Here is a 50,760-nt window from a genome sequence, read left to right as displayed (position 1 = left end):
GCTCGCACCCTCGACGAACCAGCTACCCTCGAAGATCTAATTTGCCTCTCCATTAGATTGGATAATAGAATTCGTGCCAGAAACAGTTCAAAGAAGCAGGGTACACTTTCTTCTGCCTCACATAACGTGACTGTTTGTTCTTCCTCTACAGAGCAGCTGCCCATTCAGAGTCCTAAGTCCCAGTCTCTTCCGTTGCCTATTCAGGCCTCTCATTCGAGCGAAAGGGATGTCGAACCCATGCAGGTGGGACACACTAGGCTCACTCCAGAGGAGAGGCAAAGGCGTTTTCTAAGCAAACTATGTATCTACTGTGGTGAAAGAGGACACTTCATCGCTTCCTGCCCGGCTAAATCAAAAGCCTGGGCCCGTCAGAAGATCTGAGGAGTCTGGCGGGCCAAATAAACTCTAAGAAATCTCCTCGACTGTTACTTCCTGCCACGTTGTTCTGTGCTAATCAAAACCTCTCTTTTTCTGCATTCATCGACTCAGGCTGTGAACGTAACCTAATCGATTCTAACCTCGTCCAGCAACTCCAAATTGAAACCATTCCTCTGACTCAGCCTCTCATTGTATCCGCTATTGACGGAAAAAGACTCCATCAAGTTACCCATCAAACTCAGCCCCTCGAGCTACTTCTGTCAGGTAACCACCGAGAGACTATAACATTTTTTGTTTTTCCCTCTGCATGTTCCCCGCTGGTGCTCGGTTTCGAATGGTTGGAGAAGCATAATCCTCACATTAACTGGACTGAACGTCACCTGGAATCATGGTCCATCTCATGCCATGAAACATGCCTTCGTTCTGCTGCCCCCTTGGTGGGGTCTCCTAGAGGTGGGGGGGAGATGGACTCTCCTGACCTTTCTTCAGTTCCTTCTGAGTACCATGACTTAGCCCCTGTCTTCAGTAAGGTCAGTGCGACGTCCCTACCTCCACACAGACCATACGATTGCGCCATTGAACTTTTACCTGGTGCTCCTCTTCCTAGCAGCAGATTGTATAATATTTCCAAGCCCGAAAGAGAAACCATGGAAAAATACATCAACGAATCATTAGCTGTTGGAATAATCCGTCCATCTTCCTCTCCATTGGGCGCCGGGTTCTTCTTCGTGGGGAAGAAGGATGGTTCCCTGAGACCTTGTATTGATTATCGAGGTTTGAATCAGATTACAGTTAAGAACAAATACCCACTTCCTCTCCTTGCCTCTGCGTTTGAACCTGTACAGGGAGCTACGGTGTTTTCTAAACTGGATTTAAGAAACGCTTATCATCTCCTTAGGATCCGTGAAGGCGACGAATGGAAAACAGCCTTCAAAACACCCTTGGGCCAATTCGAATACCTAGTAATGCCCTTTGGTCTAACTAACGCTCCAGCCTGCTTCCAGGCCCTCGTAAATGATGTTCTCAGAGACTTTCTCAATGTATTTGTTTTCGTGTACATTGACGACATTCTCATTTACTCCAAGAACCTCGATGAACACAAGAAACATGTCCGCCTTGTTTTGCAGAGACTGCTGGAGAACAAGCTGTTCGTGAAAGCCGAGAAGTGCGAATTTCATCAACCTTCAGTCACCTTTTTGGGGTTTGTGCTCGAGGGCGGCCAGGTAAAACCATCTGAGGACAAGATTAAGGCAGTATTAGACTGGCCAGTTCCAGAGAACCGCAAACAGCTACAAAGGTTTTTAGGATTTGCTAACTTCTATCGTCGGTTTATCAGAAACTACAGCCAGACCGCCCTTCCATTAACTTCTCTGACCTCTGTCAAACGCATTTTTCAGTGGACTCCTGAGGCTCAAGCAGCGTTTGATAAATTAAAATCCTCGTTTTCCAGAGCACCTGTGCTTATGCAACCTGACCCAGCGAAGCAGTTTATTCTTGAGGTGGATGCTTCAGATTCTGGTGTTGGAGCAGTCCTATCCCAGAGACTAGATTCAGATCAAAAGATACACCCTTGTGCTTTCTTCTCCCGTAGACTTTCTTCTGCAGAGCAAAATTACGATGTGGGTGACCGAGAGCTTCTGGCCATTAAACTGGCGTTGGAAGAATGGAGACATTGGCTGGAAGGAGCTGAGCATCCGGTTCTTGTATGGACTGACCACAAGAACCTGGCTTACATCCAGTCAACCAAACAGGCTAATCCTCGCCAATCCAGGTGGTCAATTTTCTTCTCTCGGTTCAATCTCATCATCTCCTACAGACCCGGATCCAAAAATGTCAAGCCCGATTCTCTCTCTCGTCTCTACTCCGTCGATCATCCCGAGACACCTGAACCTGTTCTTCCGGCTTCCTGCACAGTGGGGGTGGTCAACTGGGAAATAACTGACCTCATCAACTCAGCCCTGGCCACTGAACCCGATCCAGGTAACGGTCCCACTAACCGAACCTATGTTCCATCTTCCGTCAGGTCCCGTCTCATCCATTGGATGCACGCCGCCAAGTTCTCTGCTCATCCAGGAGTCAGCAGAACTGTAGCCCTCATCTCAAGACGCTTCTGGTGGCCCACTCTCCATAGGGACGTCAAGGAGTATGTGTTGGCTTGCCCCACATGTGCCCGTAACAAAGCCTCACACCAACCTCCTTCTGGCCTGCTCCAGCCGCTTCCTGTTCCCTCGTGTCCTTGGTCCCATATAGCCATTGATTTTGTCACCGGTCTCCCTGTCTCTCGAGGTATGTCCACCATATTCACCATTGTTGACCGTTTCTCGAAGTCCTGCCATCTTATTCCCCTTAGAAAACTTCCCACGGCCTTCCAGACAGCCCAGCTCCTTATCAAGCATGTTTTCCGGCTACACGGCATTCCCCAAGAGATTCTCTCGGACAGAGGCCCTCAGTTAATTTCCCAGGTCTGGAAGGCTTTCTGTTCTGCCCTCGGCTGCAAACCCTCTCTCACCTCCAGTGTTGTGCTAGTTACTGAAAAGCAGTAACTATTTTCTGTTACTAGTTACTTCATTTCAAAAGTAACTTAGTTACTAACTCAGTTACTTACACCATAAGGTAATGCGTTACTGTGAAAAGTAACTATTTAGTTACTTTTTTTTTTTTAAAGATTCACATTATGCCCTTATAGCCTTCATTTCAGAAATGTTATTGCACTGGAGAATAATACCATCTGTTGAAGAACTTGACATGCATTTGCATCATGAAACTCTGCTAAGCAATTCTATATACAAACAACAAAGATATGTTTTAAAGTGCCAATTTATTTCAGGACAGAACAAACTGACAATAGTAGGCAGTTGCCTGCAAAATTGCCCTTTACAGGTTACATCTGCCCTTTAGAGGTCACAGTTGGGTCAAGTCTGCCAAGATTTATAGAGAAAATAGCAGCACCATAAGTAACAAACAGTCTTAACATAATACCAACATATCACAACATAGCTGTAAACCTGGTTTCACTCAAGGAAGGCACAGAACATAGCCTCACTAAAAAGCCTTTTTTCTCTCAAGTAATTCTTAAATAAAATGATGGCTTCATCAGATCAGCACAACCATAACTGTTATTCCTTCATATCTATAATATAACAATGCTACCACAAAAATAAATATTTTCCTCAAGGCATTCTGAAACAAATAACTGCATACAATAGGAATGTATTATTCAGAATCAAGTTGGAAAAATGAAAATTCACTTAGCATCAACTGTTGGTATAGACAAACATAAATGCAAGCTAAATATTATCCAGAATCAAAGTGCAAAAATTAAAGTGCTTTCAGCATGAAATAGTTATGAGGTATATAAAAAAAACTCTTGAAACTCTTTTTCACTAAAGTTTAACTTTAAAGTCCAGGCAGCAAACATAAAACAAGTGTTGTGAAATTTAACAGAATGTAAAACAGAAAAGGTGCTTATTGGCAAAGACCTGAATAATGTTTTATTAAAGGTTTAGTCTTCGAACCACTGGTTGTATCTCATGAGAAGCAGCTTCTCAAATTTTTGGTCAGAGAGCCTATTTCTCTTTGGAGATAGTACCAGGCTTCCCAGACTGAATAGTCTCTCCACAGGTGCGCTGGACGGGGTAGCTGCATTTAGCTTCAGACAAATTTCCTTTACTGTGGGAAATTGTTTGAGAATGTCCATACCTGTTTCGGTGGTTTTCAAGTAAGACATTACCTCAGTCTCCACAGTGACAAAGTTTTCATCACTGTCCTCAAAGGAAAAAAAGTCCTGCTCTTTGTCTTTGGAGGAGCCTGAGTCTGGTGGAGTTGTGGGAAACACAGGATTCCCGGCAGGTTGCTGCTCAGGGTCAGGGAAAAACTTGTGACACTCTGCTATCAGGATTCCTTTGATCATCTCCTTTTTCCTCTGGTCTCTCACCCACCGCAACTTGAATTTGGGAAGAGTGACAGCTGCCAGCATTGCATCGTTGCTTTCCAAGACGGATGCAAATCGTCTTTTGATAGCCTTTAAAACACACACACAGAGTGACACAGACATTAGAATAAGTGAGATTCCCTTTTATCTATTTATTGTTGTGTACATTAATTTCTATAAAAGCTATGATACTGAACTAGAGTATAGTTATTAAGTCAATAAAACTTTACTTAGCCAAAAAGGTATTGCTATTTATTTCTGTTTCACCCTACTGTACAATTTATAAATATCAGTTTATCAATATGCTCAAGACTTATCATTTATGACATTAAATGGAATACATTGAAAGTTTTTTTTTTTTGCATATTTCAACCAATTTCTTTGGCTATAATGCTCACTCAACTAAAATTATTAATTACATCTACTACTGTATGTTTAGAATAATGAGTGGTGGTCCATTAATTACATACAGTCTTTCTGTACAATCATAAGGGTGAACCAGCTAATTAATACAAAAGTGTTGATTATTTCTTACCTGAACTATGGCTTCAGGTAGGCCCGTTGCCACAGTCAGACTGTCTTTCACCTCCAGGATCTTTGACATCAGTGTCTCGAGAGTTGGCAGGAGAGTGCCAAAGTAACAGTTCTCCTCTCCTTGCAGGATGTCCAGAGCAACTGTGAGTGGCTTCATTGTGACACAATACTCCTTCAAAAAATTAAGTTCCCTGTCACTGATAGACTTCAGCTGTAAACGATCAGCGATGGCACTCAAGTCAGTCATAGGAATTTCCACAATTCTGGCAACAGCTTCATAAAATGAATTCCACCTTGTGGTGCATGGCACAAGCAGCTTTTTATTGACGACGTCGCTCACGACCTCTGCAGCCAGAGTGGACCTGTTTGCCTTGTTCCACAGTGCAGTGCATTTAGCGACCGAGCTTCTGTACAGTGCCTTAGTCCCAGGGTTTGAAACAAGCCACTTCTCTACATCACTACATGAAATTAAGTTAAGCGTGTGAGACGCACACCGCTGGTGTGGAGGTAAAACAATCCCTTCCTCTGCTGCGGTGTTGAGAACTTCTGCAACATCGGTAAAGGTAACATCATCATCATCATCATGATCTTCATCATCGTCGTCAGAGAACGATTCCGGTTGATACATGGCAAAAGCCTTCACAAAATTAGAGCCGTTATCTGTAACGGTGGAAGTAACTTTTGTTGACACTCCATACAAAGAGTGAATGTGATCAATCTCACCAGCAATCAGATCATAGGTGTGCCTACCCTTTATCCGTTTGCAGGCTAACGCAGCTTTCTGACGTTGTAAAGTGGTGGGGTTTATCCAGTGAGAGGTTATTCCCATGAAGCTCCTGTTGTGGGCAGACCAGATGTCTGCAGTAGTGGAGATGTAGTTCAGTCCCTCAAAAGTTTTCTTTAGCTCGCTTTCCATTTTTGCATATTCTCTCTCCAGGTACTTAGAGAATGTTTTCCGTCCCATCTGCCGTGTCGCGCCCGGTATCATACTAACTAGTCGCCTGAAGGCGGGTGACTCCACTGTAGAAATAGCCTGCATGTCTTCGACAACATATCTTGCAATGGCTTTATCAATTTTATCCTGGCTAACAGTGCCACGGTTGAAATCCAGGCGCTGCTGCTTAGGTGGTGGAGGAGGTGAAGTGGCATCGGATAGTGAGCCTGTTTGTGTGCCGCTAGCTTCTAGCTTCGTAGCAGCATGTTGCTTTTGTAGGTGTTTCCAAAGATTAGAGTTGCTGTTCTGGGCTGTAGATAAAATCTTTGATCCAAGGCACAAATTACATTTAACTAAAATGTTCCTTTCTTTTTTCCCGACAAAAGTAAAGTAATGAGAATATTTCCAAGTGAGGAAACTGGACTTGGGCTCTGCAGCAGCCGCCATGATGACCAGCGTTGATAAACACAAACACGCCCTCAGCATGTTTCCTTCCTGTCTCCCTCTCTCTAACACAGGAAGACAATACTTTACTGCAGCTTTAAGTCTCTAACTGATCCCGAGACTATAAAATAACGCAGTAACGCATCATGTAGTAACGTTAACGGAGTTACTGAATTTAAAAACTAACGCGTTAGCGTACTAGTTACTGAAAAAAGTACCGCCGTTACAGTAACGCGTTACTTTGTAACGCGTTAGTCCCAACACTGCTCACCTCTAATGGTCAGACTGAGAGAATGAACCAGCATTTGGAATCAACCCTTCGCTGCCTCACTTCAAACAATCCCGTGGACTGGAGCCAATTTCTCCCTTGGATAGAATACGCACATAACTCCCTCAGATCTGCATCCACCAGACAATCCCCGTTCCAGGTTAGTCTCGGCTATCAACCACCTCTTTTCCCCACAGACGAGAGAGAGATTTCGGTCCAGTCCGTAAACCAACACATCCGCCGTTGCCAAAGAATCTGGAGAGAAACCATCGCCACCCTCAACCGGTCAACAGAGTCCAGTAAACGCTTCGCCGACGCCAGGAGACGCCCCGCCCCCGAGTACACTGAGGGCCAGGAGGTATGGCTGTCCACTCGAGACATTCCCCTCAAGGGGATGTCTCGAAAGCTCTCTCCTAGGTTCATCGGGCCCTACAAGATCACTCGAGTCATCAACCCCTCAGCTGTCCGTCTCCAACTACCTCAGTCCCTCCGAATCCACCCCACCTTCCACGTGTCCCAAGTCAAGCCTGTCTCTTCGAGCCCTCTGTGCCCACCGTCCGACTCCCCACCACCCGCCCTGGAGGTCGATGGTCATCCGGCCTTCACTGTCCGTCGCATTGTGGACTCCCGTCGACGAGGCCGCGGATGGCAGTACCTCGTCGACTGGGAGGGCTACGGACCGGAGGATCGCCAGTGGGTTCCGGGCTCGTACATCCTCAATCCTGCCCTTATCGAGGAGTACGAGCGTTCCTGCCCATCAACCTCTTCCGGACCGCCAAGGGGCGGTCGTTGAGGGGGGGGTACTGTTGGGAGCTGGAGAAATTCCACCTTTCTCCAGCAGAGTCCGCCGTGGATCCTCTGAGGGAGCCTCCTGCACAGCTGCAGCTCATCAAGATCATCAGAGGATCCACTACTTAAGCTGTCTTCAGACCTTGCCTCAACGCCGCAGTGTTGTTCCAGTTGGTCAGTGCTTAAGCCTAGATCCTCAGTGTTACTCTATGAATTTTGAATCCAGCTTGGATTCTAACCCTTGTCTCTGTCTTCCAGGAAACCTGTGCCTCCTCTGTGAAAGCTCAGGAAGAGCTAACCTGCCGAGCCGACCCTCTGAGCCAAACCTGAAGAATCACAGAGAACTTCTAAGCAGCTCTGGACTAGAGCTGGGAAACCCTAAACCAAGGTCTGTTCATATTGGACGTGAGACGCTGAAGCAGCAAACAGACTCTGCTGATGAACTCTTCTCCAGATCCAACAGAGACCCTCCCAAAGCTAACCTCAAAAACCCTCAAGGTACAATCAGTAAACTTCAGGAAATCAAACCTCTGTTGGCAACGCTAACTGAACTGTCTCTCACGCAGACTCCGGTGAACCAGTATCCAGGCCCCGAACCTGAACCAGTATATTCTGTGTGCTTATGCATCAATAAACTTGTTAAACTTTCATCCCTGAGTCCGTCAGTGGTGTTCTGCATTCTTGGGTCGCTTTTAGTGAACCCATCATGACAGAGCTGACATTTTTTGAAAACCAGAATAAATAAGATGAGACTTTAAATGCTTGATTTTGATATCAATGAGTACTCTAAATTAGCAGGCAAAGAGTGAGGGTCTGATATGAAAGCTCCAAAACAACAAAATGTCAGAGAGATCGTAGGTCGGCTGATAATTACTGATAATTACTATTAACAGTAGGAGTGACTGATTTTTAGATTGATTTTTCAGAAAACCCAAAGGTTTACTGGTAGTTCATTCAAAGTCACCATGATTTCAATCATTGCAAGATTAATGCACATTCTAATCTTTGCCATTGTAATGCACTAAATATAGTGAAGGAAAATCCTCAGTATGTTCTGTTGCATGTGAACACATTGTGATTAAAGCAGACTTTATACAATAGCTTGTGAAAAATCACCATCCAAGAAAGGTTCTAAATACGACAGTCTATAAATTCTGGAAGATGGTTTTGATATTTTCCAGGTCTAGATAACAATTGTTAAAAATGGAAGAGGAACAGATCTGGACTTTAGATACACATTATTTAAATCAAAAAGTCTTTATTTATAGCCTTCTCTTCATGCACAAAGGGCTTTACATAAGAACAATGTTTTCCCTTTTTAGATATTCTCTTCATTCTCTTCTTCTTTTCCATATACTATTTAATGTTCTTTCTTTGACCTTATTTATTTCATTTATACATAGCTTTGCCTCTCCTTTTCTCCTAACCTTTCTTTCTTATCTTCTGTCTTTTCTTTTCTTCCTTTTTTAGAGCTGTATTGATATAACAATTAAGAACTTCCGCATGTAATCCCTCCCCTTGGGGAGCAGAGGGCTGCTGGGGAGCATTCTGGGGTTAAGGGCCTTGCTCAGGGAGGCAGGCTGCATGCTATGGGCATTGAACTCAGAACTACTAGGCCACCGCTTCCTCACGTTTCTTCCAGGTTAAACATTTTTCCCAAAGAAGAAATATCTGCACAAAGTTGAAAGTTAACTTAGCATTTTAAGTTGTAAACAAATAATAGCCAAAACAAAATTGGAACCTTGGAACTTTCGTCATAAAAGATGCAAACCACTGTTACTATAGATCTTCAGCTCATCTATTTCACAAAAGTGCCGATGAACCTATGCACACATTGATCAGGAAAAAAAAATGTCTTCAGAGCAACGTTACTATTGGATGACACGTCTTTTGCAGACCATGACCCATCAAGGCACACAATCTTTTAGACCCCTCAGAGAGTGTTTCAGTTTTCAATGGAAATAGTTTAGCAAGGTCTTATAAGGCAGTTGCCTGAAACAAAAATGTTTTGAAGACCTCCAAATGGTTTTCTCTTTTTTTGATATTTCTTCCAACCTAATAAATACAAACTATAAATATAATCTCCAAAGAAGTTCAGGTCCATGTCACTATTTGCCTGATGATGTCACATTTATAAGGAACTCTTTTAAAAAAAGCTAATTGACATAGATTGCTTTGTGAGAACAATATTTCACTTATACAGACTGAATAGGTTTGACAGTTTTCTACCTTGCTATGTAGAGTTTAGTCCCCCTGAATGAGCATGCAACAATAGTAGAAAGCTACGTGCAGTTGAGAGGAAAACTCCTATATAACAGGATGAAACCGCTAATAGAACCAGGCTCAGTTTGAGCCGCCATCTGCCACAACTGAGTGAGGGTTTGAGCAAACACATATGGATCAGAGTAGCCTTGATCCAGGAGTATTTTTTTGTTTGAAAAAAAGGAATGGGTCAATGGCAATAGTACCTGCCACAGTGGGTTCATGTATGAGAGAAACTGTGAAGAGGATTGGTTGAATTTCTTTTGTATCTTAGGTGTCCAATTTTACCACATAATCCTAATTCAAAACAACATGTATGATGAAATTATCTTGCTGCACATAATGCAGATCATTTAAGTTGTGTTGAGCTCCTTTCCCTTCAGGTTTAATGCTGTTATCTTGTTTTAAAACCCCCTTTTTTGTTCTAATGAAAGGAGACCAACCATATATATTAAGGAAAATGAGGGATAATAGATAAAGTGTGAGATGCAGTCAACAATATTAGCATTGCTGTGCATCTAAGAATAGCAAAATTGTGGCCAAAGATAGAAATACATCAAGAAATCATTAAAGTTGACTAGAAACTTTCTAGTTAACTAGAAATAGGCCAGAAAAAGAAATCAAGCACAAACGTATTTCAAGAAATCCAACCTAACAGGGCCTGCAGTTTAAATTCAGGAAAGTTGCTGTGGATCAGATCAAAAGGTTTTTCATAGTTTTAATTTGGCCTCAAAAGCCAATAGTTCTCATCACTTTTAGCATCAGGTCAATTAATATTTAACATCTCCCATCAAAATAATAATATTATATATTGACTCTTCTCTTTTTCTTTGGCTACTGTTAGTAGCTGGAGATTAAATGCCTGCTGTCTTTATCTCCTTTAGTTTGTGGTAAAACAAGCAGAAACTGGCTTGTTGCAGGCTGGTTTTGGTTGAAGCTAAACATTTGTTCTGCTTCAAACCAGTTTATGAGAAAATTATTGGGTTAAGAATCAAAAGATACGTTGTCTGCTTATGGTATTCCACCAATGAAGGCTGGGAGCCTTAACACCTCTGTTTAGCTAACAGCTGACATTAAGAGAATGCCATTCTGTAGATATGTGTTTGATGCTTTGTTGCAAAAGCTCTCTTTAAAATGTAAAAAACCACGAATATCTTAGCCTTAGTCTAGTGGTTAATCCACCTATTTGTAAGACGAGCAAATGGTGCAAAATACTCTGATTTTAGCTATGCAGGGAATGTATGGCTACCTCATTTATCCAAATCATCCCCAAGAGCTCATCCTTAGCCTCTGTGACAGTTAGATGGTGGTTTATTTCATAACTCTCTTGTCTGCAGTTTTTCTAGAATGTTTCCCCTTATTCTCGTAACTCTTATCTAGCTCAGCCCACCGCCCCCGCAGTTGTTTGATTAGGTAGATAGACTGGCAGCAAGAGGAGAGATGTCACCATGTGTGCCAAATAGACATATCCCCATGTCCGTTCGACCTTTTTCCATGCCTGCAAGTCACTATCACCATGGATACTTCCACAGATAGAGAATGAGTTGAATAAGGACACCCTGTGCATTAGTGAGAAGTCAAATATACTTACATATACATGCATGCACACTTACACTGTCATTTTTCCAAGATTTATGAAGACAATACATTAAATTACATTTGTTTATGTATCTTGTATTTTATTTGAAGTCGTTTTTTATTTTAATTGTTTGATTAGGTAATTCATGGCTCAGTGATTTACCCTGCAGCATGGCCTATTTTCTGTCCCATCCAACTTGGATGCTTTGTCTGCCCCTCCTTCTTTAGATGAGCAGCAAGAGAAAAAAATGAATGAATAACATGATAACACTAGGAAAAGACATCTGACCTTAGACCCCATGAAAATATAAATAAAATAAAACCAATTTCATTACAGATTTGTATTGAATCTGTCAGAATCTTGTAAGCACTGCAAACTATATCAACACCAACACAATGCTTTGCATCATATTTTCAGTCGTTAACATTAATCTTAGTATTGCTACTTCCACAAAGCGGCTGATAGCCAGAGTAATCTGCATTGATCCAAGTTTGTTCCACAAAGGCAGCCAGTTGAAGTGCATGGATGCAAGGAGTGCAACCTTGTGCAAAGCCTTAATCTGCTAAGAGGATTCATTTGCAAGGCCACATACCTTTGTGGAGGGATTTTCTCTTTCCACATCATATTAACAATCATGGCCAAGGATTAAACACACAGATATTTTCACAAGGAATGAAACACGCATGGTTGGCGGGAGCAGTGTCAGAGGATTACAGATGTGTAAGAACTAACAACAAAGTGATGTAACCTATCTTGAAATACTAGTTTTTTAAATTTGAGTTTAATGCTGATGGTAGGGTGCTTTGTAAAACATTTATAAACCTTTAGTTTATGGTTTTACACCGACTCCAAAAAAGTTTAAAAAAAACAATCCATTGGATTTGGTATACAATTAAAAAATGTATACCAAGAATTCTAAACAAGAGTCTATATAGCTTTCACATATCCTTTTATTATGTAATACTGGATTTCAATAAAATTTCAGGTGGCACTACCATTTTAAACCCTTTCTCCCCTATTATTAGTTTGCAGAAGTCTATACGTGTCCTTTTCCCTCAATTTTCATTTGCTACTTCCCAAAATCACAATTTGTAGATAGCAGCCACTGCAGATCCATTCTGTTGTTGTTTTAATAAACGCTTTGTGAGTTATCCCACTGTCTGTCTTGATTTGAATACTGGGTCCCTCTGTTCTGAGTCAAATAAATAAAGGTGTATGTATAATTTTGTCACTTCGTTAACAAACATGCGATTGGAGCTCATAATTCGGGAGCTTTTAAACTGTGTGTGAAACTTCAAGGCTTCTAGGCCTATGCATCTCTGCTCACTTCAGACTAGTCTTCGCCTTTAACTTAGCTTTTTATGCAAATATATAATTAGATGGCTGATGGTTCAACCCTTAAAACCCCCCTGGTACATCAAAAATTAATGCTTTAGACTAGTTTTCCTGCAGGTCAGTTCACTGAAAAAAAGGACAAAGATGCATATAATCTGCATGACTGAAGACTTTGCCAGCTATTATGACTAAACTGCATCTAAGTTGTATTTAATAAGAATGTTGCTGTGTACTGGCTTCATTTTCACCAAAAGGATAGGGTCAAAAAATAACTCCTACAAAATCCAATCTTATGATCCAATAACAAACAGTCCAAACTGAGCACTATTGAGGCAACGTTTTATTTTCTATTGTCAAGACTCTAAAAAATATCTCATTGAGAGTTTTGGGAGTTAAGCCATTGTATAATAATCATTATGTGAGAAAAGACAACGGAAGAGATGAAATGGATGCTAGGCAATAGGATAATCTATAAGCTGATTTATGAATGACGTCATGACCTATATATCCATTAACCTTGTTTTATACAAATTATGATAAATGGTAGAGGGAACAAGAAATGAGAACTATTCCCCGTTGGACCTGTTAGCTCACTTAGAATAATATAGGTGACGAACCATTAACATTAGCTATTTTTTTTCAAACCTGACAGAACATTTGCATTATTACACTGCAAATCAGCCTCATGTTTGCATGCATGTTATGAAAATGTTCATTATGTCATTCTTTTTTAACAGTAATGTGTTATACCTCCATTTTGACCATAATCCTGTGAAGAATTCTTCATATCCCTGTTACAGATGAAAAAAACTTTTAGAATAATTTCCCTAAATTAGTTTTTTAAGTGTTTTGCAACTGATCCCAACTTAATAATTAAAATTTTCCATATGAAATGAGAATTAAATGAGTATCCATTGTAAGTAGGCCCTGTTAAATGCTGGGAGGTCTTTTTTTCTGTCTTTACAGAGTAATCCCCATAGCAAGCCCGAAGGGGAAGAGTAGCACATTCTGTTGAGGACTCAAATTCCTCCCCAGAGCCTAAGACTTCCTCACTCTGAACCCACCGAACCCAGGCCGTCACACCCAACTCATTCACTGGGCAAGAATTTCACTAGTGTTTCTTTTCAAATTTGGGCAGCAGGAGTAAACACAATGTAAAGGGAGGAGTTTAAAAAAAATTGGTAGGAGCTTAATTTTGTTAAGAGACATTGCAACCGTTTGGTTGGGCTATTTTTTTTTTTTGGGTGTAAATATCACTGCATTTATGATCATGTAGACATGGTGATTAATTGCAGATCACTTACTGAAGGAATTTCTGTAACCTTATATGAACTGACAGTGATTTAAAAATAGAAAATTTTTTAAAAACAGACAACAGTATATTCAGTGACTTGAAAAACGCTTCCCCCACTAATGGATTTTCTTTTCTTTTTTTTCCTATGCTACATATTAATCGTTTAAATAATTTAAAAAATGAACAAAAACAAAAAATTTCTAAATAAGCATTTATTGAATACATGCATATCTAACATAAAGCTGTTACTGCCCTTAAACATTATTGCTAGGTGTGGCACCCTTGGCAGTGACTGTGCCCATCAAGGATTTTCATTACCTGGAAATCTGTCTTTTACTTTGTGGTGGAGGAATGATACACTTCTCCCTTCTCATAACTGTTTTTTTTAATTGTAGAACTGTTTACTTTTAGCCATGCTGGAGGATTTCTTTGCATATTTTAAGTTATATCAGGGTATTTAAATCTAGTGTAACTCCAGACTTTGACCAATGTAGAAATGTAATTTTTGTTTCATTTGAATTAGTCAGTTGTAGTTGCTGCACTGCCTTTGTACCATTTGTCTTAAAGCCTAACCCAGGTGGGCTCGAGCTCTTGAGATATTCTCCTTCATGAATTACTACCCTGGGAAAAAAACAGACCAGTTATAATTACACTTCTACCTTTTTTGACTGCAGATATTATTTAATTTGTTCAAAAATCGTGAGTTTGCTTTTTCTGCTAAGTGCAATGCGTCATAAACCTTCCAAAAAGTCCCTCTTTGGTTTTTTTTTTAGTTTAGAATGATATTTTCCCTTAAGTTTTAGTGGTGATTAGGATGTTGCTTTGTGTGCTTCTTGGAAAGCACAGATTTTGGCCTTGAACTCTCCCATGGACCTTACCTTGCCCCTGATCATAACTACAGGTGACAACTGCGGTGCTTTTGATGTTCTGGATTCTTTGTGACCCTTCTGAACGAGTCATGCTACACTCCTAAAGTAATTTTGGTAGGCCAGCCACTCCTGGTAAGGTTTGACTGTATTTTGGCTTCCTGCCACTGGAATTCTTAGGTCAATGGCCCTAAAACCCTCTCTGAAGTAATAGATATCCATAAAATAGTTTTTCATTCATTCTTAGATGTCTTTAAATTGGAGTATTTGTTGTTCTTGGGAATCTTTTAGGCTACATCTATCTATCCATATGTCATCTATTTATCTATAATGAAACAGAAAAATGACTGCTGCATATTTTTTTATTCAACCCTTTATAGAAATCAACTGTACTTTAAAACGTTTGCATCAGATTTTTGCATTTAAACACTGGCTCTGCAAAGACAGCATAGATTATTTGAAAACTTGAAATGGACAAAATGTTTGTGTTTGTCCTGATTATGTGTAAAATTCTGGTGAGAAAGCAAATAAAACGTGTTGCTCTCGTTGTGTTTTTTACAGAAAGGTGCAAAATGAGTGTACGCTTCGGTTACACCTCACCAGGACTTGATGACATTAATTGTGGGCCGCTTCAAGGACAAGCATTTCTCTTGGGGCCTAAGATGGTCCTTAAACATAGACACTGTTCAGAAGACAGTCCAGAAGAGCTTTTTCTTTCTTTGACCACCGGAGTTGCTGGTCATCTGCTATAACATGGACGGTATTTAGTCTGTCCATGTTCATCCATCTCTATGAAGTTTGATTTTTCCACAAACAGGACAAGTCAATTCTGCACAGTCTAGATCTCAAGAGAAATTTATCAGGGCTGACCGTCGCTCCAGGACTACAGTTCTAGGGTGAGAAAAGGGCAGCTAACATCTCTGCAGACCCAAGGCAAAGCAAGGCAATTTGATTTGTATAGTATAAGTCAGTACATGGACAATTCAAAGTGTTATGTTTCTGGCCTGTCAACTAGTATTTTCATTCCCCCTCCCCCTTCTGCTCTGTGCTGCCTCTGCTCAGCCTAATTGCCACTGATTCCTCTCACCTGTTTGCCAGCCTTCTTAAGCAGGCCTCTCTCTAGTTGACAGTGCCAGATTGCCTGAAAGCCTTGACTAGTAAGCATCCAGCATTTTTTCTGTCTGTCTACCTGATCCTGACCTTTTTCTGCCTCCTGATTTTTTGAGCCTGCCTAGCCCTTGTTGGATCTGTTTTTTTGTGCCGCCTGGATCCCTGACCTGTTTCTGTGCCCTGACCTTGTCCCTGGATTCTGTTTTGGTTTCTCTGAAAATCTGATCACCTGGCTCTGACCCTGGACCTCCTTTGACCAAGATACTCTGCCAAGCCTCAGTGAGAATTCTGTCAAGCAACCAAAGTTTTCTGGAACCAAGACACCCCACCTGGATATTAAGAAAGAGGCTTTGGCTCCCCTGATCCTGAAAAACCTGCATTATTCCCTCAATAAATCTTTTAAAGTTATTTCCTGTTGTGTTCTGGTTGTTTCTGGGTCCTCAGTCTGAATCTTAACAGTGACATCTGGCCAACAATGGACCCAACACCAGCACAACAGTGGCGAGCCGGTGTTGATAACTCTATCGCTCGGCTTGATGCAGGTATGACTGAAATCATTTCCAAGTTGCGCAACTTGTCTGTTCCCAGCCATAACCAGACTTCTCCACAGCCTGTTGGTCCTCCTGCAGTTCCAGAAGCCACCACAAGAGAGCCAAATCTGTGTCCTCCTGAGGTCTTCAAGGGTGATGCTGATCAGTGCAGAGCTTTTCTTACTAAATGTGAAATTCACTTTGAACTGCAACCCTCATAATTTCCCACAGATCGGTCTAAGGTGGCTTATGTTATTTCTCTCCTCTCAGGTAAAGCCAAGCAGTGGGGCACAGCAGAGTGGCAGAATAAATCTCCTTGCACATTTTCCTATTCTGTTTTTGCCAAGGAACTCATCAGAGTTTTTGATCCTGTTCTCCCAGCCAGAGAAGCGGCCAGAGGCTTACTCTCACTCAAACAGGGGTCCAGGTCAGTCACGGCATACATAATAGATTTTCATCTTCTGGCAGCTGATAGTTCTTGGAACAATGAAGCACTTATGGATGTATTTTTGCAAGGTTTAAATGAGGACATTAAGGATGAGCTAGCTACTCGTGATTTCCCAAGTTCTTTGAAAGAGTTGGAGGATTTGGCTGCTCGTATAGACTTGCGGCTTTCAGAAAGATGAAGAGAGAGAAGCTATAAGGGGAGACAAGCTGTTTTTACCACACAAGCCAAAGCAGACACCCAGTTAACAGCTGTTTCATCTCCTCCTACCAGTGAACCCGAACCCATGCAGTTGGGTTGACTCAGGATATCTGCTGAAGAACGCTTTCGTAGAAAGCAGCAGAATCTGTGTTTCTACTGTGGAGGAAGGGGTCACAGAGCCATTGGGTGCCCGTTAAAAGAACAAGCTCAGTAGAGGGAGAGGAGTTTCTACTGAGTCAAAGCCGGTCCTCAAGCTCCTCAAACACTCTTATGTTCCCTGCTAACCTTTTGGTGTCCTCTGCCTCTCATCAGGTCTCTGTGTTCATTGACTCTGGAGCCGACACAGAGTTTATGGATGAGTCTTTTGCCAAAAGACATAACATCAGACTCTTTCCTGCCCCTGCATCCCAGAACATTCTGGCCCTGGATGGGCACCACCTCAATCAGTCGCATCTGATGACAGAGAAGGTTGGCCTGGCTCTTGGAGGTAACCACAAGGAAGAGATTTCCTTCCTAGTCATCAAGTCTCCTTCCATTCCTGTCATTTTGGGAGCTTCATGGCTATGGAAGCATAACCCCCATATTGACTGGAGGGCTAAGGAGATTTTAGGCTGGTCAAGTTCTTGTTCTGCCTCATGTTTGTCTTCTGCTTTTACCCTCTCCACTCCCATTAACGAGATTGAAGAAACCTATCCTGACCTTTCCAAGGTTCCCTAAGTCTATCCTGATTTAAAGGAGGTTTTCAATAAATCTCGAGCCACTGCTCTCCCTCCTCACAGGCCCTATGATTGTGCCATTGATTTGTTACCTGGAACATCACCCCTAGGGGGCGCCTTTATTCTTTGTCTGCCCCTGAGCACCAGGCCATGAAGAATTATGTAGAGGAGTCACTTAAGGCAGGTGTTATCCGTCCCTCCTCCTCCCCAGCCGGAGCTGGTTTTTTCTTTGTGGGCAAGAAGGACGGATCTTTACGACCATGCATAGACTATCGGGGTCTTAATGATATTACTGTCAAGAACCGGTACCCTCTTCCCTTAATGGACTCTGCATTTGATCAGATTCAAGGTGCTAAGATCTTTACTAAACTAGATCTGAGAAATGCTTACCATCTTGTCCGTGTCCGAGAAGGAGATGAGTGGAAGACGGCGTTTAACACCCCCACTGGTCATTATGAATACCTTGTCATGCCTTTTGGCTTAACTAATGCTCCCGCAGTCTTCCAGGCCTTGGTTAACGATGTTCTTCGCGACATGGTGGGACAATTTGTTTTTGTATACCTGGATGATATTCTCATTTATTCACCAGACTTGGAGTCACACCATCGCCACGTCAGAGCTGTTCTCCTTCGCCTCCTCCAGAATCATCTGTTTGTGAAGGCTGAGAAATGTGAGTTTCACACTACCCACACCTGTTTTCTTGGTTTCATTATCTCTCCAAATAAAGTGAGAATGGACCCTTCCAAGGTTTCTGCTGTTTCTGAATGGCCTACTCCCTCAGATCGTAAACAGTTGCAAAGGTTCCTTGGTTTTGCCAATTTTTACTGCCGTTTTATTCGTGATTACAGCAAGATTGCTGCTCCTCTTCATGCCCTGACGTCTGTGAAGATCAAGTTCTCCTGGAATGAGCAGGCTGAGAAGGCCTTCTCTCGTCTCAAGACTCTGTTCTCTACAGCCCCAGTTCTCCGGTCCCCTGATCCTCAAAGGCAGTTCATTGTTGAAGTTGATGCTTCAAGCACTGGGGTAGGTGCAATTCTCAGCCAACGTGCTTCCGACAATCGGCTTCACCCCTGTGCTTATTTTTCCAGATCTTTGTCCTGCGCTGAACGAAACTATGATGTTGGGGATCGAGAACTGCTAGCCATAAAACTTGCCCTTGAGGAGTGGCGACACTGGTTGGAGGGGGCCAAGGACCTGTTCATTGTCTGGACTGATCATAAAAACCTGGAGTACCTGAAATCTGCTAAACGGCTAAATCCTAGACAAGCTAGGTGGGCTCTGTTTTTTGGCCGTTTCAATTTTTCCTTATCTTACAGGCCCGGGACAAAGAACGTAAAACCAGATGCCCTTTCCAGGATTGAGGAGAGTTCCAAATCTGAGGTCAGTGGTCCCACAGATTTTATTCTTCCTGAGTCAGTTCGACTAGCAGCCACTAGATTGGAGTTGGAGAGAGAAGTTAGAGAAGCCAACCAAAGTCTTCCTACCCCTGAGTCATGTCCCAGGGATCGACTCTTTGTTCCCGAGAACCTGGTGGACAAGGTGATCAAGTTCTGTCACAACTCCCGCCTATATTGTCATCCTGGTATCGTCAAGACTCTGAAATTGGTTCAAACGCAGTTCTGGTGGCCATCTCTGATCAAAGATGTCAAGGACTTTGTCTCATCCTGCTCTCTGTGTTGCCAGGTCAAGCCGTCTCGGCGTCCCCCTTCTGGACTGTTGCGCCCACTCCCTATCCCACCACGTCCTTGGTCCCATCTCTCAATGGACTTTGTTACTGGGTTGCCTCCCTCTAATGGGTTTACTGTCATTCTTACTGTTGTTGACAGGTTTTCTAAGATGGTCCATCTCATCCCCCTGAAGAAACTCCCCTCAGCCAAGGAGATGGGAGAGATCTTGGCCAGGGAGGTGTTCCGCTTACATGGGCTCCCCTCCAATATTGTGTCGGATCGAGGTCCCCAATTTGTCTCTCGTTTCTGGAGAGAGTTCTGCTCTCTGTTGGGCATCTCCATCAGCCTGTCCTCCGGCTTCCACCCACAAACAGATGGTCAAACTGAGAGGGCAAACCAAGAGATGGAAACCAAGCTCCGTGTCCTGTGTGGGTTGGATCCGTCAAAGTGGTCCCAGAGTCTGTCATGGGTTGAACACTCTATGAATTCTCTTCCCTCAAGTACCACTGGCCTCTCACCATTCTATGTTGTCTATGGTTTCCAGCCACCAGTTTTCTTGATCCAGGAGAGGGAGGCGATGGTCCCTTCTGCCCACACTGCTGCCTTAAGGTGCCAACGGATCTGGAGGAGAGCTAGACGGACCTTAATCAGGATGTCAGAGATCCAGTCCAGAACAGCCAACCGTCGTCGTGTCCCAGCCCCTGTCTATCAAGTTGGTCAAAGGGTCTGGCTGTCCACCAAGGACCTCCCACTCCGAATGGAATGTCGTAAGTTGGCACCCCGCTTTGTCGGCCCCTTTCCCATTTCTAAGGTGGTGAACCCAGTGGCCCTCCGGTTACAGTTGCCTCACTCCATGAAGATCCATCCCACCTTCCATGTGTCCCGGGCCAAGCCTTATGTTGGGTCTTGTTTTGAGCCCTCCTCCAGGCCCCCTCCACCCACCCGGTTCCTTGATGGGGATCCCATCTACACCGTACGACGTATCCTCCGTTCCAGGAGGAGGGGTCGTGGGGTCCATTACCTGGTGGATTGGGAGGGATACGGACCAGAAGAACGATCATGAATTCCAGCAAGGTTCATCATTGACAAGTCCCTCATCCGGGAGTTCCATCGTCTGCACCCGGATCAACCTCGAGGTCCGTCGGGAGCCGGACCTTGAGGGGGGGGTACTGTTATTTTTCTGGCCTGTCAACTAGTATTTTCATTCCCCCTCCCCCTTCTGCTCTGTGCTGCCTCTGCTCAGCCTAATTGCCACTGATTCCTCTCACCTGTTTGCCAGCCTTCTTAAGCAGGCCTCTCTCTAGTTGACAGTGCCAGATTGCCTGAAAGCCTTGGCTAGTAAGCATCCAGCATTTTTTCTGTCTGTCTACCTGATCCTGACCTTTTTCTGCCTCCTGATTTTTTGAGCCTGCCTAGCCCTTGTTGGATCTGTTTTTTTGTGCCGCCTGGATCCCTGACCTGTTTCTGTGCCCTGACCTTGTCCCTGGATTCTGTTTTGGTTTCTCTGAAAATCTGATCACCTGGCTCTGACCCTGGACCTCCTTTGACCAAGATACTCTGCCAAGCCTCAGTGAGAATTCTGTCAAGCAACCAAAGTTTTCTGGAACCAAGACACCCCACCTGGATATTAAGAAAGAGGCTTTGGCTCCCCTGATCCTGAAAAACCTGCATTATTCCCTCAATAAATCTTTTAAAGTTATTTCCTGTTGTGTTCTGGTTGTTTCTGGGTCCTCAGTCTGAATCTTAACACAAAGTGCTTTACATGAATTCAATAATAAAATGGAAGAAAAAATAAAGGCAGAATATAACCAAAACATTTGCAAAACAAATAAAAGCAGAATAAAAGCAAGTAAAAAAATATACATATAAAGGCAGGTAGAGAAGAAAATAAAACAGTTTGACCACAACCATAAACTAAAAGTACTCCACTTAACAGTCAAAGTCAGCTCTAAATAAATGTTTTTTTTTACTTGGATTTTAAAGAACTCAGGCTTTCAGCAATTTTACAGTCTTCTGGAAATTTGATCCAGATAAGTGGAGCATATAGGAACTAAATGCTGCTTTTCCATGTTCGGTTCTAGTTATGGGTGTACAGGGTAGGCTTTAAATAGAAGACCTGAGTGGTCTGGGAGGTTGATACACTGACAACAAATCTGTTATGTATTAAGATGCTTATCTGTTCAATGATTTATATACTAAGAGAAGAATTTTAAAGTCTATTCTATGAGCTACAGGGAGCCAATGGAAGGACTTCAGAACCAGGCTGATGTGCTTTACTTTCTTAGTTCTAGTGAGAACACAGGCAGCAGCGTTTTAGATCAGCCGCAGCTGTCTGACTTTAATCCTTTAATCCTGAAGATGTTCTTCAGGTGATAAAAGGTTGACTTTGTAACTGCCTTTATGACCCTTTGAAGGTTCAGGTCTGAGTCCATCATGACACTAAGATTACGGCCATAATAATTGATTTCTAGCTGTAATAGCTGAAGCTGTGCAGTAACTCTGGATGTCTTCTTCTTTGGTCCAAAGATTATTACTTCAGTTTTGTTCTTATTCAGTTATTGAAAATGATGGTGCATCCACACATTGATCTGTTCTAAGTATCTAGCCAATGCTCTGATGGGTTCATAATCACCTGGTAACATTGTGATATAAAGCAGTGTGTCATCTGCATAATTAGGGTAAGTGATCTGGTTGTTTGCTATGATTTGAGCTAAAGGGAGCATGTACGGTAGATTTTGAACAGGAGGGGTCCCCGAATGGAGCCTGGAGGAACACCGCATGTGATTTTTCTGGTCTCTAATTTAAAGTTCCCTACTGCCACTTAGACCCCACACATCCTGGACACAGACTGTGAGGATTTTACCTTTATATTGGTGCCACAGACATTATTTGCTAAAGCAAGTCGCAACAGAGACAGCTTCTCAAACCAGGCTCTTACACTGAGGAGCACCTAACAATCAGAGTGCCCAAATCAATACTATGAATATTTACACTATTTGAACCATACTTTTCCTTTTGCATAAAAACTGCATATCGTATATATACATATCTTTTTATACTTTTTTTTTTCAGATAATCCTTTTTAAATATTTTGTTTAAAAATCTTCCTTGAGATTAAAGTGGAACCAAAGTGAAATTTCCAACTTAGTAAATAAAGCTGATATGATATTACAATTAAATGCCTTTCTTAGAGGTGTCTCTGGCATTAAAACGTCTTCTGGCTAAGAGAGAGGAGGATTTTTTTCCCACATGTACACAAATCAAAAGAAATCCCTACATGCTCATTCATGCTGAGACATAGTTAACATGTTACACAGGCTTTTAATGCATTTGTTGCCACTCCGAACCCTAGCTACCAATCTATGCAGCACATTTTTACTAAAAAGCTGTGATAAAAATAACAGATTTTAAAATTATATAGCTTCAATCTGTATATGATTAATGCATGAATAATATTTGAAAAGGCTGTTAGTCCTGAAGGCCATGTTTTTTGAAAATTATAGATATTAAGCGGAAACTAACATTATAGCCTCTGGTTATCAGACATATTAAAGGGGTTAGTTTGCCAAAGCAACAGAAAAACAAAAAAGTTAAACTTGTTCCAATTTTTGCTGAATTTGCAACATAAACCTGTTATCTATTTACCTAGAAAATGCTGATCTTTGGGAAAAATCAACCTAGGAAAAGAGTATATTATGCAAACTGCAAACTTTTAGTGTGCAGTTTTGTATACACTCTCTGTTTTGCACCCACACAACAAAAAAAAAATGTTTCCAATGAAAGGGTTTACATGGAAAAGTATAAAACTGCATCCAGAAGAGACTCAAGCAGAGTATTCTGAGAAGTTGGTTTAAGTGAAGTGATAATCACTCCACTTCATTTAAAATGTTCCTGCTAAGAAGAAAATGCAGTGAGAGATTTATTACTTTATAGGAAGGTGACGCATATTCAAGATAACTTAATTACTTTCTTAGAAAATACGTCAGTATTTCTGCATTACCTTTTTGGTTTGTTTTTAAGCCTAGTTAAACCCAGTGAAATAGATAAGATTAGGCTTACCTTTTAAAGAGGACTGTGTGTGTGTGTGTGTGTGTGTTTATGTGGAAGAGGTGGGGGGGGGGGAATAGTTAAAAAGGAATTTGATGGTAATAAACAGCCCCTCCAACTAAACCTCAGAATATCTCTTAATAATGATGTCAGATGATTGATATAGCGCAGCCGGTCAGGTGTCCATGATGCCTTTAGAAGGAACTGACCTTTGGATGAAGCCTCACACTGAAAAACGTGACTTCATGCAGGACACCATGGTCCAAAATGTTAGGAAGGTACCAGACATTTAATAACAATTCAGATAACTTCTGGCTAGTTAGAGGGTATTTTGTTCCCATACGCTTTTTACTCAAAGAGGGCTTTCAAAGCTGGATTGATTCTACAAAGGTCACAGTTTGGACTTTTGCAGATTGTCTGTCTTGCACTGTTGCATGCATTTGTATCCCTCACTTTAAGAGGTGAATTCTCTGAGTTTTGCGACAGAGTCCTCTGATGTTATTTAAAAATCAGTACTTGACATCCATGGGTGCGTTTGGGCTGTGTTTACCCTGAAAGTCTCAGCTCCGCGAGCAATTTTACAACCAGTTCATTCAGAAATAAGTGTGTTGCCTGTTAGAGAGGAAAACGGTAGCTAACAGCAGCTCATGAACCCAATGTGCTCACTGGAGTCTCCACTGAATGCTCCTATTTACTTTAGTAAGCACTCAAATCTTTACTAATACACCAGAGGATAGATTCACATAGCAAACAGCACCACAGTGATGATGATGATGCATTCTAAGATCCCTCATCCAAATTTAAACATATCAGTTTCACGCCAATGTTTTAAAGATATGCAAACGGTATAAAATTATTGCTTTCATATTTACAGCTGTATACTATGCACTTGTTAATCTTTACATGCAATATTTTGATTTTTTTTTTTTTTATAATAATGTAATAATATGTTGCAAAATATTGAGCTTGTTTTAGAGAAGCAGGCCTCCAGTAAAGATGAAGCCAAGACTGCAACAGAACCAATACCCTAGCTTGGCTTATTTTTTGCTGAAAGATTTAATGAATACAGTTATACAAACTAGCAAGCATGCTAATGGCGGACCACCAGTGTTGCTCAAATTATTTACAACGCCTTCTGATGAAGAAAACAGGAAAGTGTCTGTACTGTTTGGTGTGACATGCGCCGTTCAGCCACCGGTGCTGTTGTTTGATCTAACATCTGAGAGAGGATTTTACTTTGCTAATGTCCCCTAGGGGTAATCTGCTGTTAGCACTGTCACCTTGCACCCTGTATTTAAATCCTGGCAAGGGATCCGTTAAATTCCCATCGAAACACATCCTAGAGTGTGAGTGTAGTCAAAAATATTTAAAGGCTAAAACATTCCCTATTAGATTTATAAAGGAATGTGTTGGGCCTGCAGGGTGTACCCTGCAGGGATAACCTGCTATAGGTAATGTTGGTGCACAAAATTAAAAGAACAAGGTTGAGCTCGAAGAGTTTTTCTGCCACATGAAGGAGCTAAAAAACTAGAGATGTGTTTGTTGCACGTGTGAAATCATTTTCAGACAGGTTCTCCTTTGAATTAATGAATCCAGATTATGATATTGTAACAACAATTAGTTTCAATGGTGAACTATAAATTAAAGCAAAATGAACAGAAAGATTTATCAGAAGTGTCTCTAAAATGAAAGACGGTGGTCACTAAAGAATCAGAGGAAGATATCTTCAGCCCTGACCTGCTGCCTTGCATTTGATTCGATTGAAGGCATGCAGACACCCAGTCACTAGCAGCTATAAATAGACCGCGTCCATGCACAGCACACACACACGCAGAACATAATTGCCACAGTCCATGTGTATTGATTTTTCTATCATTAGCAGAGCATTCGGGTTCTGACATAACATGCCGTTTGTTAGAATAGGGAAATGGTTTAGCAGGCCTGTAGGGCCTTTTCTGTTATTATATAACACTGCAGTGAGCTATACCTCTATCATGAAGGCTGATACACTCTTGAAGTGCTACAGAAGAACCTGACGCTTCATCTTGCAATGGAATCCTTTCTCATAGTCGTTCTGCAGAGAAGCATAGCTATACAGAAGGGTGCCCACCAGAAGCTAAGGCAGACCCTGGTGCAATATCATTGCATTTTGTTCATTATGCAACATATTCCTCTGCGTTGCAGGGGAGTAAGAACCGAGCTGAACTATGATGACCTATCAAACGATGAACCTTGCACAAGCCCATCAGGCAAAGCCTAGGCACACTGTGGAGCAGCAGCTGAGAAAATATATATGAAGAGAAACACAGATTACCCAATGAACACACTTCTGAGTGAGTCAATGAGCTGAGGCATTCCATGGCGCAGGATTACATGTTATTCCAAATCAAATCTGAGTTCAGTGTCCTCCAATAGAGGAAGGATGCAGTGCGGCCAAAGTGTTTTTCCACTTTCATGTCACACCACGTGTAAGTGACACAAGTTAATGATTATTGCTTTACCCAAACCAGGTGACAGCCTCTTTGTGTGTATGTGAGAGTGACTGGAAAATACCAATTTAACACTTTTGTTTACTGGGACAGAGTGTTTCATTTTTAAACAGGAAAGGATTCAGTTGATATGAAAGCCTCTGTAATATCTGGCAATGGATGAGATGTGAAGTCAAAGCATACTTTCGGTCTTCTTTTTCATTTGTAGGCAGCTGGGAAAGGTTGGCTTGGTCAGATCACGATCGGCCAGACATGTTCCCCATTAAAGCTGCCACTCTGCCTGTAGAAGTGAACATTGTGTGCTTTTTTCCTCATTCTGAGTGCTGCATCGATTCACAGTGACAGAAAGATTGAAAGCTGGCCGGCCGAGGGAACGGGGCAGAAAGAGCAGCTTCAGTCTTTGCTAACAGCTGACACAATGACAAAGCAGGGCTGATCCCATGCTGGTAATCTGAAAAACAATCTACCAGAAGTTATAGAAGCCCCTGATCCCTCCACCATCCTTTCTGCAGTTCTTCTGAATGTAGCCAACAGGAAGCTGGAGATGGATGCATGACAGCCTGCTGAGCAGTTGGTGGGAGTTTCAGGTTTAGCTATGATTAATGGAGAGTGCTGCTGTGTCACACATTCAAACAGAGGAGGCCAATCAGTCCTTTACGTGCAGCTGCACAGAGCCAGAGTGTGATAAGAGGCCCGATGTGGCCGCTGCTGAGAAGCAGAGCGAGCTGCTAAAATGGGGAAATAGAAATGCGTCAGTGCGTGAACGATTCTAAAAAAAAACAGCATAATGGTTAAGAATGAAACCATACTTTCTTTATTCCAAAAAATAGAGATGGGTAATTATCATTAATGTGCAAAAGCAAAAATACCACCAGTGACTCGCTCTAAAGCAAGAAGAGCAGGAAAGAATCAGATTTAGGAGTATCACCTTGTAGATTTTTTGATAAGAAAGAGATAATAGATGTCCTTGGTCTTATTTGTTAGCCAAATATTTCGGCCTAGCGGTGGAGGTGCGGCTTTAAAATTACCTGATGGCAGATAAAGCACAATGTTAAAGTGTCCTATTCAACATCCAATTTATTTCTCAGCAGCTAATTGCAACATGTCCTATGTTAGGTCAGCACAAAATGTTCCAGCTGAAATTATTTCAGTGTTTATGGTCTCTTCTACACAATATCCTTCCCACATTCTGTGCTAATGATTCAGAGTAAAAAACAGCGAAGAACTTTTAACTTTGACCTCTTTTTCCAATCTTTATGAGTATATTGCTAAAGAAAAGTTTCCACTCAAGTGGGTCATCAGGTGTTTTGGAAGAATTGGAAGATTGCTATCAGGAAGACACTTCTATATCAATATAATCAAAGCAAAAGATTGTGGAAAATTTTATTTTACATTTAATTGCTCAATCAACTCTTATGACAACTAGATTGAGAGATGAGACTGGGTCTGAGGATGGTTTTATCATTATCTCAAGCTACCAGGAAAACTCAAACTCTGTTTCTGTGAACAGTAAAAGGTTTCTTCTTTAGTCTTGTTAAGAAAGCTCCTGATTTCAGGGCCTCTGATCCTCTTACATCATCAGCAGTTTTATCTCTGACCCCATACGCACAAATCCAGTCACATCAAACACATGCGCTGCGTCGGCATGAACACACACTACACCTACCATGTACCTGCCAGACCCTTTCAGTTTCTTTTCAAGATATACAGAGAGTTAACCTTTTTTTTCTTTTAAGAACAGACTAGACAGGTTACATCCCATCTGTAGGAAAAGCGCTGTGGATTTACTTAATTAGAGGAGAAAGTCAACTGGAGAAGATCTCCTCGAAAAGAAGGCAGGAACAAAAATATGAAATACTGCATTTAAATATATCTGCATTAGAATTTGCAACCCAGTCATCATACACTATAATTAAAGATGGCTATTTTTTTTTTTTTCACAAAACCAGTTTTATCTTTTTATGCAATTTTTTACTTTGTAAAATACTTTAAAATAATTTTTAACAAAGCCAACAATTTTCCTGTTAAATTGCGGGAAAAAAGCATTAAACATAAATCATTTTTCTATTACACCTCTAAATGTCTTACGGAGTATTGAGAAATCGGTTATGACTTATGTAATTATGTATGTATATACATCTTTCAAAGGAGATGAGGTGAGCCGTGTTACTCTTTTATAGGAAATGCAGAACATAAGTAAATGTATAGAACATTTTTGGCAGTTATGTAATAAAAAAGGGCAGAGAAAAAAATCAAGCGCACACTGAGATGCATCCACAGAGGGCTGTGGGTCTTAGGATGCTTTGCTCACAGATGGTGAGAGGAGAGCGAAGACAGATGGTTGCCTTCTCCTTTTCCCCCTCTGATTATTCCTCATTCCAAAATAAACTCTAATGCAAGGTTGGTGTTAAGTAAGGTCAAACATTTCGGATACGCTACGAATCTGCAGACGGATTTTTTGTTAACTCTTTTAAAATGTCAGACAAATTTAGAAGTTTTAATACTAATATTCATCTTGGCCACTTTATTGACAAATGAGTGGACACGTTTGCCTCTCTATCAACATGCCATCAGTTGTGAGTGTGAGTGGCAATTATCTTTCAGCGCAGAGTAAATAAAATATCAATCCAACAGGGGGTTTCCAGGTCAGTGCTGGAAGCATTGTGCATTGCATAACAATACTGACACAACCCAGTCACAGTGTCCTGATGAGTAAACGCAGCAACCGACTCAATGGCACAAAAATGATCGTAAAATATGCATTACTATGTTTACATTTCTTTTTTTATTACAAAAGAAATTTGATCTGCATTCGAGGAATGGAACAACACCTCACTCTGCAGAAAGTGCATGATGAACCACTCCTATATTTAAGCTTTTTAACCTTTTGTCCATTACAAGCACAAACATTAGAATATATTATTGGAATTTTTGCAGACAAGGAAAGCGTTGATCAAAGAAGCAGCCAAGTGTGTTTTACATATGTTCTGATAAGACCTAAACTGCAGTTCTTGGCCTGCATGTAGGATTGGAGGCAAATTGGAATCATAGTTTGAGTTTGATTTGTTTCAGCAGGGCAGGGAGGCTGCTTAGAGTGGTTGGAGTTGAATACAAGGCAGTTAGAAAAGCTTAAGACTTGAGACTGAAGCAGAGGTTAACCAACAAGCAGAGTGACGACCCTGAACAGACAGCCAGAGCTAGAACGGCAAGGATTTAAAATACACCTATTCATTAGAAAACCCAAGGATTGGTGGAAAGACTTCAAAATAGTTGACTCATTGTCCATGGATGCTCTCGTTTGAATCTGACTCTAGATTTGCAAAGTTAAAGATAAATGCATGCCACTCTTATGACAACTAGATTGAGACCGGGTCTGAGGATAGCTTTTTCATTATCTCAGCCTACCAGGAAAACCTAAACACTGTTTCTGTGAACAGTAGAAGGTTTCTACTTTAGTCCTGTTAAGAAAGCTCCTGATTTCAGAGCCACAGATAAAAGATAAATGCATGCAACTCTTTTAGATTTCAATTTTTAAAAAAACATGCCACGTTAAACAATATGCCCTATAATGTTGATACTAAAAAAATGAATATCTTCTTCAAGCTCCTACAAAGATAACCCTCTACCTGTTTGTCCCCTGACCACCATGGGAAAACTGTACCAACAGCTCTCTGTAGGGGACTCTTTCGCAAAACTCTGAAATACCTGAGCAGCATGCTATTTAACATGAGCAGGGTGTGTATAGCATTGCCCCTGTATATTTCCTGAGGTTTTTCACTAGGGTGCAAGAACTGCTGTAAATGCTTGATGTTTCTGCCCCTTGGCTTCTGGTCCAGTGGGACCTAATCATTACACAGCCAGAGAAAAGCAGACAAAGCATCAGCGTTTGCTGATTTAAAAGGCAAGACTGTTTAAGGTTGTGTTGCACAAGGATCTCTGTCTTAGTTTTAATCAATTCATCAAAGGTATCTAACATGACAAATTCCAGTTTCTGCTTGATACCTTGCAGATCATTCATTTTATTTGGAACAACAACAGTAACAGGAAAAGGCAAAACAATCAACAGAAGCATATCAACTTGCCCACATGTCCTTGTCTATCCGTGCAAATATTTTGATAACATACAACATGTCCAGACCCTGCAGCTGTCTGGTTTAAATATCAAACAGATGGGGAAAATGCACACGTCCTCATAGATCAAACATGCCAATCAGCCATATGACCAGCTTATCATGACTGAGGAGTGCTGCCAGCAGACCCACTAATGAGTTTGATGCAGACTGAGTTTCTTGAATAAGGGGTAGAAAAGCAGGCAAATTCTTCATCCTGGCATTTGGAACTTCACAGCTTCTTGACCCTCCTGCTGATATTGATAGCCTTGGGGAATAAAGCAAGCTGTAAAACAGCAAGACTCCCCTTCAAATGGACAAACACTTCAAAATGGTTGTGAAATCGTCTTCACACTGTTCTTTGAAAAAAGGACACAAAGAATTCAGAGTTGTAAAACCCATTCAGTTACTTGTCTTGTGTTTTGTTTAGAAAAAAAGGGTTAATTTCTGAATCCAAAGCTCTTATTCTCGCTAAAGAAATAATATTTATCCTGAGGAAGAAGAAAAAACCCACATCTAAATGTAATTATTTGATTTAAGCAGCTCAATCAAAGGGATGAATATATAAATTTGGAGCAACAATCTCCAGAATTTCATGACTACAAAATATATTTCTCTTGTATGGAGCATTTTTAGAAATGAGTATACATTGTTTTTTTATTTTTCCCAAATAGAAAATAAAAAAAAATTCCAGTATGGGCTCAGAGTAGGAATAGGTAGTGTTAATGAACTTTTATAGATCTGAAAAAGTAACAGGCCAAACCAAACACAGAGGAGTCTCCTCCCCTCTCTCGCCTGGCCTATATTAACTTCCCATGGAGCTCCACCCTACAACTAAAGCCACATGGAATGGAATAAGGCACTGCCAAGGCACTGGGAATAAATGCACATACCCACACAAATTTAGCTACCTGGACTACAGAGAAACTTTTTCCTCCTGTTTTGTGTTTTTTGATTCTCTTTTATTTTTTGGATGGATGCCTTTTTAATGCACAAATAATCTCTTACTTTTGGATTTATTGCATCTTTTCATCATGTTTTTCCAGTTATTTCATGAGAATTCCAACATGGGTAAGTTAGAGACAAAGCATGACATTTGTTGTTTTTATGGGTTTTTTTGTTGTTGTTTTTTGCATGTTCTCAAAAACTCAAACAGAAAAGCTTAAAGACAGAGCAATATATTTATCATAAACAAGGGTCAGTAATAATAACCTTACATACACTCAGGTGCTTTGGGGGATTTGAATTTAAGTTTCCTCTTGAGCATCACATGAACACATAATAATATCTGCTGTACAAAGAAACAAACTGGCAGGACCCTGACTGCGTTTGTTTAGGGTTCACAGATTATAACACAGAAATAACTGAGAGGTAAAAATAGAGAGCTCTTAATCAGACACTGCTAGGACTTGATGTCAACTGTTTGTCTCATGATGTAACAGGAGAGGCTGGCAATACAGACTAGAAGGTGTCAGCATGGGGACACATTGTTAGTACTTAGAGGAGAGGATTTCTTTTAGATCGCAAAATGATTCAAAGCAAGGAGTGTTGACTTAAATGGAGTTTGTGTTTCTAAGTATTTTGTAACATTGCTTCATTGATACTGCAACACAAACAGGGCAAAGAGCAGTGACAGGGACACTGATCTAATTCTAACACTATTTATCAATGAAACCAGAGAGTCCTGTGGAAATTGGTCAAACACAATGGAGCCGGTTCACAATGAAAGCTTAAATTAAACCTTTTTAAATTGGTTTCTGCTTTTTCCTGACATGGAATTGGTTGTGTGCATCTGAGCCTACCAGTGGCGGCCGGCCCATAGGGGGCGCTGGGGCACCGCCCTCCCTGATAAGAAGAGAGAAACGTAAAATATATTTTTAGAAATTAACTCATAAATGTCAGTTTTACTCTCTAGACTGTGTACCTATAAGCAAAACAAATTATATAAACTACATTTCCCTATCTACTGTCATTAATTTGTGGATTTCCACAGACAGACTCCTACCGTCTCTGTTCTGGGGGCGCTGATCAGACTGACCCACATTTGCAGAGAATCTGTCAATCATGTACTATTGCTAGGTGAATTTAATGGCCAATCAGCGTCTCGGAACTTTATGGTATTGGGGCGCTGAAAATACTGCGCTTTAACAGGCTTCTGAACCCAAGCGCAGGTGCAGACAGTTAGAGGGAAGATGGCGAATGTAACGAGCCGAGATGCAGCTTCCACCAAATTCGGTGAGATCCTTATTTATCTACCCGTTTGCCAGAAGAATATCCCTGTTGTAGGATATGAACATTTCATGTCATGGTTATTGTGACTGTGACGAATCCACCTCGTCGCTTAAAACAACCTCTCTAACTTTGCGCACCACACACACATTCCTGTTATACCGTGTTTGTGAGGACCAATACACTCGCGCTGAGACCAGTAGCTCCATGAACTTAAAACACACAAGCTGTTCCTGGTTACCTGCTGGCATATTGAGGGTGCACACTTAATATTTCAGTGGGGTTAGCCGTGTGTGTGTGTGTGTGTGTGTGGGTGTGTGTGTGTGTGTGTGTGTGTGTGGGTGTGTGTGTGTGTGTGTGTGTGTGTGTGTGTGTGTGTGTGTGTGTGTGTGTGTGTGTGTGTGTGTGTGTGTGTGAGTGTGTGTGTGTGGGGGGGGGGGGGGGTGTACGTGTTTATGCTATGGGGACTTGTCATCTTCAGTCTGGCTGCGTCTTTGCTGGGTTCAAACCCCGTTTGGTGTAATTGAATAAGTCAATGAATCTGTGTAAAAGAATTAAGTTGTAAAAATTATTTGTTTTGTTTTACATCAATTGTTTGTGGAGGTAATATATGGACAAAACTGATTAATGAGAAGAAATCAGAAATAAGAGAGCCTGATGTGAGGGGCTTAAACTATTTAATGAGGGCTGTGGGAAGAAAAGCGGCAATTTTTGTTTTCTGTTTCTTTGTTACATTGCTGGTAACTGGAGGGAGGCTGAGGCCCAGAGTATCTTGTATGTTTAGTTTCTTTTGCACCCTGTTTTGAGTTTTTGAGCTCAATAAATCACCAACACCGGTAACCCGACTGAGCCTGGATTCTTGGAGGCCAAAGAACCCCGTCACAGTGACCCAAATCATCACTGTTACTGTTATTATATAGTAAATTAAATCATTACTGTTAAATTGTATGTATTTTCCAATTGTTTATTTGAATTCTTATTCCGGATTAGTTGGAGACATACACTAGGCTATATCAGCCCTACCAAAAATATTTTTCACCAGCCGCCACTGGAGCCTACGCTGAAAAAAATAATGCAACTACTTTTGGCATTTACCTATGATTAAGTAAATGCTTACTTTAACACGGTTGTTTATGTCCTATCCTGCTTACATGAAACAATTGTGTTAAATTAACTAAATATGGTTAAGTAAATGCCAAAAACAGTTGCATTATTTTTGCACGGTGATGCAGGCAATGACATTTTTGGGGTTCAGATGCAGCATTCATTTGTTTCTTGAAAATAGAATAAGCTGCATAAGCTGTACAATAAGCTGCGTTTAATATTAAAAATAAATTGCTGCATTTCTTGTACCTCCTTCATAAACATGCATCAAATAATTCTTAAAATATCAGGCGTTAATATTTCAAGCTCATGCATCTATCATGTAAAGAATAGTGGGAAATGAATCACTTAAGATGCGTGTCTGTTTTTTTTTTTTTTGTTTTTTTTTTTGAACTGGTCCTGTCGCACCATGCTCAGTCCGCATGCAGCTTCTCCATCGCAGAGCCCACCCCGGCCTGTGAGGAGCCTCCGCATTCAGGGGCACATGGACTCTCACATGGTCTGCCTGCGGATGCTGATGTAGACCGCTGCAGCTGTGATGCTGCATGCCTTCCTACACGCCCACCTGTCCGCTCATACAGTGAGAGTCGAGACCAGACGGCTGGAATATGCTCTTAAATGCAGATTAAGAATATAATGTAATCAAAAGGCAGCTCCCGGATTTCACCTACTTTTATGGGCTATCTTTTCCCCTTCATTCTGTGCAGGATATAATGCGAGATCCAGGGGGATCACCCTGCTCATCTCCTTGCAAGGCTTCCTTTGCAAGCTAAAATGAAGTGCAAGGCGTTTTTCTCATCCGCAGGACTAATATTTTTAAATTTTTCTAAAAGTAAAAAAAACTGTATCAAACGCAAATGCAAACAGAGAGTCGGATGGGATGAAGCAAATCTAAAAACACTGAGTTAAACATCGGAGGGGAAAAAAAACTAAAACAAAACAGCTGTGATCGCATGCATGATACAGTCCAGTCACTGCACTGGATACCCTGTAGGTCTGTATTTGTGTTTTTCTTATTTTTCAGTAACAAGCTGTATATATTTAGTAGATTCAGAAGGGGAAAATGTAGTTGAGCATCTTCACATTTGAATAACAGTTTTAAAACATTACAGCATTAATGTTACTTCTGCGTTACCTGATAAAAGTTATAAATGTGTGTCAAATCGGTGTTCATTGAACTGGGTTTAAAACGCACAGGTATCTATTGTTTTGAATGACTTTTGCTGCTTTCACGTACGACTTGAAGATCAACCGATAGGTCCGTAGAGCCCACGCAACATCCCGTTGCAAGTGTAACTTTTCGATGTCCTATCCTAAAAACATATTCTTAAGTTGCTATTGTTTTAAGTAGGTGTTTAGTCAGTAGAAAATTACAATTAGGGATTTAAATAAGAATGTAAATGGTGTCTACAGGAACATATGTAGGTAGAGTTTGATTAAATAATATATTTACTTTAAATGATTCCCTACAATGTAGCATTATGTGATTAAGTATAAATTACAAAATATTTGCATTTGTTAATTTCAATTTGGATTAAATGAGTAACATTTAACGAAAATGTCGAAATATTTGATTCGGCCTTCCTTAAATTTAATCTCTAAACCTCCCTCGCCATAATAGGAGTATTTCCGACAACCCCTGAATGTAGCTCCGTTACGTCACGCCTGCATTTCATAGGCAGCCCAAATGGCGAATGCACCAGATCCGCAGACCTCCGGGAGCGAAGCGCACGCAAACCTCGTTCTTGTTTGGTTTTTACAATAACCCAGTAAATGCAACGAATGAAGCCTGTAAGTAGAGTATCTTATCTTCATACTCTTCACGTATATTTACACTCTGAGTCGTTTCAATACAGGATTTGTATCGTTTAAAGCCGTTTTACCGAGCTCGGCTTTGTGTTTGTCGGCGCTGTGAGAGCCTGGACCACGTAGTCAAAACCTTCCGCCAACAACGGCTCCTTTGTTCGCGCTTTTACAACGTTTCTTTCCTAAACGGGCCTCGATTACTTAACACGAACGGCTTATTAAAAGGAAAAAAACCTCATATCTACAGATATAGACGCATTTATCTTTATTCTGGATACGGGTTTGTGATAAATTTACACCGAGCGAATGTGGTAGCTTTCTTGTCGTTTTTTCCACCGCCCGGTAACTAACCCACTGAGGCCTAATATGGGATTTAATAACAGCGTAGGAGCCGTCATTTTTAAATGCGTTATTATTATTAACAGTCTATCAATTTTATATTTTAGGCCTTGTTTTTATTTCCTGAAATGCAATGATGGCCCGAACCGGATTGGCAAGCGCTCTTTGCCGGGTAGAGGAGGGGCTAGAGTCCCTTACGACAGCGGGGATGGAAATTGTGGCTCTCCTCCAAGATCCACATCATATGGCCCTGCTGACCCAATGGAACCGGTTCTTTTTTACTTAACCCAACGAGTAAGCCCTTTAAAACAGGCCAAGGCAGGGTTGAAGTACTATATGCCGAGTAATACGTTAAGAAGTACTAATACAACTATTAATGGACAGAAATGCAAACAAATTGGAGGAAAAAATGGCAAATTCAAATCCTTATCTATAAATCTTACTAACAATAGGGTTTGAAATTAGAATAATTCTGCAAAAGGTTCACTTGATATGCAAAGTTTAAAAGGTAACAAACTTAAGCTGTATTATTACAATACCAAATTAATAACACAATAAGATCTTGTATTCCAAATCATATTTCATATCATATTTTTACTTTAATTACCATTTTTATATTGTATTCTCACTGTGTTTTTAATCCAATGGTAAGGTCCTGTTGTTTTTTTTCCTGGTAAAAGCTTTCAGATAGACCTGTTCTTAAAAAAAACAATTCTTTGCCTGGCTTTGAAAGTTAAAATTATGTATTAAATTCAGCTCATACATTTTGTAAGGTTCTGTAATTTATTTTTCTCCTGTTTTTGTTCTTCTCTTCCAGGTTATATCCAAGTAAGATGGAGGATAGTTTTGATTGTGACTGTGGCGAACTTGAGCCACCTGATCACTGAGTGAAAATTTATTTTTGAAGACTCAAAAAAAAAAGGCCAGAAACATTTCATTTTATATATCAGGAGACTTGACCAGAAAAACAGATACCAAGAAAAGAAAAAATATTTGTGCATTTCTTATGAAGCTGCTCAGGACCAGTCGTACACTGAATGTATCTGCACTGTGAGGATGCCACTACATGGTTTTATCTTTTAGTATAATCCGTGTTATCTTTCTTTTTTTCCTTTTCCGATTGGCCTCAAAGTCCATTCCATCGTAGTCTATAAATTATAGAGCATATCTGCTCAAGATATCCTCTCACCTAAAGGATTGAATAAGGAATTTCTTTATATATTTTTTTCTCCAATAATAAACATGGAAAGAAAATATGATTGTATACTAGAGTCCCATATCTGAGAGTGACGGCTAGCCAGGGGGGACTTGGTAGTCGACTGTACAGGGGTTAGTTAGTCCAGACTCTGAAGCAAAGGGGGTTATTTGATAGCTCCTTCGGTGTTAAAGTGGGGTTAAAAGCAGGCCAGAAATTTGGCAAAAGAAGCTTATAACCAGTAATCATGGCGGAGAAATTTGAGTCACTGATGAACATCCATGGCTTCGATCTGGGCTCTCGCTACATGGACTTGAAACCTCTGGGCTATGGAGGGAACGGCCTAGTGTTCTCAGCGGTTGATACCGACTGTGACAAGCGCGTGGCGGTGAAGAAAATAATCTTGACCGACCCCCAGAGTGTGAAACACGCCCTGCGGGAAATCAAGATCATCAGACGACTTGATCATGACAACATTGTGAAGGTACAGTTTGTTGTCAGACGGATCATCTGGTGCAGTATCTGAAGTTAAGCTAATGCTAACCTTTTTTTTTTTTTTGCTTCCAACAGGTGTTTGAGACGCTGGGTCCCTGCGGTCGCAGACTAACAGAGGATGTGGCGTCGCTTACAGAGGTCAACTCGGTCTACATTGTGCAGGAGTACATGGAGACTGACCTCTGTCAGCTTCTGGAGAGGGGCCCCATGTCTGAGGGCCATGCCCGGCTCTTCATGTACCAGCTCCTAAGGGGCCTTAAGTACATCCACTCGGCCAATGTGCTTCACCGTGACCTCAAGCCTGCGAACCTGTTTGTCAACACAGAGGACCTGGTTCTGAAGATTGGAGACTTTGGGTTGGCCCGCATCATGGACCCTCACTACTCTCACAAGGTAGGACGTTGATCTCTTGTAATTGAGTACAATGTAAAATGCTTCTTTTTTTTTTTTTTTTTTTCTTCTTCTTCTTTTAAGCTGTATTTGGGTTTGTTTCAGTGCTGCTCTGTATTACTTACCTTTTTGCTGTAAATTGGGGTGGCGATGCACCAATGAATATTTTAGTTTGTATTTTTAGCTACTAATATGGTGTTCCCCCGGGTGACGCAGTTTTATAGCAGGAAGTAAAGAAGGCAGGATGTGGTTCCTTGAGATTACGTCTTGGCTTCCTTTCCCAGCTAAAAAGAGGCTGGAAATGCTAAACTCGAAAGAATGGCTCTTGTTTGGTTCCATTATCTGTGTGTGTTCATAATTGGGTTTTAAATAGTTTTACACTCAAGCAGGCAAGATGTGCATATATGGGAAAGGTTTTTATGCAAATAATTGAGGAATTAAGTTTCAGATGTGTGGTAAAACCTGGCATCATCAGCCTGCTGTTAAGGTACATGTTTTATAGCTCAATGTAAAAAGAAAAAAACAAAAACCCCAGCATTTTGTTCTAGCTGTAGGTATTCTTCTCTTAGTGTAAAGACTAAGATTCAACCAGTTGATTGCAGCCAGATGAGCTGAATCTTAATCAGACCAATGAGGAAATTCCTGCTTGCTGCCATATGGTTGTGTGAGGTGGAAAGAAAATGTAGGTTAGCGAGTCTCTCTCTGGTTGCATGGGGACCTCGTTCGAGCTCAGATTCAGTCAGATGCTTACACGTGTCTCAGATTAGTCATTGGCGTCTAGAGTGAGCTCACGTGGAGTGATCCTTTTGCCTGGTATGGCTTCATCTTCAGCCAGGACTGTACCACATCAGACAAGACTCTTGACACAGACTTGTTTGGATTCTTTTATCACACTTTTAAGCAAAAAACCTATGCTATACTTGTGTAGACCTTCTTCAGCTGTGACATGTCTGGCTATGAGTCATAATTGTTGGTGGAGACTTTATGTCACTCTGCAAAAGGAAGAGCAAGATGCAAGCTCACAGTTGATGGTTCGGATATTTCACTCAGCTTTGTAGCTAAGTGCAGCTTAGGGTTTGCAATGGGGCGTCTTCTCTCTGCATACGCACATCTCCTAATTAGAAACATGCAAGTACTGTAAAGCTGCCTCTTGGGCCTTTTATATTTTACCTAAGTCTTAGTTTTTATTTTGATGCAGACATGATGGTTTGAACCTCCTTTCCGAACAATGTGGTATTATCATGATACGGGAGCTAAAGTTGATTAAATACCATTGATAAACATTTTCCTTCTAGTTTGTTTCCAAACTACGCACTTTACCTTAACAAAAGGAACTCTGATGGAGTGATTGTGCCGGCATTAGAATGTTGTTTAGGATCCCTTGGGGCAAATATGCTTTCACAACCACCATCCACGTCATGGCAACAGACACTGGGTGCATATTTAAATGTTTCTGAAAACAGAAGCAGTCTTCCGTTCTTTTTTTTGTTGGTTTTCTAGTGAACTTCAGTTCCTGGTTTACCTTTAGTAGTTAGATAACAGTTGTTGGGTTTCTCTACCTTACCTCCAGTAATCCCTCTCTTCTTTGTGAGCTTTAAGGTTGGCCCATGTATTGGGCGAGAGCTCAAGAATGACAAAAATCTGTGTGCACTCACCCAGTTTCTCCAACCCATACCCTCCTCTCTTTCCCCAGCCAGCTCTTTGTCTTGTTTTAAGAGTAGGGGAACAGGGGGGGGGGGGGGGGGGGGGGGGGGGGCTGCCTGGGGCTTTATTTCAAATTTCCAGTTGTGGCATGCCCTTGAACAGACAGACTTCAGAAAGACCTCTGGTTCTGCTTAGCAAAGCTTTATTTGTTCTTTTAATACTTCAAACTACTGAATTATGCTTCTAAAAAGTTCATCACTGTCAGTTCTTTGTGCCATTAGCTCATTTTCTTGCATTTAACAGATTTGACATTTTGCCTGTGTGAGCAGTGACTTGTTTCTAATAAGGGTCACAAAGATAGCTCTCCTGAGAAATAATTTCATACTTAAAGTTTTTTGGGGTTTTCCTTTCAAATTAGCTCTGCCAAGGTCAGTAATTTGAGAAGCTATATAAATGACTTCAGTTTTCAACGCTTGTATAAGGAGAGTTTACAGAGGTCCTTTTTGTTACACAGGCTTCCTGAAACTCCAAACCACGAGCACAGCACTCATACGCGTCTGACCCAGTTTCTCAGTCAGCAACAGGCTTGTCTGGCAGAGAGAAATATGCAATAGAAGCTGACACATACTGAGTTTCTGTTCATAAAAGCTTTTTTCCAATACAAAGTAGTTTAATGTGCTGTGGGATTGTCTGTTATGCAGGTTTATATGTCAAGTGAATCATGGGATTGAAGTGAGGTTAGCTCTGAGTTTTCCCCCTTAACAGTCCTATTGTTGAACAGGGAAGTGCTTCTTACCGGTCTGTTTGTGGTTGAGCTGCATTCAGTGTCAAAAATACCTTGGCTGAATTTGAGCTAAAAAAAAAACTGGTTTTATTCTTTTTACCAGCATTGTCCAGGAAATATTTAATACTTTTTTTTTTTTTACTGCCATCTGGTTAGACCTGCTTCAGGATGTTGAGACTAATTCATGTGAGCTGGTTATGAGTCATATGTCAGCCTGTTCTGATCTTGATCAAGTGGTTGAGTTATTCACCAACTGTTGCCAGAGGCACCTGAAGGGTTGATGCTTTCATAAACCTGTCTGTTTCTGACAATGGCCACTATATTAAAGCAGCAAATGTTTACCTCATGAACTTCATGTCTCCAATCATTGAGCAAACTTTGATCAGCTGCTCTTAGTTTCAGAGTCCATTCTGTACAGAGAATTATACTTACACAACCATAAATGCTAACCTAGTTTGCATCCCTCTCTGCTAAACTGGTTAACTACCACAGTCACGGTCTTATAAGTCAGCTTCCCCACTAGTTTCTCAGAAAGACAGCTAGCCGGCTCTAATTAGGGGTCAGTAATTAGGTGCAACCTGTCTGTGCTCCATGCAGCTAATTCGGTCCGACCTATTTCACAAGCCGCTGTTCGACAAACGGATTAGCCGGTTACCTGGAGGAAGGAGATATGTCTCCATGCTGCACTTTGTGCCATTTTTAGATCCATAAAACAAGAGCTTGCAGAGCGTCGGTACGCTTCAGGATAACATGACATCAAATATCTGCAGCTAAATTAGGCAAGAAAGAGGAGCCTTGCTTGGTGGGATCGGACCAATTTGGTCCCACCATGACCTACAGCTGCAGGTGGGGGAAGGGAGGGTGTCATTTTACCACATCCCATCCCCCAAAGTATATTCAACCATACTCACTCACTAGAGCTTCCCTTTGTGTTCAGGGGCCAGTGAGTTGTTAAACTGTGGAAAGCTGGTTGGTGTCTGCTGGGGCGGCTCTTAGATTGCTGACATGGCTATGCATGTCAAATGTGCCTCACCTCCCTCTTTTCATTTAATTTCCCCCCTTCTGGGGTCTGTTTCCCTAACCTGGACAGAGCACCTCTGTTAAGGAGGTTGGACCAAAGGGTTGGAGATTTAAAATGCAGCACAGCCATTAATACATTTGAACTTTACCACCAGAAATCAATGAAGAAAAGGTTACATGTGTTTGAGGGCCGCAGAAGATTTAAACAGGATAATGGATGCTTTTTTTTTGTTTAAACTTTTCAAACAATTGGGAGTAAATGTGTTTGCTGACTACCCTGCTGTACTCTGAAGGTGTTCTGTCTTTTGCCATCATCACAGGGTCATCTCTCTGAAGGTCTCGTCACAAAGTGGTACAGATCTCCTCGCCTGCTGCTCTCTCCAAACAACTACACCAAAGCCATTGACTTGTGGGCTGCTGGCTGCATCTTTTCTGAGATGCTTACGGGAAAGACTCTTTTTGCAGGTAATTGACTGCTCCGATGCATGAATGTTCAAACAGTCGAGAGTCGTTTTTTAATTAGAACTTAGGAGGTAAATGTATAGCAATGGAAGGAGGCTGTGTTTATCTAGCTGGTGTTTAGATAAGGTTGGGGATGAAGGCAGAGCCTGTCTTTTATTATCTTTTCCATTTTAAATCCTGCTAGAGCTGGATCAAACTGTCTGCTAGTATGTAGGAACTGCCCTAAGCTGGGCACAAGACAAACAAAAGCTGTTCCCATGATCTTCCACTCACAGCCTGCCTAAATTCCCTTTCAGATGTTGGATGTTTTGTAACGTTTCCAGGAAACAGTCCAACGTTTGTCTGTCTGTTTCAGGAGCACACGAGCTCGAGCAGATGCAGCTGATCCTCGAGTCCATTCCCGTGCTGCATGAGGAAGACCGACAAGAACTTCACAGCGTCATTCCCGTCTTCATCCGCAGCGACATGTCGATGCCCCACACGCCGCTGGTTAAGCTGCTGCCTGGTGTCAGTCCTCAGGGTGAGCACTGCATTATGCATCCAGAAGTAGCTGCAGAGTCAACTGGAGCTCTGAGTTCAGGGTTAGGTCGCTCATGTATCACTACTCTGGTTACCTGATTGACAGCCTCATGTTTCTGTCCTCTTTAGCCCTTGATTTTCTGGAGAAGATTCTCACCTTTAACCCGATTGACCGTCTAACTGCCGAAGAGGCCCTGGCCCACCCCTATATGGCTGACTACTCCTTCCCCCTGGATGAGCCGGTCTCTCTGCACCCTTTTCACATTGAAGACGAAGTCGATGATATTCTGCTCATGGACCAGAGCCACAGCCATACGTGGGAGAGGTGTGTTGCCAAACTCCCAAGAAAAAGATTAGATCTGATAATGGTGATTTGAAATAAAAGAACCTGTTCTGATTGGTTTATGCCATTTTAGGTATCATGAGAGCCAGTTCTCAGAGGCTGATTGGCAGTTGCACAGCACCCATGATCCAGATGAAGTTCAGGTCGACCCAAGGGCCCTCTCTGATGTTACCGACGAAGAAGAGGTCCAGGTATGTAATCTAAACTTAAGCCCTTTACGGGTGAAAGAATAAAGATATATTATGTGATTTCTAAAAGAAAAATCCTGTTTTTCTTGTTTACAACCAGGTTGATCCCCGTAAATATGCTGACGGAGACAGAGAGAAGTTCCGGGATGACCCGTCCTTCGACTACTCTGCTCTGCTCCCATCGGAGCGATCTTGGCAGGAAGACCACCACGAGAACAAGTACTGTGATGTGCAGTGTAGTTACACTTGCAACTATAAGGCCGTGTCCCCCTCCTACCTTGACAACCTCATCTGGAGGGACAGCGAAGTCAACCACTACCATGAACCCAAGCTCATCATTGACCTGTCAAACTGGAAGGAGCAGCAGAGCAAGGAGAAGGCAGACCGCAAGGCTAAGAGCAAGTGTGAGAAGAACGGGCTCATGAAGGCCCAGATCGCACTGAAAGAGGCCGAGAAGATCCAGAGTCCCACAGAGAAGGACAGTGAACAGGAAAAACATCAGACGGAGAGGCAGCAGAACCAAGGCTTTGACTTTGACTCCTTCATCGCCAGCACCATTAAACTGAGCCTGCAGCCGGAGCCCTGTCAGGAGGTCACCCTGCTCAGCGAGGTGGGCCTTCTAAACGAGCGCAACTTCTCTGTCTCCCAGCTAGAGGCAACGCGCTCAACATCAATGTCAAAGACTATCAGTCAGGAGAAGGAGGAGAAGTGCCTGGTAAACCTGGCTCAGTTAGGCGGTGGGGGTCTGGGAGTTGTGGCCGGGGACTGCGTCTGGCCTGCTGAGCCTTGGGAGAGCGCTGGCGACTGTTTAATAGACGAAGCGTGCTGGGACATCCGTAAGGCGGACCACCTGCAGAAGGAGAGCTCGTACACCAGCTACCTGGACCACTTCTTCAGCCGGAAAGAAGATGTCACAGAGACGGTGACCAGCTTGGAGGTGGAGCCCTCAGTGGTGAAAGAGCTAGACGACGGCTTCCTGGACAGTAACACAGAGATTGTGCTTAATATGCAGCTGGACTCTCTGGCCTTGCCTGTGTTTGACAGCCCCGATGACTTGCCTCTAAAATCCATCCAGGCCTCCCTCTCCCCCTGCGCTGTCAAATGCTCCCCACAGATAGCCCACAAAACCTACAGCAGCATCTTCAAGCATCTTAATTAACGACATACCTGCATCTTCCCTCACAGTGCAAAATCTAGGCCGTTTTTATTTTAATACAATGTTATTGTACTTGAATCATTTCATACCTTTTTTATTATTATTATAGTTTTATTATTTTGAGGAGTTGAGGGGGTGATTGATTATATTTAAGAGTTTCATCGTCACTCTGAGCCTTGATCACCCGGCCTTCATGGGTTAACGTCTCATTGCTAAACTGGCATGTCATTGCACATGTAAGTATTGTAGATAGAAGGAAGGAGGAAGAAAAGTAGAGAAGTGAAGAAATGGAAGGAAAGAATTAAAGAGAGGAGATTTTTGAAGGAAATATTGGTGAGCAAACATCGCTGTGGGCTTTTAAAGTGCTTTCAAACACTCTTTCCTGAGGTTGGGGTATATATACTTTAGGGGGTTGGGTGGGTTGTCTGTTTTTCTTTTCCCTTTTGTTGACTTTCTAACATGTTTCCCTGAAAAAAGTTTCCTTTACAATCCTTTCATACTGTAAATCTGACACATGATGCCAGCAGCAACCATTATCGTAGGCGTTAAAATGTAAATGTGTTATCTACCTCAAGGTAACAGCAGTGAGAGAGACACTCGAAGCCACACTAGTGCTTTACACACATGACCATCCTCATACCATGAAATGAAGAGGTCGCCAAGATGAAATCTGTCTCACTTCGGCATTCAACATAGTGAGGTGTTTCAGTAATTATTTATTTTTAGCAGATGTGCGATATTTATTTTATGAAACTTGGTTATGTCAAATGTGATTCTTGACGTTTTGAAGAGCTGAACAGACTTCCATTTTCATTTCGGCACTATAAGGATGTGCAAGTGTTCCTTTTGTTTTTAACTTAGGATGCGTATTCATGTGTTTTTGTTCTAAAACAAGTTGAGGCTTTCCTCTTTTTTCCATCTATTCTCTGTATTTTTTTTTTTTTTTTACATATACAGTAGGTGCATTTTGTCATTCGTGGAAAAACACATGTATCATTTGAAGAAGCGCCTAAAAGTCTTACTTTTTTTTTAAGAATAACATTTAAGTGTTTAAAAAAGACCATGGAGGCATTGGAAAGGTACATGAAAATGAAAGCTAACGGTGGGTATAAAGTACGTCAGTTTTAATTGTATGTTTTTTTTGTTTGTCTTTTGTTAAATTTCTATGTACTTTTTCCAGGCAAGCATGATGAATTAGGTTAAGGTGTAGCATGTAGAACACTTACAGACTTGTTTTTGTAATTATTGGTTCCCCTGTTCTACAAAATATCTCAAAATAAAAATTACTGGCAAAGAAAAGTCTCATTTCTGGACAGTATGTTGTATACTAAATGCTTTCCTTTGGAACGTAGGTTTTACAAAGGTTATGTTTAAGGAAAGGTGCCTTTTCAGTCTTTAATGCAATGTTCATTGACCAGAAATCACTGCCAGAGTACTCGTAGTTTCAGTCATCTGTAGTTGAAGATCAGGGGGTCTGGGGCCACAAGTGGCTCTTGGGATTCTATAATGGCTCTTAGTTGTAGCTAAAAACGAGAAGTCAACTAATTGTTTTGAATATACCAGTTTTACAAGCTTAAGCAGTTTTAAATAACATTTGTAGTTAATCTTCACTAAAGAATCTGGGAATATGTTTTTAGATCAATATTTCTTCCCATTAGCTTGGAAACTTTTTTTTTTTAACCTAAAATATCCTTGAAAACAAAATGGATGCTTCCTCTATGAAACTTCTGTTTAACATGACAAATGTTCTATTGCTGATATTTAACAAATATAAGTTGGTTTATTTAAAGGCCATTTAATAGTTGTTGCTCTAATTATTTAGCTGGGTGCAGGGTGAAATGTTTTTTTATTTATTTAAAAGGTTGCAGACCCCTGATCTAATTCTAGTCTGACCTCAAAGTTCCCCAACTTCTAGAGATATGAAAGGACCTGATGAAAGCTGCTTCATAAAACCAAGCAGCATGACGGTTCTGAAGGAATTGGCTGGAATGAGGTCATCCTACTGGACAGATCTAAGTGGACAATATTTAATCACTGCAAAATGACTCTAAAAGTGCAGCTAGATTTCTGCGGGAGCTGAGCTTTGGACTTCAAACGGTCTTAAAGGGATATATTTTTGATGGATTTTATTCATTTTGTTTTATTTTAGGTACATTTAAAAAAAAAACATTTTTTTCATGTATCATACATGAGACATCTGTCAGTTAATTGCCAGTGAAGGGGAACAGATTACTTAATTCTCAATCGGAATTTTAAATTCAATAAAATATGAAGTTTTATTCACTGACATCTGGCTTTAAAACCACTGATTCCAGTAGCTGGCTAAAACCTTTCATCAGCTGTTAAATTGCTTACTCTGTGGGTTATTATGCAACGTGTTTCAAGATGAAAAGAAATTGGCATAACTAATTCATACAGGTCTTCAATTTAATCAATCTCTAGTCTAAAATCGAAGGAAGCAGAAATCTTTAACCTGTAATTTTGATCAACATGAAATAAAATGTGGATAAGTTGTCATAGTGTTTTTTCAGTTTGTAGACATTTCTTCAGAGGTTTAGGGTATTAACTGAGTTTTAAAATGCTTTCTTAGTATTAGGTCAGGTAAAGAACAGGTTGATACAATATTGTGCAGTTAAAGTATCAGGTTCTCATTAGCTTGTGCTGACATTGCAGAAGTCGGTGACTCACACAGTACTGATATACAGGTGCTGGTCATAAAATTAGAATATCATGAAAAAGTAGATTGATTTCAGTAATTCCATTTAAAAAGTGAAACTTGTATATTATATTCATACATTACATACAAACTCATATATTTCAGATGTTTATTTTGTTTCATTTTGATGATTACAAATGACAACAAATGAAAATCTCAAATTCATCATATCAGAAAATTAGAATATTGTGAAAAGGTTCAAAATTGATGGCCCCTGGTGCCACACTCTAATCAGCTAATTAACTCAAACCACCTGCAAAAGCCTTTAAATGGTCTTTCAGTCTAGTTCTATAGGCTACACAATCATGGGGAAGACTGCTGACTTGACAGTTGTCCAAAAGACGACCATCGACACCTTGCACAAGGAGGGCAAGACACAAAAGGTCATCGCTAAAGAGGCTGGCTGTTCACAGAGCTCAGTGTCCAAGCACATTAATAGAGAGGCGAAGGGAAGGAAAAGATGTGGTCGAAAAAAGTGTACAAGCAAGAGAGATAACCGCACCCTGGAGAGGATTGTGAAACAAAACCCCTTCAAAAATGTGGGGGAGATTCACAAAGAGTGGACTGCAGCTGGAGTGAGTGCTTCAAGAACCACCACACACAGACGTATGAAAGACATGGGTTTCTGCTGTCGCATTCCTTGTGTCAAGCCACTCTTGAACCACAGACAGCGTCAGAAGCGTCTTGCCTGGGCTAAAGAGAAACAGGACTGGACTGCTGGTGAGTGGTCCAAAGTCATGTTCTCTGATGAAAGTAAATTTTGCATTTCCTTTGGAAATCAAGGTCCCAGAGTCTGGAGGAAAAGAAGAGAGGCACTTCATCCACGTTGCTTGAAGTCCAGTGTAAAGTTTCCACAGTCAGTGATGGTTTGGGGTGCCATGTCATCTGCTGGTGTTGGTCCATTGTGTTTTCTGAGGTCCAGGGTCAACGCAGCCACATACCAGGAAGTTTTAGAGCACTTCATGCTTCCTGCAGCTGACCAACTTTTTGGAGATGCAGATTTCATTTTCCAACAGGACTTGGCACCTGCACACAGTGCCAAAGCTACCAGTACCTGGTTGAAGGACCATGGTATCCCTGTTCTTAATTGGCCAGCAAACTCTCCTGACCTTAACCCCATAGAAAATCTATGGGGTATTGTGAAGAAGAAGATGCAATACACCAGACCCAACAATTCAGAAGAGCTAAAAGCCACTATTAGAGCAACCTGGTCTATCATAACACCTGAGCAGTGCCACAGACTGATCGACTCCATGCCACGCCGCATTGCTGCAGTAATACAGGCCAAAGGAGGCCCAACTAAATACTGAGTGCTGTACATGCTCATACTTTTCATGTTCATACTTTTCAGTTGGCCAACATTTCTATAAATCCTTTGTTTTTATTGGTCTTCAGTAATATTCTAATTTTCTGATATGATGAATTTGAGATTTTCATTTGTTGTCATTTGTAATCATCAAAATTAAACAAAATAAACATCTGAAATATATGAGTTTGTATGTAATGTATGAATATAATATACAAGTTTCACTTTTTAAATGGAATTACTGAAATCAATCTACTTTTTCATGATATTCTAATTTTATGACCAGCACCTGTAAGGATGGTGATCCAGTTACCTTCTATGGTTAAGAACATGTTATTCCATGGGAGGATGACCTTTTATCAACCTTATAGTGAAGAGAACTTCAAAATAAAGTTTTCAGTTGTAAAATTTTACCATAGCTGATTGGATCAAACTGACCGACTTTAGCATATTATGAGTTCTACGATCATTAATAAAATGTAAACAAAGCTGTGAGCGAGACAAAAGAGCAACAGTCCATCTGTCGGAAAAACCGAGATAATCTGGTCGCCTTGAGTTATCGCCTGTGGGTGTGACCATCTCTGAGAAAACAGGCTCTTCCATATGTCTTTAAATGCAAAGAAAAGAGATTAAATGTAATATTTTACAATGACTTTAAGTAGGTAACGCTTGGGACAGCTTCCAATCTTCCCAGGAGCTGATGACCCGTTTAATTCATGCCCTGCAACCTGAATCTCTTAGAAAAAGAAACAGAAATTTCTACGTCTAAGGCTTCACAAACCTTAGTCATCACAATGACAGGACAGTACAGGCTAAAAAAAGTGAACTAATATGCTTACCCAGGAAAAGTTAGAGAAAGTATGTTCTTTCTTTAAAAAAAAAATTATAAAATAGGCAGGTCAGACAAGGTTTGCAAAGATGAATCTGAATAAACCACACGGATTTCCACAATATTTGACGACTACACTACACTACAAAAATCAAAATTTACATAAGTAAATGTTTCTTAAAATAAGTGCATTTGTTCTTGGATTGAGGAGGTAAAAGAAACATTTTGCCAATAGAACAAGACAGTTTACACTTAAAATAAGAAAACACAATTGTATTATCTTATTTCAAGTACATATTATCTAGTTATCTTATTTTAAGAATAAAAATACTAATTCCATTGGCAAACTATCTCATTTACCTACTCAAATTAAGGATAAATACACATACCGGTAATTTAAGTAATTTGTGCTTATTTCTAGATCATTTTTTCAGTGTATGCAGTGCAAAAACAATCTAGAAATAAGTAAAACAAATCTTTAAATCATATGTATTTGACCTTATTTTGAGTAGCTGTATTAGAGGATTTGCCAAAGGAATGGGATTTTTTTTTTTTACAAATTGCAATTAAATAAGATGCACTTTTTCTTATTTTAAGTGTAAATTGTCTTGTTCCATTGGCAAAGTGTCTCATTTATCTCCCTATGACAAGAAAAAATACACGTATTTTAAGAAGAAATTACTTAGATTTCAATTTTTTTTCAGTGTAAACACAGCAAAAGAAGTGATATAGTGATGCTTTGGGCTGTTTTTTTTTTCACCTGTTGGACCATAGCACCCTGCAGTCACTCAGTCTACACCTGTACTGTAAAGTTTTTAAGAGTCATATGTTAGGACATCTAAATATGGGCTTCATATAAAAGATTAGTTATACATTTCTTAACAGCGAGGGACTAAAAAAGCCAAACAGAGAATAAATGTTGTGAAAATATTAAATCTATTATGCGCTTTCATGCACTGGAGCCTAGATTCAGACCATATGTCCTGATAAAGTTTGACCTCAAATTTAAATACACTGTGCAGTTATAACCTTTTCTCCTAAGCAATTGTGGCATACAATCAAAACAAACGTATGTTTTATGTTAGAAGTGTTAAAAAAAAAAAAAAAAAAAAATTGTGCCAGAATGTTTATTTTCTTTTACTTTTATCCACCTAAAATCAATTGCATTTGTTGCTGCTCCTTAGCAGACATTTTTTTGGGCCCAGTAAGAGTTTATCTTATTTCACTTTTGGTGAAAAGGAGCCTGTTATGTTGAAAACTGTTGTACATATGCGTAGGGCAGACCTGGTGTAAAATTAAACTACAGGAAAGGTTTTAGTACAAAGGTTGCATCTGGGTTTCTCCCTATAATCAACTGCAGCTGGCGTTTTCTCTCCTGCAACTTCCTGCTGGGAAATAAGGCTATCCACTGTCTGTAATGCTTTACATTTCTTTCCAGTGACATATGATTTTGCCCTCCTAAACAGGAACATAATGTAAAATATTTGTGTCTAATGATAGAGCGAGTCACTGAAATCCAAATGTAGGTCAGACACACTGTTTTCTGTTAACAGCATCCCTTTCTTCTACAGGTTCCTTTGTTCTCTGCTTTAAATGCTTAAAAGTTGACTAACTTGCATCCCGCCATCATGAAACTATCTACTTACTCTGCAGTAGTTGACTAAAAAAAAACATTTTGCACAAGTTGGAAATAGAAATCTGTTACTTGGATACTTCAACAATTTGTAATGTTCTGGAAGGATCTGCTGACCTAAGATAAATCCATATTTTGATGTTTATAAAACACTAGGCCTCAGATCTGCCATGACGTTGAATGTGTTGGAACAACAGTGGCTTTATCCAGAAAGGGGAGCCTGATGTAGGCATGGGCTGTTAGTGTGCTGGCATGGAAATCATCCTCTGCCACAAAATCCCTTTGCAAGCCGAAAGGTCTTCAGGAGAAGCTCTGACAACAATAAATACCACAGCAAATGTAAAGCACGGTGGTGGTGGCATCATACGGAGGGGTTTGTTTTTTACTGTTAGTTTTACTGATACCAGTGGCCACTGCTGCTCTCTGACACAGGGAAGGCTCAATGGTGTAATTGAATCCAAACGTCACGTATTGCATTAACCAATGTTGAAACACAAAAACCCATTACTACCACAGGTGAAAAAATAGCTGCTCTGAAATAACAAACCCCAGAAACCACAGCAAGAGTTCACTGTTCTGATTGAATGATCACTTTTCCCTCTTGACTAATGAAGGAAAACCTGTTCACTGTCCATCCAAAAGCCTTAAGTATATTTGCCAATCAGCATCAAGCC

General features: G+C 40.9%; 2 protein-coding genes across 3 annotated transcripts; one reads left to right on the top strand and one right to left on the bottom strand.

The window, feature by feature from the left end:
* Positions 1 to 3,880: 3,880 nt before the first annotated feature.
* On the bottom strand, positions 3,881 to 5,882 carry LOC119771722 (zinc finger BED domain-containing protein 4-like). Its single transcript, XM_038267843.1, has 2 exons — positions 4,845 to 5,882; positions 3,881 to 4,399 (listed from the first exon to the last, which is right to left on the bottom strand). The coding sequence occupies exons 1-2, from the start codon at positions 5,880 to 5,882 to the stop codon at positions 3,881 to 3,883; spliced, it is 1,557 nt and encodes a 518-aa protein (XP_038123771.1).
* A 24,915-nt stretch (positions 5,883 to 30,797) lies between these two features.
* Positions 30,798 to 44,901, top strand: mapk6 (mitogen-activated protein kinase 6). 2 transcript variants are annotated; one of them, XM_038267841.1, is made up of 8 exons: positions 30,798 to 30,999; positions 36,224 to 37,085; positions 37,172 to 37,489; positions 41,255 to 41,399; positions 41,752 to 41,916; positions 42,045 to 42,240; positions 42,332 to 42,449; positions 42,547 to 44,901. In XM_038267841.1, the coding sequence occupies exons 2-8, from the start codon at positions 36,849 to 36,851 to the stop codon at positions 43,603 to 43,605; spliced, it is 2,238 nt and encodes a 745-aa protein (XP_038123769.1). In that variant the 5' UTR covers positions 30,798 to 30,999; positions 36,224 to 36,848; the 3' UTR covers positions 43,606 to 44,901. The 2 variants fall into 2 exon arrangements, with proteins under 2 accessions (XP_038123769.1, XP_038123768.1); XM_038267840.1 differs by lacking the exon at positions 30,798 to 30,999 and adding an exon at positions 34,906 to 35,052.
* The last annotated feature ends 5,859 nt before the right edge of the window (positions 44,902 to 50,760 follow it).

The sequence above is a fragment of the Cyprinodon tularosa genome, unplaced genomic scaffold (genome assembly GCF_016077235.1).
Source record: "Cyprinodon tularosa strain WSP-4 unplaced genomic scaffold, ASM1607723v1 ctg687, whole genome shotgun sequence".
Classification (NCBI taxonomy): domain Eukaryota; kingdom Metazoa; phylum Chordata; class Actinopteri; order Cyprinodontiformes; family Cyprinodontidae; genus Cyprinodon; species Cyprinodon tularosa.
The sequence above is the reverse complement of the archived record's forward strand: the minus strand, read 5'-3'. Positions and strand labels throughout refer to the sequence as shown.

Excerpts from the sequence above, each read along its gene's own strand:
- LOC119771722 (XM_038267843.1), bottom strand. The coding sequence starts at position 5,882 with ATGCAGGCTATTTCTACAGTGGAGTCACCCGCCTTCAGGCGACTAGTT. Across the intron at positions 4,400-4,844 it reads TACCTGAAGCCATAGTTCAG|GCTATCAAAAGACGATTTGC; the intron begins GTAAGAAATAAT and ends TGTGTTTTAAAG.
- mapk6 (XM_038267841.1), top strand. The coding sequence starts at position 36,849 with ATGGCGGAGAAATTTGAGTCACTGATGAACATCCATGGCTTCGATCTG. Across the intron at positions 37,086-37,171 it reads ATCATGACAACATTGTGAAG|GTGTTTGAGACGCTGGGTCC; the intron begins GTACAGTTTGTT and ends TGCTTCCAACAG. Across the intron at positions 41,917-42,044 it reads GCCTGGTGTCAGTCCTCAGG|CCCTTGATTTTCTGGAGAAG; the intron begins GTGAGCACTGCA and ends TGTCCTCTTTAG.